This window comes from Neovison vison, chromosome 1 (assembly GCF_020171115.1).
Source record: "Neovison vison isolate M4711 chromosome 1, ASM_NN_V1, whole genome shotgun sequence".
Lineage (NCBI taxonomy): Eukaryota > Metazoa > Chordata > Mammalia > Carnivora > Mustelidae > Neogale > Neogale vison.
This window is the reverse complement of record NC_058091.1, coordinates 109,224,821-109,296,909: the sequence shown is the minus strand read 5'-3', so window position 1 is coordinate 109,296,909 and position 72,089 is coordinate 109,224,821. Positions and strand designations below refer to the sequence as shown.

Here is a 72,089-nt window from a genome sequence, read left to right as displayed (position 1 = left end):
AAAGGGTGTGTCACATAGAGAAATGCTTTGAAGATGTTAACAAATTAAAAAAAATTAAAAAAAATAGCTCAAATCTAAATTTAATCTGCTTAAATGTGTAAATGTCTAAACACTGGAATGATATAGGATATTTTATGAATTTTTATTTTCTTGTTTTCCCTAGACTTAACATTTTACACAATAAAATTATAGTAACTTTATGCAATTGAATAAAAGTATATATTAAAAGTTTAACTCAGAAAATATTTTTAATAAAAGAGTTAATTGATAAAGTCCTTTTCCAGGTCTGAGATGGTAGTGTAAAACTGATTTAGAAGACAATTTGACAGTTTTTTTTAAAAAGCCAAACCTATACTTACCGTACTAATTAGACTTCCCATTCCTAGAAATTTACCCGAGATAAATAAAATTATGTGTCTACACAAAAACTATACACAAATGTTCACAGAAATTTTATTTGTAATAATTAACTGAAATAGACTAAATTTAAATTAACAAGTAAATGCATGAACAGATTATTGTATTACCATAAATAAAATCTTACTCAACAATAAAAGAATGAATCATAACAAGAGTACTAAATCATTATAATTTGTGGAAGTTCTAGACAAAAAAGTTTTTTTTAATGTTTAATTCCATTTATATAAATGTCTAAAAAATGCAGGCCAACCTACAATAATAGAAAGCCAAAATCATTTGTTGCATAAAGACGGAATGAAAAAGCATGAGGGATTTTTTTGAGTGTGATAGAAATGTATTTTGACTGATATGTATACATGACTGTATACATATGTCAAAACTCATTTAGTTGTACCCTTGAAATATGTGCAGCCTTTTGTACACAAGGTGTTTTATAATAAAATTTCAAAAAATAGATTAATCTTATGGTGAAAACGATCTACTTTCTTGGACTTTCACTATGAAATTCTTGAACTGAAAGGAAACTTCAAGAGAAAACTATTGATCTTTGTGTTAACACATGAATCAAAAGAATACGGTGATAAGTATTTATGATCTAATGCACTTTTGTGTGTGTGTTAGGTATATATTCCCCCATTCATATGATGATGGTGGTTCTATTCCAAAAATATTTTTTCACTGTTAAGTGGGTTACACCTTACTGCCTTCATAGTAACTTGTTCTTTGGTGAGGAGAAAAGTATACTTTCTATTTAAAGTATAGTTGTCCAGCCTCCATCATCAATCCCATGGAAAAATTATTAAGATATGAGAGCTCTAGATATATATTTTTAAAAAATTTAATGATTTTAAAAATCTGATAAATCTGGATAAACAAAAGAGATGTTTGATACTTTATCAAAACATTATAAATTTTTATGAAAGTATTTGCCTAATGCATGCTATTCTAGTCTAATTCTTCATCTATGTGTGATTTTTCAATTAAATTTATTTTAACATTTTTCAATGCCACATGGTAGACAAAAAAAAAATAGAGTCTTTACTATAAAAGAACTTGGAGTGAATAGTTAAAATAAAAACTACAATATAATGAATATGTTAAAAAAACACATAATATTCATTTGTGAACTGCTTTGCAAGTCATATTTATTCATCTATTCATCAGATAGTACTCATGACTACTCTGTACTGAACGCTATGCAAAACAATAGGAAAAAAATGAAAAGGAAAGAGGCTTTGCATTTTTTGGTGACAAAATACTAATATAAAGTTAATCATTATAATAATAAATGTGAAAAAAAAACTACAGAGAAAATAATGATTAAAAATGCAGGGTTCTGGGGGCTAGGGGGTTGTGCTAAGAAAAATCTAAGCTTCTATATATACCCTAATATTTTGGGTAAGTTCTTCAACATGTAGAGCATCAGTTTCCTATCTTAAAATGTGACTAGTAATGCCTTCCTCACAGCTAAGGACTAATAAGAAAATATTTATTAGTCCTTACTCAGTCCTTTGCATATAGAAAAAGTATATTTATTTTTTATTTCTTATTGTCTTTAAGCTCTTGAAAAGGAAAAATGGTTTACTATTTTGTCCATAGTTCTTAGGACAGTGCCAACCCTATTGAATGTACTCAGTTATTACTACTAGCTTTTTTTAAATATTCTTTGGTTGAGGTATAATTTACATACAGTAATGTACACCAATATTAGCTACACAACTTTATTTTTTAAAATAAAAATTGATGTACTTGGAAGCACATGGGAAGCCCATTTGGTTAAGTGTCTGACCTTTGGTTTTGGCTCAGGTCATGCTCTCAGGATCCTGGGATCAAAACCCCAAATCCCCACTCAACACATTGTCCACTTGTCTTCTACCTCTGTTCCTCCCACTGCTCTTGCACTTCCTCTCACTCTCTCAAATAAATCATCTTTTAAAAAAGTGATATACATGGGGTGCTGTGTGGCTCAGTGGGTTAAGTCTCTGTTTTCAGCTCAGGTCATAGTCCCAGGGTCCTGCTCAGCAGGGAGCTGCTTCCTCCTCTCTGCCTGCCTCTCTGCCTGCTTGTGATCTCTCTCTGTCAAATAAATAAATACAATCTTTAAAAAAAATTATACACAAGTGTGGTGGTTGTAATTGACCTTAACTATGGAAAGATTTATCAGATGGGAAGATTATTATGTGTGAAAAGAAGTATATATAAGGAATAAATAGATGGAATGATAAAGAACTATGAACAATCTAGGTTGGCTGTTTGTAATTATATATTTAAAAAGGAACTTTGAATACTTAAATTGGAGTTTTATATCTAAGATCAGTGCAAAAATAGAATGTGGCACTTTTTCCAATTTGAGTAGAACTATGACTGAAGCTGTGCATTTGGGAATTTAAATTGAAGGTAATTTGTCATTGGGAATACAAAAGTTCAAAGGTTTTTGAAATATTCTGTCAGGGTGTTTTAAGTGTATAATCTAGGTAGTGATGATGAGAAGATAAATCAATGGGCAAGTGTGATAGTTTTTTTTTTATGGAAAAGTGCATAGTCCTTGGGGGAAAAATACAAGGGGAAGATGAGCAAGAAAATGTGGCAGACCATGACCATTAAGCATAAAATATTTAGAACTGTGTTTAAGTATTAACAGAGCATCAGTGATTAAGATTATTTTGAAGAAAATTATCATTTTGGTTGTCATTTATTTGAGAAATGACTTGCATTCAAGTGGAGTTTTCTAGAGAGAAATTGTAGTTATAGGATTGAGACCTGGTAAAGACTTGGAATATAAGATATTGGTCTGTGATCCATCCACATAAAAGTTTGTAAAAGCCACTGGAATAGACATTATCCTTGAGAGTAGAAAAAGAATAGGATACATCAAGAAGTAGAGTTTATTTAGAGAATGAGTGAAGAAATTAGGGAAGAGAGGGGCGCCTGGGTGGCTCAGTGGGTTAAGCCTCTGCCTTCGGCCCAGGTCATGATCTCAGAGTCCTGGGATGGAGCCCCGCATCAGGCTCCCTGCTGAGCAGGGAGCCTGCTTCCCCCTCTCTCTGCCTGCTGCTCTGCCTACTTGTGATCTCTTCCCCTCTGTCAAATAAATAAATAAAATCTTAAAAAAAAAAAAAAAGAAAGAAATTAGGGAAGAGAATATACAAAGAAAAGTAAGAGAAATATATGACAGATTACAAGGTCAAAGCCAGTAATCAAGGGACAAATATGTGAGAATTCCAAATAAACTAACCAATGTGAGTTACCTAATATTACCCTAACCTCAGTGAGCTCTCGGACTTCACAATGAGGCTTGAATGGAAGACTACCAGGAGGCAATCATGACCTCATTTTTTGTACAAACTCTTTAGCCAACACCCAAAGTGCCATCAAGCTATCAGGCAAAGAATTTCTTGAAGAAGAAAGCTGAAAAAATAATTTTGTCCCCACTTACTGCCACAACTAAGGACTCAAATTTTCTGAATCACCCAATGTAAAGTCTCAAATTTGGAGTTACTCAAGACTATGGTGATACAGAATAAAAATCAGTAGCTGCTGCAGCACAAGTAGAACCACTTGTTGCTGTGCTTGCTCAGGGAAAAGAAGATTAAACTGAAAGGAATATTGGTAGAAAAATCAAGGAATTCTACATTGGCCACTACCAGAGGAAAATGAGTCTTGTGTATACAAACACGTGTCTGTAGTCAAGAAAATTGACCTCAGCTTTTTTTCAGGAAATGAATTATTTTATCCCAGGACAATGGATTTGTGGTCTGTGTAAGTTTCTTACTCATGTACAAACCTTCATAAGAATCTTCTTCACGGAGAACATCAACAACTGAATAGTCTTTTAGATGCCCTGAGCTACAAGAATCTATACCTACCTATCACTTTTTTATTTTTTTTTTAGATTCCACATAGAAATGACACTGAAAAATTTGTCTTTATCTGGCTTATTTCATGTAACATAATCCCTCCAAGTTCATCCATGTTGTTTCAAATGACAAGATTTCCCTTCTTTTTAAAACTTATTAAGATAAAATATATTGTATCCATTCACTTAAATTGTTTTCATATCTTGGCTATTACAAACAATGCTGCAATAAACATGGGAGTACAGGTAACACTCCAAAATGGTGATTCCAGAAGTGGGATTGCTTGAGCATATTTTAATTTTTTTGAGAGACCGCCATACTTTTTCCCTAAAGGCTGTACCAATTTACATCCTTGCTAACAGTATAAAGAGTTCTCTCTTTTCCACATCCTTGCCAATATTTGTTTTCTCTTATCTTTTTGATAATAGACATTATAATAGATGTGAGGTAATATCTCATTGTGGTTTTGATTTGTATTTCCCTACAATTAAGTGATACTGAGTATCTTTGTGTATACCTTTTCATATGCATTTTTCATGTACCCGTTTCATATACTTGCTGGCCATTTATGTCTTGTTTTTAAAGATTTATTTATTTATTTGAGAGAGAGAGAGAGAGCATGATCAAGGGGAGGGGCAGAAGGAGAAAGAGAAGCTCCTCAATCAGACTCCACACTGAGCACAGAGCCCTTTGTGGGGCTCAATCCCAGGACTTGGAGATCATGACCTGAGCTGAAATCAAGAGTGTTGCTTAACCAACAGAGCAATGCAGGCACCTCTATGTCTTCTTTGGGAAAAAAAATATCTATTCAGGTTTTTTTGCTCTTTTTTAATAATATTATTTTTTATTATCAAGTTTTTAAATTCCATTATATATTTTTAATCTTAAAACTCTTTCCTAGAAGAAAATAGGGTAAAACTTGACATTGTTCGTGGAATTGATTTTTTTTTTTTTAACTTTACATCAAAGGCAAAGGAAACAAAGGAAGAATAAACACATGGGACTGTATCAAACTAAAAAGCTTCTAAATAGCAAAGGAAAAAAATCAACAAAGGAAAACTATGAATTGGAAGAAAAGACTTGCAAATCATATGTCCAATAATAATAAAATATAAAAGGAAGACTTATAGATAAAATTTTCTATCTTTCTTTTCCATTATAGGAGATGCCTGAAGAAGTGTTATGTTTCAGGTGTCTCCAAATCAAATCAATTTTTTTAAGGTCTGCTGGAGTTGGGGCATTATGAGAAAGTAGCTACCTAAAGTTTTTACTGACCCATAATGGCAAAACAAACAAGCAAAGACGCTTAATGACGGAAGATGCTGTTGACGTTTTCATTTTGTATAAGATCACTTCAAAATTATGTTAAAGATGTAAATATGTATTTAAAGAGATTGGAGAAGAATTTTTGATTCCCAAACTTTGTGTCTCAACAGTTAGCACAAAGGCATGTTTTGGGGTGTTGGGTGTTTTTCACCTGGTACTTATAAAAACAATTTAAATAGAAAAGTGAGTATTTCTCACTTTCATGTTTTTTGTGAGAATATTCTAGGCTCTGTCCACCTTTCTTAATTTATTTATCCTCAGTACATTTTCCTCATGTTGTAGTAAATCATAATTCACAGTGAATCTTAAATGAGCTTTAGTGGGCAGAGTTAAGTCCTACGTTAGTGATTAAGACCATTGAGAAGTTTATACCAATAGATATGAAAATAGCTGGAAGTCAATATTCTTTATGGAACCATTCTCTCTCTGAACTTGGGTCTCTATTTATGGGCAATTATTCATTCAAAGGAACAATGCCATAATGGAGTAGAGATGGTTTTTGAAGTGAGATGTCATTGAACTCTTTATCCCTAGAAGGTATACCAGTTCTTTCTGTAGAGCTCATCAACTCTTCTGTGGACATGGAAAAACTTTGCTGCCTAGTCAAAATCTTAATGACCCCTGACTCTTCTCATGCTCATTATAATGGTGTAGTTGGTTTCACCAGGGACATCATTATACTACTTCAGTAAAGGACACCTCCTGCCTTTTATCAAACTCTCCATTTTTAAAAAAATTTGATCCCACTTCCTTCCTGGTGTACTGACATCTCTTCAGAAATATTGTCAGCCAAAGCTATTTTTTTTAACCCACTATAAAGATTATCTAAACAGTTACATTATCCAAAACTGAAAATGTTCCCCATCATAGTTTTGACATAAGTGTTGTATTAATAAAAATAATCTTTAGGATTGAGATAAGCTTGGATATGTACACACACATTTGCACTGTAACTGTGGCATCTCAGAATGGAACAGAAGGCAAGATGAAGTATTTGCCAATCATTAGAGGAAGATGATCCTCAGTGATGGGTAAGTACACACACCATGTTTATCTCCAATGGTGTTGAACAGCTGGTATCCATGGATCTCTTATCGAAATAGATTTATTGGATCGAAACATTGTTACATATCCGCTGATTCAGATACTGAAGGCCAAAAGGTTAAAAACAACAACAATTTTATGCAACAAGAACACAAAATTTCCCAACCATTACACAGAATAATCTTATAATCTGCTTCTAGACTCTATGCCATTATTCTTCCCCAAGATCTTATGTCACTTTTTCCCCAAAGAAGAAACAAAACAAGTACACATTAAACTGATGATTTTTCCAAAGGTTTTAAATAGTTTGTATGTAATATATACTATAGTGAAAATTTAAAATTTTAAAGGCGGTATTAAATTTTAGTTGGATAATTTAACTGGTTAAGTGAGTATACCAAACTAAACTAAATAAAACAATAACTAAATAAATCTTCAAAAAATAAAAAAAAATTATGTAGAGACATCTAGTTGGCATTAATGATTTTTGGTCCATACCATACTGTAGATTTGATTCTAGAGAGAATCTGAAATGGTATAAATATTAGCTAATGAATGTAAACAGAAATAGTATGTGACACCTCATGATGAGAAGGTTAAACATTATATATACACATTTATATATATATATAGTTAGACATATATGATATATACATCATACCTTTCTTTCCTTGTTTAGTTATCCTGAAGAACATATGTTGAATAGAGTAGCATGATAAGCTGGAAAGGGTCTAGATCTCTGACTCACAGCTAGTGAGAAAGCTTCCCAGGAGAGCCACTCAATTAGCAATATCTATATTGGATTTTCCCATGAGTAATAAAGAAAGTTGTACTTAGCAATGAAGATTTTGAAATTGCCTTTAAGTATCAAGTGTTATAATTTTTATTAATGAAAGAAAGAGATAGAAGAATTGTAGAAAGAGATAACCAAAGAGAGATATTAGTTTCTAGGTATTATTCAAGAGGATTAGTGGGGAATGCTTCAAAAAATTTGAGGAAAATGAATGTAATTAAAACCCTATGAGCCTCAAAATTAAGAATTTATTGGAAACCCATGATAAATGGGGCAACATTTAAATTTTATAGTTTTTCTTTTTTCTTTTTAAGATTTTATTTATTTATTTGACAGAGAGAGAGAGATCACAAGTAAGCAGAGAGGCAGGCAGAGAGAGGAGGAAGCAGGCTCCCTGCGGAGCAGAGAGCCCGATGCGGGGCTCGATCCCAGGACCCTGGGATCATGACCTGAGCTGAAGGCAGAGGCTTTAACCCACTGAGCCATCCAGGCGCCCCTAAATTTGATAGTTTTTCAATGAGTGTGTGTGTATGTGTGCATGTGTGTGTGTGAGAGAGAAATTGAGAGGAAAAGAGAGGGAGAATAAGAAGAGAGAAAGGGAGAGAGGGAGAGAATTGATTCAGAATGAATGGATGCATGGTGAATAGGAGAATTTATAGGCACTTATGGAATATATAAGCCTTGAGAGAAACTTAGGTAGAAGATCCCAGAGAAATAGAGGGGTAGGGAAGAAAATTAATGAAGTCATAAAAAAGGAAGCTGACAGTAATGGAATTCAGAATAAAACTGGATAGTTAAGATATTAGAATTAAGGGTATGTCAATTTCTTTTTAATATTTTGGGGATGCTGTATTCCTTTGGGAAATTTATTTAAATTCAACTTCTCACTCTTAAATTAAGAATGAGAAGATTAAAAATCTGTGTTCTTATCTTCCTAATATTCTACAGCTTAAAAGTTGTGAAGCTTCTAAATACACACATATAATTATAACCAAAGAGTTGCATTTGCCATTATAAAACAGTTCTTGAAAACCTGTATTATTTTTTCTCACTATATTAAATAAGGTTCCACACATTATAATGTGCAAATCTCCAGTCAGAACATAAGTATTACCTCAGCTTCTGTCTTAGACTTTTGGAGTGATTACAGTTCAGCACCTTTTATGAGAGAAAGTAGAAAAACCAAGCTTAAGGTTTCATTCTGAAAATGCAAAAATATAGATCTTTATCTTCTAACATTTATTTCTATAGGAAGAAGAAAATATTATTACACTTCCTTGATGAAAATAGAAAGAATGGCACTAAAGGAGACCTATGATCAAATTATTGACACTATGACTTTCCCGATTGAGGAAGATTTAGATATGTATCATCATAATTCATACCAGAATTGTTGCAGTTTCTATCCTTGAGTCAGTGAAAATGTATTAATATGAGTAGAGATGCTTTCACTTCTAAGATATTGAATTCTTTCCCCTTTTTCAAACCATGTCTGCCATGAATTCCTTCAAGTTATAAACTTTCAATTCCAACAACTATGTTATTATTACCTTACCTTGGGTTCTTCAGAAGCAGGTCTTGGGACGAAGATTCTATTAAGAGTAGTTTATTTGGGGGCGCCTGGGTGGCTCAGTGGGTTAAGCCGCTGCTTTCGGCTCAGGTCATGATCTCAGGGTCCTGGGATCGAGTCCCGCATCGGGCTCTCTGCTCGGCAGGGAGCCTGCTTCCTCCTCTCTCTCTCTGCCTGCCTGCCTCTCTGCCTACTTGTGATCTCAAATAAATAAATAAAATCTTTAAAAAAAAAGAGTAGTTTATTTGGTAGGTAAAGGGTAAAACTACAGGGGTATAGGAAAATGAGACAAGGAAAGGAACTGATATAGATGCATTATCAAGTCAGTTACAATGATGGCTATTGAAAGTTAACATCACAGGAAAAATCTGCATGGAGTCAGACCATGGATGGGCAACTGGACAGAGATATTTAAACACCAACCCAAGCCCTATCAAGTATCACTTGAAGGTTGACCTTGAGCATTAAATATTCCCAACATTCTAATCTGCTGCACATGTGAGAAAATGGCTTCAGCAGCAGAGAAAGCCCTTAAAGAGGTAAGCAAACTGGTGAGTGAGACCAGTGTGTGCTGATTTCAAAACACCATGAGCACACGGCACACTGTAACAAATCCTTCCAAACCTATGATGTTTTTTGAAAAGCTACTTTCTTAATAGCAGAGTTTTAGGACAGACTGCCTTCAATTTCCTCCCAGATATTTTAGGAGATATTACAATGTGGTATGGAGGAAGTGGCCAGTATTTCTCAAGTTTGATGATTCTACAAATTTTCTACAAAGATAAGCCCACAGCTGTCACAGAAAAAGTGTAGAATTTGGATCATCCATCTTCTCAAGTGGTAGTCCAACAGGTAAAGCTGTTAATTCATGTAATATAACATCAAGTGCTTTATAACTATTTACTGAATAGATGGATGAGTTAATGATTTGGAAAATAATGGTAATTTCATCAGAGAAATGAAAATCAGAAAGATGTTGGAGGTCAAGTGGAGGGAGAATGATGTGTACCTTTATCAACTCCTTGACTTTGTGGTTTGATTCACTTATCTCTAAGAAAAGTTTCATAGAGGTCTAATTAGGTTTACACATTAAAATATTAATTATGTAGAATAGTACTGTGCTGCACAGTCATTTTATAACCATTTTTTCATCATAACAATAATTTTATTTCCAAACATAAAGAAAAATGGAATTTTGCCATCCAGATATTGAACCCAGATAACAAATATTACTTGTTTATAAGCATTTTAGTAGGAAAAAAATGCATTTATTTCTTAAATATGAGAAAAAAACATATTTAGGTACACAAAAGTCTAGTGTAAAAATGATAATTCTTGATTTCTCCATGATTCTGCAAAGATTTCAGTTGATATACCACATATGTACATCAATGATCCCAAGGCCTTTTCTCTTGGAACACTATTAACTGCTCCAACTGAGGCTGAGGAATCTGGCTTGCCTTTACTGCATGCTGTTCTGTCAGCATGTGCCAGAATCATTGCTGTTAGATTACTAGAAGTATTTTTACCATTTGGCTAAGCAGCTCAGCCACATTCGTTAGGAAGAGTACCAACAGGTGTTTTGCACGCTAAACTGTGCTTTTACTGCCATGTAGTAATTCAGGCTGTAGGGTACCACTGAGAAAGGTGGGAATGTAATCTATGCAGATGTTCTATATGGTTTCAGTGGTGAGGTTACAGGTGCTTCAAAATTAAGATATAGGTATCTCAGAAGAAGCCAAAAGACAATGAACTGCCTAGGAACTGGTATAAAATGGGTGCGTTCCTATGGGCTTATATAACATATGGAGAAATCAGAACATTGTAGAATCATTAACAGAATATTTAGACACCATCTTAATTAGACACTTCAATAAGTATGTATAAGTAAATAGGTAGGTGGAAGATTAAAATATCAAATTAGCAAACGTAGAAAGTTAAAATATTTTTTTAAACTAACCTATGGTCTTCCTTCCATGGGATATTTAGATAGTTGTTGGATTTGGCACAGTTAGAAAATTGAGAACTTTTCTGGTAATGACTTCAACAGGAGGAGTCCCTGAAACCTAGAAGTAATTCACACCATCTAAAATCTAGACATTAATGTTTTATCTGCAGTGACAGAGAAGATAGTTCACACACACACATACACAAACACACACACACACACACACACATATATATGTGTATATATATATATACTTCCATCTGTTTCCAAAATTTGTTAGGCAAGATTTCTCAATTAAATGCAAGTGTTTTCTCCATTGAATACATTTTCTATTTATTATTCAGCAATTATTGAATACCAACAATGTTCTAAGCTCTAGAAATAAAAGAAATATGCTATTCCTGTTCTTTTGAGGCTGTATCAGTAGATTAAGAGGAAAGAAAGCCATTACATTTTTAGTTTAATAAGTCTAGTTGTGACTAACATTCCAAACAACAGCATTGAGCACACAAGAAGCTTCAGCAGAGTCCCATTTTAATCTGTGAGTTTCTACAAGTCTTCCATAAAAATATGACATTTAAATCATCTGATAAGGATTGCTAGCTAGTGAGGTGAAGAGAAAGGGAATGGTTAGAAACTATTACATGTTGAATCCCTAAAAAGGGAAAATTGCTAGTTCATTCCAAGAACCTCCAAAGTCTAAAAGTGGTGAAAGATGCAGAAGAGTTAGGCATACAGCTTATAATGCAGCCCTATAAGTTGTATTAAGAAATTTGCACATTTTCCTAAGGATTATTTTTTAAAATCCACTGGATAATTTTGACCTATAACAATGATTCTTGATTGGGGGGACAATTTTGCCCCCAGGGGACATTTAGCAATGACTAGAGACATTTTACTCATCTTATAGGGGGAAGCAGACTACTGGCATCTGGTGGCTAATACACTGGATGTTGCTAAGCATCTTGTGATGACAGGACACAGCCCCCGCAAAAATTAATTACCTTGCCCGAAATGTTAATAGTGCCAAAGCTGAGAAACAATGACTTTCTAGAAAATTTCACAGTTGAATTTAAAATCACGATGATGGTTTGGAAGATGTTGAATTTAAGGGGAATAACAGAAGATGTGAGATGAACAGTTGGGAAGCTATTACAGTGATGTAAGCAAGAGGTCATTGTAGCTTGGGTTGAGTTTGTGAGACAATCGTGAAATTTAAATATATTAGAAAAAATAGAGTAGTTAACAGGTGAGACTAGACACTATTGCTGCTCATGCACTTTATCAGGGACTTTTTGGCTTACCTTTTTGATGGAAGACAGTAACTGGACCCATGGCTCTTCCAGGTCTTCCTTTAGCTTCTCCATTTATTGAGGCAAAGATAGTTTTAGCTCCATGATGATGGTTACCTTTTTTTTTTTTCTGGCTAGCCATTCTATCATTGAAGTTAGAGATATGCCAGTGATGAGAGAACAATGTGTGATCTAGTTTATTTTTGTGAACTCTAGCTCATTTTCACAAGTTCTAGTTCTGTGTTCTCTTCCTTACTGCATATCTTTCTGTTTTTTTATTTTATTTTGTTTCCTGATATCCTACCTTGTTGCCTGCATATCCAAAACCAGATGCAAGTTAATAGCTTTGTATAAACTATTTCCTCATATTGTGTAATGTCAAATTCCACAGTTTTTCTGTACTGCTCTTAGTAGCTACACATTTCTTTTTTTTTTTTTAAAAGATTTTATTTATTTGACAGAGAGAGAGAAATCACAAGTAGGCAGAGAGGGAGGCAGAGAGAGAGGGGAGGAAGCAGGATCCCTGTGGAGCAGAGAGCCCGATGCGGGGCTCGATCCCAGGACCTAAGATCATGACCTGAGCCAAAGGCAGAGGCTTTTACCCACTGAGCCACCCAGGCGCCCCAGTAGCTACACATTTCTAATCAAATCCTGGATGCTACAGTTGAGAGACTTCAACTCAAATTTCAAAAGCTTAGACAAAATTTGGAATTCAGAGCCAAAAAAGGAGTGAAGACCTGACTTGAAGTTAGAATACTAGAATGGTCAGCCATTGTAGTAGTGGTAGACTGGAAAGAGAGATGTTTTTACAGAGACTGAAGCAGAGTTTTGAATAAATCCATTTTGACTTGTATCAATGTGGTCTGCTCCTACCCTAGCTGGATTCTAGTAAGGAAAACATCTCTTCTCTTGGAAAAAAACAAAACAAAACAAAACAAAACAAAAACAATATCACACAGAATCTCAAATGATTTAAGAATTTTAAAACTTGTGTTTTAAAACTTTTTAAAAGTTTTTAAAAAGTTTTTAAAAATTTTAAAACTTTGTTCATAGCAACCTTTCTTGGCAGAACTTTCATTATGTTTAAATTTTATTTTTTTAAATTTTTCTTCAAAAATTTTTTCTTGTTCTTGAGTTCTCTTTTATGTGAAATGTAGGATGAACTTTCTGATGAACTGTTTTATTATGATTATTAATGAAGTTCCATTAAATTTACATAGATCAATGTATAGGTAATGAAATTTAAATTATGGTACTCCCAACTTCATAGGATTCTATCAGTCTATATACCTATATACTTGAATTTTTATTTATGTCTTTCAAAAGATATTTGTATTTTTACAACTGTATAGCACATGTTTTATGATATATATTACACATTTTAATAGAATATCTATAGTTATATAGATTTTGCCATTGTGAAGAGTATTTTATTATTTTATAGTTAATTACTTTTTTTAAAGATTTTATTTATTTATTTGACAGAGAGAGATAACAAGTAAGCAGAGAGGCAGGCAGAGAGAGAGGAGGAAGCAGGCTCCTTGTGGAGCAGAGAGCCCAATGTGGGGCTTGATCCCAAGACCCTGGGATCATAACCCGAGCTGAAGGCAGAGGGTTTAAACCACTGAGCCACCCAGGCACCCCAGCTAATTACCTTTTAGATTTTATAGTTTTTGAAATTTTTAAAAATATTCATTTATTTATTTTTTAAAAAGAGAGAGTGGAAGGAGTGACAGAGGGAGAGAATCCCCAAGCAGACCCCTTGCTGAGCATGGAGCCTAAGAAGAGACTCTCCCAATCCATGAGATCATGATTTGAGCAGAATCCAAGAGTTGGTTGCTTAATGGACTAAGCCACCCATGTGTCCCCTTTCTAGATTTTAGAATTGCTATTTTCTGAATCTGAGAGGAAAAATTGGCAGATTCTTGTTCCCAGCAGGGTGATAAATATGAAAATTATTTTAAGATGGTGGACAAAATATAGATCCCATCTTAAAGCCCAGGGCTATGTAGATTTCAACTCAAGCTGGATTCATATTTAAAAGAAAAAAAGTGACTCTCAAACATGGGAATGGGCACTTTTTTCCAGGGAGCTTCAGAATTATAGAGACAAAAAACACAAATAATCACAAATTTCATTTAGTGAAGTATAGTATCCAGAGGTGGGAAATAATATTTCAGTTTATTCTTCACTTTTTAGATTACATTATCTTAAAATAATTGCATCTGTGCATCATAACTTAAATGAATGTTAATTACAAGATTGCAGCAACAAACAAACAGAATTCTAGGAGACAAGAAACCATGACTTTTTTGCCTAATTAACAATATTGAAATTAGGCCAATTAATAACAATGACTTCTAGGTATAAAACAAGGAGTCGCACATCTCTCACTTCAAATCAAAAACTAGAAGTGATTAAGCTTAGTGGGAAGACATGTAGAAAGCTGAGAGAGGCCTAAAGCCAGGCCTCTTGCACCAATTAGCCAAATTGTGAATGCAAAGGAAAAGTTCTTGAAGAAATTTAAAAAGTGTTACTCCAATGAATACATTAATGATAAGAAAGCAAAATAACTTTTGCTCATAGGGAGAAAAAGTTTTAGTGATCTCGACAGAAGATCATTGCAGACACAATAGGCCCTTAAGCCAAAGCCAAATCCAGCAAGTTCTTAACTATCCTCAATTCTGTGAAGGCTGAGAGAGATACAGAAGCTGTGGAAGAAGAGTCTGTAGCTAGCAGAGGTTAGTTCACGAGATTTAAGGAAAGAAACCATGTTAATAACATCAAAGTGCAACGTGAAGCAGCAAATGGTAATGCTGTAACTGAAGCGAGTTATCTCAACTAGATAATAAGGACAGCTACAGTAGATTTTCAATGTATATGAAACAGTCTTATATTAGAAAAAGATGCCATCTAAGAACTTCAGAGCTGGGGATGAAAAGGCAATGCTTGGCTTCAAAGCTTCCGAGGACAGGCTCACACTTATGACGGGCTACTGTAGCTGGGGACTTGACATTGAAGTCAATGCTTATTTACAATTCTGAAATGGCTAGGGCCCTTAATTATTCTAAGTCAACTCAGCCCATGCTCTATAAATGGAACAAAAAGACTGGATGATCACTATCTGTTTACAACATGAATATTTACAGAAATATTTACTGTTTTAAGCCTGCTATTGAGACCTACTTGTTCAGGAAAAAAAGAACAGAAGATTCCTTTCAAAATATGATTGCTCATTGACACTGCACCTGGTCACCCAAGATCTCTAATGGAGCTGTGCAAGATTAATGTTCTTTTGATGCTTTCTAACACATCTATTCTGCAGCCCATGGATGAAGGGGGTAATTTTGATTTCAAGTGCTATTTTTGGAGAAAATTTTTTCATAAGGCTACAGTTGTCATAGTGAATCTTCTGATGCATCTGAGCAAAGTACATTGAAGACCTCTGGAAAGGATTCACCATTCTAGAACATTCATGATTATGAACACTGGGTGATGTATGGAATTGTTGAATCACTATATTTTACACCTGAAACTAATGTAACACTGTATGCTAACTGTACTGGAATGTAAAATAAAATAAAAATAATTTTAAAAAATAAGCATTCATGATTCATGGGAAGAACTTAAAATATCAACATTAGCACTGGGCCTTGGTGGCTCAGTCAGGTAAGCCTCTGCCTTTAGCTCAGGTCATGATGCTAGAGTCCTGTCATTGAGCCACAAGTCTGTCTCCCTGCTCATTGGGAAGTCTGCTTCCCCCTCTCTCTCTCCTGCCATTTTCCTCCACTCATGGCTTTCTTTTATTCTTGCTCTCTCTCTCAAATAAATAAATACATCTTTTTAAACAATCAATATTAAAAGAAGTTTGGAAGAAATTGATCCCAATTCCTATGGATGACTTCAATAGATTCAAGACTTCAGTGGAGGAAGTAAGTTCAGATGTGGTGGAAGTTGCAAGAGAACTAGAACTAGAAATGGTGCCTGAAGATGTGACCAGATTGCTGCAAACTCATGCTGCAAAATCTTGATTGGACGAGGAGCTGCTTCTTATGCATGAGAAAAGAATGTGGTTTCTTGAGATAGAATCTGTTCCTGGTGTAAATTCTGTGAAGATTGTTGAAATGACAACAAAGAATTTAGAATATTACATAAACTTAGTAAATAAAGCAGCGGCAGGGTTTTAGAAGGCTGACTCCAATTTTGAAAAGAATTCTACTGCGGGTAAAATGCTACCACATAGCATTGCATGTTACAGAGAAACTGTTCATGAAACAAGTCAATCAATGTGGCAAAGTTCATTGTTATCATATAAGAAATGGTATTAACCACCCCAGTCTTCAGTAACTACCACCCTGATCAGTCAGCAGTCATCAACACTGAGGCAAGACCCTTCACCTGCAAAAAAATTATGATTCCCTGAAGTTCAGATGATGGTTAGAATTTTTTAGCAAGAAAATATTTTTAAATTATATGTTAATTATTGTGTTTTTAGACAAAGTGCATAGTTATTAAACCATAATATAGTGTCGGGGCGCCTGGGTGGCTCAGTGGGTTAAAGCTTCTGCTTTTGGTTTGGGTCATGATTCCAGGGTCCTGAGATTGAGCCCCGCATTGGGCTCTCTGCTCAGTGGGGAGCCTGCTTCCTCCTCTCTCTCTGCCTGCCTCTTGGGATCTTTGTCTGTCAAATAAATAAATAAAATATTTAAAAGAAACTAAAATATAGTGTAAGCAAAGCTTTTATATGCACTGGGAAACTTAAAAAAATCATGTGACTGGCTTTATTTTGAAATTCACTTTATTGTAGGTGATCTGGAATTGAATCCACAATACCTCTGAGTTATGGTTGTATACCACTAAGCTGCCCAGTGAGATAAGAGAAAACCCTGGGCCTCCAATCTTTCATCCTCCATCAGAGAAGTCCCTGCACTTATTTACATTATAGTGACAGGGATCCAAAAAATAGAAAGGAATCACATTAAAGCTCTCAAGGCCTTGTTTTCAGGATTGGTGCACTGTTCCTTCTGTTTTCTATTGTTAAAAGCCCATCACAAGGCCTGTATATACTTATGAAGTTTAAGTAAGCTCCATCTTATCCTAAAAAGACATTTGCAAAGGGTCGTATACCAAAAAACATGAAGATTTGTGGTTATTTCCAACTGATCTACCAAAAAAAAAAAAAAAAAAAGTTGATAATGACCAAAAGTGTGGGTAAATTTAGCATACTGAATATAATATATATGTTGTCTCTGCTTTAAAGAAATTGGCTTTGCTATCTTATAATTCTGTGATTTATGCTGACTTCTTTTCTCACTGGCATGCTTACTTAACCTCTATGTCATAAAAATAATGGATTAGCTGAAATATGGCAATATTAATGTAGCTCTCTCCTTGGTTGAATTCAGTGCTTGAAAATAAATAGGTGAAGAACTGTGAGACCTCTTCATCTGAAAGCTTATATGAGAAGAAATTTAAATAAGTCAAAAATAAGTTACCTACATGGTTCTGTCTATAATGTAATAAGATTTGAAAGATTTTTTTTTATTCTTAAAAAACTTAAAAAAACCACACGATGACAATCATTTCTATCCTATTGCCATGCATTTACTAATACTGATGTAAGACAAGAGTAAATTTTTATTAACATGGAAAATATAGTAATGGAATCTCAGAGCCTAACCATTAAAATTGCTGAGTACAGACAATTCTGTTAAGGCATAGATTTGCTATGTATTTGTTGGTTATTTATCTTCTTCACTATGATATATGCTCCTACAATATATATTTGGAATAAATATGCCTGACTTTACACATTGCTGTCAACTTTCCCATGTTGCCAGGGAGTATAGAGCTAAGAATTATGCTCAATTGCAATAACTTTTTTTTTTAATCACATACTGTCTGATATGTTAAAATTTCTCAGTCTAAACACTTTTATTTCACTTGAGCTAACTTATTTTGTCTTCATTCTATCAAACCTATTTTTTGTTTTGTTTTGTTTTAGATTTAGCTTATTCCAATCAGATCTGGAGATAAGGGATAAACCAAACTGTCAAAAGAAAATAAGAACAAATTTATCTGTCACAGTTTCTATGTTCCCTTATTTGGAAATAATTGTTATAGAAACCTTGGCTAGAGCTAACAAAGCAAAAAATATATTTTCAATGAGAAACATTGCCAGATTTAGATGGTTAAAATGAATTGCCTTAGGGAAGGTCTTAACCCCAATTACTTCAATTATGTGTTTCATGGAAATCATTATACTCAATTAATATTTTTTGAATTTATTTTATATTCATAGCACTTTTATGAATGCTATAAAAACTCATAGACACATGAACTCAAAGCTTCTATCACTGAAACTTTGCTTTGAAATTTAACTATTCAGATTTCTGTACTGAATAGTCAGTATTTGACAGGTCCAAATTTTTAACCTGTAAATTTAGAAATTCTTTTAGATCTTTGTTTTTTGTATTACGATTTCAGGGTTACTAGGATCTATCTTTTATAAACTAATAATTGTTCATAAATGGATCCTACCCATTACCCCCCAGAATTCGTATGATCTTGCCTATATTCCAACTCCTCTTTTCATATTACTTCTGACTATGTCAACACCTATGCTAGCCTGTATAAATACCCCTCACAGTACATCTCAAACAGAAATCTGAAAGATTTGTTTTGGAAAGCAAATATTCTCAAAAACCAGTTTATAATATCACAAACAATTACATCTAGTGATTTATATGAAATCTTACTGAGTTTTGTAAGTAAAACATATTGTTTGAATTATTAGCTAAAGACTAGTGGTAAAACTGTAGGAAGCAAAAGTAGAGTTTATTTTCCTGGGAGGGAAGACTTCTATAATTTTACATAGGGAAAAAATGGAAAGTCAGGAATGTTAAATATCTATTCTAAATAAAAGGACTAGGAAGTGAAAGTCACCAATTGTGAACTCTAATCCTAAGACTATGTAAAATATTTCTCCTACATAATTCCAAGAGGGGTTACCAAGGAAGTATTGCCGCCCTGAAAGGCATTGATTTAAATTTATGAATTCACCTCCCTGATACATAATTTACTGATCTAAGAAGGAAAGTCAACTGTCATTGGGGACAATAGGAGTTGCTAGTTCACAGAATTCTTGTTTAATCTATCTAAATCTGTCAGAATCCTTGTGAGAATCAGCTAATAAGTGGTAGAGTTTTAATATCAAGTTGTTAAGGCTCCCAGCTGCCAGACTATATCTTTACTGTAATAAAAAAGTGAAATAGCTATATAGATTATTGGCATGGCTTCCTATCTTCTAGTTTTTGATTTTTCATTTGGAAAAATATTCATCATTAACTATAACTTTATTTTTTGTAGTTTACTATGAATTAATAATATTGATTTGATACAAATATAACTTTTTATTATATTCCAGTATACTCAGTATATCGAAGGTTTTTAATAAGTGCTGATTGTTCTTTAATCTTGAAATTTAAATTGAAGCCAAAATTACTTTGTGAATTGACGCAATATTCGTATCAACCCATATTTGCCTATTTATTTGCTGACATTAAAGATGTCAGATGCCAGATGTTAGAGATGTCAGATGGCAGAACTTTGCTGCATTACTATTTCTTTGTTACTAGAGTCTATCTTTTATAAACTAATGATTGTTCATAAATGGATCCTATCTACTTCCTGATATTGGAGATGATTAGAAAATCTGTTTCTTTGTATTTATTTATACTATCTATCTACCTACCTATCATCTGTCTATTTACCTCTCCATCTATCAAGAGACATCCTTGTGAGTAAAATATGTAATCACCAAAACACTATGCAACTATACATACTATGAGTTTTAGTTCAAAAATCAATAATAATCTGTGATATAAAATAATCCAAGATCCCTAGAATGCTGCTATAAGCAAGAGAGAATACCCAATGGAAAAAAGACAATCTTTTCAATTAATAGTGTTGGGAAGATTGTACAGCCACTTGCAGAAGAATGAAACTGGACTATTTCCTTATACCACACACAAAAATAGACTCAAAATGGATGAAAGACCTAAATGTGAGACAGGAATCCATCAAAATCCTAGAGAAGAAAACAGGCAGCAACCTCTGTGACCTCAGCCATAGCAACTTCTTGATAGACACAACTCCAAACTCAAGGGAAACATAAGCAAAAATGAACTATTGGGATTTCATGAAGATAAAAAGCTTTTGCACAGCAAAGGGAACAGTCGACAAAACCGAAAGACAACAGATGAATAGGAGAAGATGTTTGCAAATGTCTTATCAGATAAAGGGTTATTATCCAAAATCTATAAAGAACTTATTAAACTTAACACCTAAAGAACAAATAATCCAATCAAGAAGTGGGCAGAAGACAGAAACGGACATTTCTGCAAAGAAGACATTCAAATGGCCAACAGATGCATGAAAAAATGTTCAATATTACTAGGCATCAGGGAAATACAAATCAAAACTACAATGAGATACCACCTCACACAAGGCAGAATGGCTAGAATTAACCACTCACAAAACAACAGATGGTGAGGATGAGAAAAGGAAACCCTCTTATACTGTTGGTAGAAATGCAAGCTGGAGCAGCCACTCTGGAAAACAGTAGATTTCTCAGAAAGTGAGAATTTTCATAGGGGTGTCTGTGTGGCTCAGGTGTTAAGCGTCTGCCTTTGGCTCAGGTCATGATCCCAGGGTCCCCGGATCAAGCCCTGCATCAGGCTCCATGCTCAGCGGGGAGCCTGCTTCTTCCTCTCCCTCTTCCTGCTCCCTCTGCTTGCGTTCCCTCTCTCACTGTGTTTCTCTCTGTTAAATAAATAAATAAAATAAAATAAAATAAAAAAGGAAGGAAGAAAGTGGAAAATAGCGCTACTCTCACCCAGCAACTGCACTACTAGGTATTTACCTCAAAGATACAAATATAGTGATCTTAAGGGGCACCTGCACCCAAATGTTTATAGCAGCAATGTCCACAATAGTTAAAGTATGGAAAGAGCCCAGATGTCCGTCAACAGATGAATGGATAAAAAAGATGTGGTTCATATATACAAAGGACCAATGGACTACTACTCGGCCATCAGAAAGGATGGATACCGATACCCACATTTGCATCAAAATAGATGGAACTGGAGGGGATTATGCTTAGTGAAATAAGTTAATCAAAGAAAGACAATTCTTATGTGGAACATAAGGAATAGAACAGAGGACCCTAGTCCAAGGGAGGAAAAACAGAATTGGAAGAAATAAGAGAGGGAGATAAAACATGAGAGGCCCTGAACTCTGAGAATCAAACTGAGAGTTACAGAATGGAGGGGGATGGGCGATGGAGTAACTGGGTGATGGGTATTAAGGAGGGCATGTGTGGTGGTGAGCACCGGGTATTATATGCAACTAATGAACTGCTGAACACTACATCAAAAACTAACGATGTACTATATGCTGGTACTGAACATAATAAAAAAATAAAAAATAAATAAAAGAAAATCACTAAGTTAAGCCTGACTTTCAGTGAAGGGAAAATAAAAAACATCTTTGGAGAGAGGTGAATCAAACATCTTGTTTTCCATAAACAAGTGATTAGTGATGAATCACTAATTTTCACATTCTTCAGTGACTCTCATTTACATAAACTATCATTGGGATTCTATTGATGATTTTCTATGTCCTTGATTTTTTCCACATTATTTGGAATTTTTCTACAAGAGAGATTTCTTTATGTATGCATGTATATATGTATTTATTTACCAATTATGTAAAATCCATGGATTTACAAATTTTATTTTATTCTTTGGTTGATAATTTGATACTATTGATGTCTATTATGTTCCATCTTTGGCCACTGGGAATTCTTTCAGGTTGGCCTCTGTCCCTTTAAAATGCCTCCATCATTTTATTATATGAGCAGTTCCTTAATTTCTGTTACTAAAAGATGCTTCAGGTTTATTTTGAATTCTCTCTGCCGTGGTGTTAGAATCATACATTTCTCTAATGACTTTCAGTTCCTTACACTGGAAAATGGCATTGGAAACCAAGATCTGAGTGCTAGGTGTGGTCGTGTTACACAGGTGTCCCTATTCTACCAATCTCCGTAATCATTGATTATTTCTACTGTCAATTAAAATATGTGACTGAGCCCTTCTAGTAAAATTTCATTTCAATTATTGGCCTTCCAAATTTTAGAATTTCTATTTTTTTATTTAATTTTTATCTGTTTATTGAGATATTGGTGAGATAGAGGTGTCATACTTTATTTCTTTAAATATGGTTTCCCTTAACATATTTACAGAAGTTATTTTAAAATGTCTACTAAGTTCAACATCCTGGCCCACTCCAAGCCAGTTTCTAGTGAAGGCTTGTTTTTCCTTTATTTGGACTACAATTTCCTGTTTATTTACAAATCTCCAGTTTTTGTTTGTTTGTTTGTTTGTTTATACCTGGATGTTTTAGATATTTTGCTGTAACAATTCTGGAATCACATCCATCAAAGATTGTTGTGGCTGTTTTTGTTGTTGCAATTATTGCTGTTTATTTACTCCTCTAGAGTAGTGTTCTATAGCTCTTATTCCCAGTAAAGTGCAACCACTAATATCTCTGACGTTTTTGTTTGGTTGGTTTTATTGCTATCATTGTCTTTGTCCATTTGGGCGGGTATGACAGAATACCATAAACTGAGTGACTTACAAACAACAAATACTTACTTCTCATAGTTACGTAGGCTATGAGGTCCAAGATCAAGGTTCCTTCAGATCTGTGTCTGATGAGATACCACTTCCCTGTTCAAAAGCCAACATTTCCTGTCTCCTCACATGATAGGTGGCAAAGAGAACTCACTGGGGTCTCATTTACACAGCACTCATCCCCATCATGAGGGTTCCACCCTCATGACATAAACAACTCCCAAAGGCTCCACTTCCAAATGTATCACTTTGGGGATTTGGCTTCAACACATGAATTTTGAGGGACATAAACATTCAGTCTACATCAATCACATTTGTTTTTACTCCTAGGTCAACTTTGTGGTCAGCCTATGATTTCCTTAAATTCCTTGAGTCAGTAAGGTTTTGTTTGTTTGTTTGTTTTGTTTTGTTTTTTTGGGGTTTTTTGAGTCAGTAAGTCTTCTACCTTTAGAAGAGAATCTGTGTGCATGTGTGTATTAGGGTTACCTTCAATGTACAGGCAGTGTATAATTTTGACTTACGCTTCACTTCCTACTCATTCAATGCTTTGAGAACAGCCAGAGGTGTTGCAACCCTCTCCCGTCTTTCTTGAGCACATGTGCAGTTTTTTTTCAATTTTCCAACAAGAATATATCACAACTTTTTAAAATATCTCATATATCTCATGTTTCCTAGACTTTTTGTCCAAACTGTATTGTAGCCAAAGGCAGCTCCTATGCTAAACAGTTGAAGCCCTTTGTTTTCACTGACTGAGGATAAGGTTTCCCCTCTGAGGCTGAGCTCTGAGTCAGTCCAACAGCCACAACACACTGGGAATGAAGCTTTTCCTGGGAACTTTAGGTGAGGTCCTATAGGACAATACACTGGTGATGGGACTTCTAATGAGCGCAAACAGGTATGCCCTTTACGATGGCTAAAAATGAGGCTGTTAATTTTTGAGCCTGGGGTTTGGGACTAGTCCGAAATTAAAATTAACAAAACCCACACTTCTAATTGAACGTTAGTATTTATTATTGTATAAACACTTTTCTGTTTGTTTTCAACTTTTTGTGAATTTCTGGAGCTCAGCATTTGTGAAATATATCTTGATTAAGTACTGTGATTTCAGATAGAAATAATAGAGTTATTTCTTGTCAAAATCTTCATCATTTACTTTATTTTTGTCAAAATTGACAAAATAATTCTAGAATTTATTTCAAAGTACACCTGAATGCAATTTGATACATTTAGATAAGAAGTTACATATAATTTTTTATAACTATAACATTGTTTTAAATGATGTGAAAATTAAGGCTTTGTGATACTGGCCAAGATTTGTTTTCATGAATATTATCAACTTGATTGGAATCCATTTTCTTATTAAAATAATCAAACTAAATCACCCGTATTTCTAACAGATTTTTTCTATTTCTAATGTTTTATAAATAATTCCCGAGATAGAGTATATTCATTTGAATATTATTCATTCAGATGAATATATTTGAATTCATTATGCATCTTTTCTTGTATTTTATTATTTCTTAATCAAACCTTGATACAAAGGTATCTTTGACTTTATTATATTGTATAAACATGACATTTTGGAACTAAATCTCAAAACTTCTGCACTTATTACTTCCTTCAATGAATAAATATTGTCGTTATATTCCAAGTCATATACTGAATACTGGGGACAAAGATTGAGCAAGATGAGTAAGATCCCTACCCTCATGCAAGTTTCTTATCAGAAGGAAGGAACAAATTATATGAATTAATATTAAGAATGTAGCACAGGGACAATCAGAATTGCCAAAATTAACAGAAGGCTGAAAATACAATCTTGTTTGTTTTTAGGGTATAGACAATTTTTTAAAACACCACCACATTTTCATTCTATCCAACTAAGCAAAATGGGACTTAGTATATCATAAAAGGGAACACTGACCAGGGATAGAATTTGTTACTTTCAGTTCCCTAATCATTGGACACTTAAGGGTTTAACAATGGAATACTTGTTTAGAGAAAAGAGGAATAATTTTGATGAAAATCCAAATAGAGACTCTGCTGAGCACTCTAATGAAAATAAAGCAGTTTTATAAGCTTCCAGTCATGGACTGAGTAAGTCACAGAAATAAAAAACACGACATAAGGAATATAGTCAATGATATTATAATAGCAATGCATAGTGGACAGATGGTAACTATACTTGTGTGAGCATACCATAACATATAAACTTGTCAAATCCCTATGTTATACTCCTGAAACTAGTGTAACATTTGTGTCAACTTTACTTGTATCAAAAATTATTAATTAATTAATTAGTTAAGGAGCATTATAAATGACAATATGGACAAAGCTATTGTCTTGGAAAAAAACTGTAAATAACCTTACATTTTTCTGAAAAAGATGAACAGGATAGAAGTCACACACATAGTCCATATGGACTCTGGAGTTGATGGTTAGACTATCACAAGGTTAAGTAGTTAAAAATTATATACCCCCTTTTTTCATAAATGTAAAATAAATAGTTTCCAAAAATTTGGGTCTATCTTTGAACTTACATGACAAGACTTCAGTGAGAAAAAGTAAACATTCTTTTATTTGAATTATAACACACTGTGAGACTTCCAGGAAAAAAAATAAACAAGTATGGTATGCATATATATATGTAACACACATGCCTATATGTTTATCTTATTTGTATACCAATGCATATACATATGCTTTGGAACATATATAAAACAAAGGTAAATATACACACATTTTGTTTTGGGGTACTTCTTCCTGTTACCACCCTCCTGATAGTTTATTGAGAATATTATCATTGTTTGTTAAAAATATTATTGATTCTTTTAGGGGTTAGAAAGTGATGATTATTCGAATGATCTCTGCACCATGAAATATGAATTCTTCATTATATATATATATATATACACACACACACATATATATGTATATACATATACATATATATATAAACCTTTTAAAACTGTTGTTAGAACAAAATGGGAGTTGGAACTAAATCCATTTTGCAAAGTGATTATGTGCATGATCTGTTAAATAGATGGGTTTTTTTTTTTAAAGATTTTATTTATTTATTTGACAGAGAGAGAGAGATCACAAGTAGGCAGAGAGGCAGGCAGAGAGAGGGGGGGAAGCAGGCTCCCCACTGAACAGAGACACCGATGTGGGGCTCAATCCCAGGACCCTGAGATCGTGACCTGAGCTGAAGGCAGAGGCCTTAACCCACTGAGCCACCCAGGCTCCCCTGTTAAATAGAGGAGTTTTGATATGTGGAGAGAATACTCACATTTAATGTGTGAATACAGTGACTTGCCCTTCCTTTTTATTTATATCCCAAGATTCCAAGAGCACTTTCTTGCTCATCTACTATGTGTATTGGAATAGCTTAATATGTTGTTTGTTTGCTGTTTTTGTATGTGTGTTTTTTTAAGTAGTGAAATATTGGTTATTTTCTTACATGATATTAGGTTTGTTTTCTCAGACTATTTTGGGCGATAAAAACGCAGACAACATTTTTTTTTAAAAAATGGGTAAAATATTTATATATACTCAGAATGACAAAGTGAATGCATTAAAATCTATCTTGGTGGAATATTCAGTTTGTTATCCATTTTATATATCATGGCTGCTCTAGCATATTAGTTAACATCCATGATTCTGAAGCCAGACTGAATTAGACACTTGTTCGCTATCTAATACTCTCATTAGACATCTTTATGTCACAGCTTTGATAAAATTGGAGTAAAGAATTGCCTATCCCTTCAGCGGGGAGCCTGCTTCTCCTCTCCCTCTGTTCCTCCCCCTATTTGTGCTGGCTTTATCATTCTCTGTCCAGTAAATGAAGAAATTCTATGTAAGGTAGTTGATAACAATTAATTGAACATTTTCAGTGCCTAGCACGTGGTGAATACTCAATCCATGCTAGCTGATACTATTCTCAGGTAGCAAAAGGAAGAGAGGTTTTTTTTTGTTTTGTTTTGTTGTTTTTTTGTTTTTTTTCTCTTTTGGCTCCAACAACAACAAAAACATCTTTGAATTTAGGTTCTTATTTCACAGAAAGTTCCGAGGTGATATTTCTAATTTGGAAAGGAATACTTTTTAAAAATGTACTTTCCATGCACTGATAAATAAAGGGGTCAAAAGGAGACACAATTAATTATATTTCTAAATTGCTTTTCTGGATAAACTTCTGGCATGGTCCCAAATTCAGTGTCGTATTAAACTTCCTTTTTCTGTAATAAACATCCCCCATATCAAACTCACTGCTTCTAATGCAGCCTCCGTGTCTTCAGCACTCTCTAGCTTCAATCAAAGATGACTCAGGGGTGACACTTAGGGTTTGAAAGCTCTAGTTTTTCTTTACACATTTTTCTGCTAAAAGCAGTTCCTTCAGTCCCACCTGTTTCCTTATAAGCACAAGCCTTGGTGTTACCTTAACCCATAGTTAACATTCTGATTTAAACCTGACTTCCATTCCTTAGAATTTCCTGGAAAAATTGGATGTCTTGTATAAGACACACCATAGCATTCCCATCCCGATCTCCAAACCATATTCGTAAAAGTTTGGAAAAATGTAATAGTCTCATGCATTCATATTTACACAATTGGGGTATTTTTCATTGCAGCTAGATACGCTTTCACACCGTCAATATGAGACTGCAAACTTTATGCCTTTTTGTGTTGTTCATAGCATCCATGTTTCATAAGGTATCTTCACTTTAGAGCTACCTTGTCAGGTTTAGTAGAAAAATTTGCTGGTTAAATCAGTTACAATTTATTGTCACCAAAAACAAAACAAAACAAAACAAAACAAAAAAACCCAGAAAACATTATTATTTCAGAATAGTATATACATAGTGCTGCACATTTTTGAACAAGGTGACCTTTAAGATTTAAAAATTAGTCTCTTGTGTAACAAACACTTTTTTTTTTCTTACCAAAGAAACACATTTTCCCTGGTGCCTGGGTGGCTCAGTCAGTTGAGCATCTGCCTCAGGCTCAGGTTTTGGCCCAGGGGTCCTGGGATCACACCCTGCATGGAGATCCCTGCTCAGTGGGGAGCTGCCTCTCCTCTCCCCCTATTTGTGATGGCTTTTTCATTCTCTGTCAAGTAAATGAGTAAGTTCTTAAACACACACACACACACACACACACACACATTTTCTTTGAAATAAAACAGAACATAAAAAATATACTGCAGGTATAAAAAAATTAAAAATTCCCACTGTATGCATAGATTACTTAGCCATTTTTCTATGGTGAAGTGTTTAAATTTGCTTCCAATCTTAAACTATTATTATAAGTGATGCAATAATGCATATTCTCACTCATAGATTTTATATGTTACTTTTTATTCTGCATTAAAAATTTCCTGAAAGGGAGCCTTGGTGGTTCAGTTGGTTAAGCCTCTGCTTTTGGCTCAGGTCATGATCCTGGGATCCTAGGATTGAGCCCTGCATCGGGCTCCCTGCTCAGCAGAGAGCCTGCTTCTCCCTCTGCCTGCCACTCCCCCTGTTTGTACTCTCTGTCTCCGACAAGTAAATAAAATCTTTTTAAAAATTCCTAAAAGCAGACATTTTTGACATTTTGATTAAATGGTAACATTATAATTTTGAAATGAGATTTATTTATTTGGATCCCTGAACATAATAGTGAGAGCAGAATGTTTGGAAATTTTTGAAACATATAAATAAAAACTTGAATCACTTATAATCTGACCACTTAACATTTATTTAAATATTTTAATATATATGAGAATTGTTATGTGTGTACATATGTCTGTATTTCTGTGTGTGTGTGTGTGTATATATATACATATCTGTTTATATATACACACAGACATATATACACATGCAACAGTTCTTATGTATATATGTAGACAGAGATGCAAAGACACAGACACAGCATTTTCATATTACATATATATAGTGAATCCTTGTTGTCTGTGGTAGTATGTTCTATACAGTTGCCAAGAACATTGTATTAGCAAATGCTGAATGGTTGGTCTGAGACATAATTAGTTTCCTGTAAGCCTCTGGTCACAATATTTTCATTAGTTGATCAATGCATAAACTTGTTTTACCTGTGTTTCTGTTTAAAGACATTTTATTTAATATATATGGTTGATTCATGATCATTGAATTCATAGTCAACAGCCCTGTAACTCATGTCTGAGAGAAGCTTATCTAACACATGGATTTTCTCAGTAAAATACATTACAGCTTTCTCACATTTAGAAATAATGCACAACACCACAGCACTGCATTTGGGAGCCATTTTGAACAGCAAAATTACCAGCAAAAAGCAAAAAAATGTGGCGATAAATATACTGGGGGGAAAAAAGGATACATTTTACAGTGCAAGAGCTGAAACAAGCCAGAACATCACTTTGGTCAGCCTTACGTGGGAACTTGAGTAGCCGGCAACTCAAATTTTTCACTACTCAGCACATGTCTGAATAACCATGAAAGCATATGAGTATTGATTTTGGAGTTAAAAATAATTGTTTACAAGGAAGCAAACAGGAAATATGGAATCCATGAATAATTTGGATTTACCTGTAGATAGCTATAATGAGGGAGACAGAGAAAGAGAGAGAGAGAGGTGACTTTTTGTCTAAATGTGGCATCCCTACTGCATGATTGGAAAAAATATAACCTTACTTAAAGCAGAAAAAAAAAAAGTTTCGTTTTTCCTTCAGAGATTGAAGCTAAAATATATCCTGACTTTTATCATAAGATTGCCTTTCTGATTTCTTCAAACAGATGGATGTACCAAAGTTTTTTCTCTTCAATCCTGCTATTCCTGCATACATGCCATGCACTAGGAAGTTGGCTATATCCTGTCATGGGCTCTTGAGGTCAAATTGACTCACTCTTGTGGCAAAGCTCAGTAAAACTTTGCCTAGGTGTTTAGTCTTCATATTGGACCATAGGTCTAGCCAATTCCGACCCTTGCTCTGCATAACTTAAACAGCAGAAGCAGCACTTATGAAAACAAGATAACAAGCTCCATTTTGTGCTACAGTTTGATTAGGATTTAGTCATTAACTATGTATCAATTTGATCATTACTTCCAGAAAGTTAGCATGAGTGTGCATTTCTTCTAGCACTCTATGAGAATATATTTTTACCATTGCATTCTCACTGAAACTTCTATTTTTAATCTTATGATTTATCATAACACACTAAAATTCAGTTTCTTTCTAGTGAGGCTGAATTTAATTAATTATTAATTTTGTAATTTTTTTTTAAATTGTTATTTCTTGTTCCCCATTTTTCTATTGGGATATGTGATCTATTGAGAAATTTCCACTTACACATTGCTGATTGAGACCATTGAATTTGGTTTGCTTCTTTATGTCACAACCCTGGATTTTACCTCTTCTAAATACTTTAGGAGTTGAAAATAATCTTATCTATGAAATGAGTGATTAGCATGCACTTGATAGATATCATCATCTGTAAATAAGAAACACTTCTGAATATAATTTTATGTTTTCCCTCTCCTTACCTTTCCCCAATTCTCTTCCTCAAACAAGCTTTCAAATCAAACATTTGCTATAGTAACAAGCAGAACACGGTCTTGCATTTATATAAGGTATTAAAAAATTATGTGAAAATTAGGAAAAGTAAGGGAATCAAAGATTGATTTGTTTCTTCAACTGCTTTCACTATCTTTTGATTTTATGGTGACATTAGTCTTTGTTCTTAGGACAATTCCATCCAACTCCTTTCCTGCCACATTTCTGGAAAAAGTTTTACCATTTGAAGATTCATCTTCACTCAGTCTCTAAACCAATATTAAACTTACGTGGTTGTATATTTAAAACATCTCTCCAAAAACGAATTGCTTTTCAATGACTGAGTGCTTAGTGACCCATGACTTGCCATTTCCCCAGTAGGACTCCTCTTTTTCAGAAGTCCCTCCGTAACATCTCTTTCTATTTTCCCGTATAGGGTTCTACTGGTATTAAAGTTGATCACATTTGGTTGTCTATCCTTTGTCTAATCTATGAAAATCAACTTGAATCACAATTTTCAAAACCCTATGTTTTAATAACTCCATCCCAAACCGAGTTCTTTTTCATTAAAATTATTTCATGCATTTTCTTGGCTTAGTCATATAGATATTTTACTTTTTATTTTTTAAGGCTTCTTAAAAGATATTTATTTGTTTGTTTGTTTGTTTGTTTTTATTTGAGAAAGAGAGAAAGTATAAGCCAGGGGGAGGAAGTGGGACAAGCAGTCTGAGTACTGAGCATAAGCCCTACTTAGGACTTGACCTCAAGACCTGAGAACATGACCTAAGCCAAAATCGAGTTGGATGCTTAACTGACTTAACCACCTAAGGGCACCAATCATACAGGTATTTTAAACATTTAAATATTTATAAAATTAAACTATACAACTTATTATTTTATTTTATTAGTAAACAATGACCATATGTATTGTTATTTCATTTTCTACTAACTATTATTACTTTAGGAATAATGTTAATTAACATGTTATTATTATATGATTAAATATATTAAATAGGATTATAGATATAGGTGCCAAAATATCATTCTTGTTTACATTTATGCATATTTATGTAGAAAATCATTAGTAGACATTTCTCTGCATTATCTTTTCAAAAATGTTTTATAATGCTCCTCCACAAAAGACAGACTATTTCTCTCTGGAACAGATTTGCTTAACGTCCAGGAAAACAAGATATTTTTGCTCTATGGCAAATTGGTCATATTTGCTAGTAGCCCCATTTATAAGATCAAGGTTCCCTAACCTCAGGGTTCTTTTCCTACAGCACATAGTACTGAATATGTAGGTTGTCTGGCACTCACCACATAACACTAAATTTTGGGGTTCAAGGAACAAGTACAATAATGTTACTCTGGCTACCATTATCTGTTAGTAATAAACTATCCTTTAATTCTGACCTAACAGTCTCATATCTTCTTCGGGCTTTTTGTTGTACCTTCTTATTTCTCAAACCATTTATTTATACTACGGATGTAATACTTGTAACTTAGTAATATGCTTTCACATGTAGCTTTCTTTAATCTCCAGGTAGATGACAAACACTTTGAGGGCAGAGTCTAAATCACATGCATCCTATTTTTCTACCAGGATATCTAATTGAATCCAGTCCACACGGAAGATTAACATCTGATAAGATTACTCTTAATGCTCAGCATATTCTCAGACCTAGACATATTGAGCGAGTGAATAAATAATTTTGGACATACTAATTTTAAGATGCTTCAAAGATTAATTTTTGTAATTGTTTTCTGTTATATCCTTCCATAATTTTTGGGAAAAGTAGATATTTATTTCTACAAATGTACAAAGAATGTTACCTTAAATTAGGAAAACTTCCCCAAAATAATTGTTCTTGTGATACATACAGTATGAAAGATGTCCATAAATCTGGGCATCTTTCCAATAGTGCATGATTGACTTTCCCAAATGTGGTATCATAGAACAGTAGGTTAGTAATTATGAACACAAGAGCATTCTTGATAATTATAAATACCACCAGTAGTAATTACAACTAAGAAGCAATATTCCTGGAAACCTCACATATCTTTATCTAATTAGATTTATGCTTCCATTTACCTGTCTGAATTCTAGAGTTTTATTTAAGCTATTTTGGAAGTTTCTAGAATTCTGAAAAATAATTTTAAGCATAAAATAGATAGCTACTAATTGAAGTGTCATTGTGCCAAAAAATAAAATATAGGTACATTAGGGTAAAGAACATGGAATGGAAATACAGTTTAACCAATTGTTAAGCAGAAACATGTGAAATTAGTCTATCAAAATAAGTAGCTGAGTAAGATGAGGCACAGACCTTAATGATTTAAGACTTTACTTGTAGGTCAGTCTTCAAACTAAGTCGATGTTAAAATTAACCTTATGTTTCAGAGGACACATCAACTTGTTTTTATCCTTTTTAATTTTGAAATGATGGAAGCTACCAAAATCAGAATAGAGGTTATGTGTAGGTGAGTAAGTTGCATATCAAATAGCAATTTGATAGAAATTTCTCAATTTTTTTCAAAAATTAGAGAATAACAATTTAGATATTGAATTTAGCACCTTACACAGTGTAAAAAAAAAAACTAGTGTTAAAACTATAAACTAGCATTCTGTGATTCTAGAATATGCATCCTGTCATGGAATAAACTAATAGTATCTATAAATATTATGACAGAAATTTGATTTTTTATCTGTTTGATTCCATTTTTCATAATTTGTGTCATAGTAATACTTGAAAAGAAAATTAAGAGGTAATTTTTATCCATATAAGACTGAAATTGAGTTAATTGACATGGAATTGCTAGTTCTGAATAAATATCTGTAATTAGTTTTGGGGTTATTTATTGTGCAAATATGTGACACCATTTAACTTATAGTTCTTTTTTGTCATTACCAGACAATGAATGTTCCATAATATCATGTTTCTTATATAACAAAGAAATGTGCATCTTTAGAGAAAACAAATCACAATTAATTGTAAAATGTGCAACAGATGGTGGAACTTATAATCATTCTATCAGACTAATAGTATACTGTCTGCATTTTGGAATTTGTTTTTCCCAAAAGATGATGCTGGGTTGTAGCCATATTGACAGCTGGTACATTGCTAATGTAGTTAGTTTGATATACCTCATCTATTAAATCTTGTACATTTTCCAAAATAACAGATGACAAGTGCAATTGACCACCTGGGGAAAGGCAATTTCAATAGAAAGAGAAAATTGATCTTCTCTTTTAGTGATTGTAGAGTTGCTTACTGGTTTTCCTATTTTGGGTGACATTATTAACTACCAGCATATTATTTGCTTTCAAAAAGTACACATTTTTGAACACAGATCATGATTAAGAGTAATCTATAGATGGCTAACAGATGCTTTACCTATCACAATTCTTAAAAAATGTTAACATGTTTTGTGGAATATCAGTTCAAAGGAGCGTTTACAATATATGTTTTATAGATGCTACACTGAAATATCAATTAGATAATAAATTTCTTTAATATAAATGATAAAATACTCCTCACAGATAGTTGTATGGAATATAACCATTTTAAATTAATTATTGCTGAAAGTGAATATTTGTGCTGCAAGGAAACATAAAATGTCTTATGCTTTCAGACTGAATATAATTTGTTATGAAGTTTCTTTGGCTTCAGTAAGAATAGACTATAGATAATTAAGACAAAAAATGATGGATTTCAATGGCATGAAAAGTATATGCTGTTCAACTGTGATTTTAACTTGGTTGTATCACTGAGAATTGCATAGGTATGAAAATAGAACCCCCTTATGTGAGTACACAGCTATTCATAAGAATCTTATGTATTTGAGAATTGGTAAAAAGTAAAAACCTAGTATACTATTAGATAATAAACAGTTCTGTTTCTAACATGGTAATATTATTACTTCTCAAATTTTTCAAAATAGGTAAAATCCATTTTAATCTTAAGTTGCAAATCTTAACAATAAAGACATATTCAAACAACAGAAGACTTCAATCAATAATGCAATATTTTCATTCACATCAGATATATGCCCAAGCAAATTGAATTTAAAATATGTGAAATAAAAGATTTGGAGGGGGTAAAACTCTTTGTTTAATGGAACAATAACATTGTCATAGAAATATTTAAATATGAAACAAATATCATACATTTGGATTTAATACAACTGAACAAGAGCATTTAAGTTTTATGTTGGTTATCATTTATCAGAATTTTAATGCTTACATCATATGAAATATAAATGAAAATGGTAATAAAATCCTGTAAACCAACTGATGGATGTTGTAAGTCAATAAAACAATTTATTCATACAACACTATATTTCTCTGGGTTTTTTAATTAACTGAGTAGATGTAATCAAATGTGAATATAATTCTGGATATACTACACAATCTTCAAACACTTCAATTAAGCAATTTTTTCAATGTTTAAAATTGTATTTAAATATAATAGTTTATGATAGTGTTTACTTTATGATAGTATTTTAATTCTAATATCAATTTTAAGAACATGAATACCATTCAAGTTTAAGTGTGCAATTATTTTCTCATGTCTACAACAAAATTAATTTTAGCTAAAATGATATCTTATAATTAATGCATAATCCTCTTGTAAATTATAATATGTGTTTTGGTATATAGCTAAATTAATTTATATTAAGTATTAGTATAATTAAATTCAATAAATATCACATACAATATATAAGAACGTGTGAAATTAAAAATGGTAAAATTAAAATAACTGCAATATGTAAACAATGAGTAGTAAAATGATACATGAATGGGAAAAATACATGAAGCTAAATTTCAGAATAGTTGCAGTTATATAAACAAATTATCATGAAATTCCCCCAGAAACTTACTCTTCTCTACAGACCTCTATAGGAATGAGAAAGCAGGACTTTGAAATGAAATAATATCATTCCAAGTAGTGGGTAAGATTTCACTGTTATTAACAGAAGTCTTTTAATTTAGAGTTTAAAAATTTGCCATTTTAAGTCTACATAGACTGTACAGTTTTTCTGGCATGGAGGGGTAAGTCTACTAAAGCCTATATTCCTCACTAATTATAATTAAAAATGCTATGCAATAGGCATAATGTAACTATTGAACAATTCTGAAAATAAAACAGTTTAATAGTAGAAGAGAGTCAAAGTTTGGGGAAATGACCTACAAAGCATGTGTTCCCTATTTTCTCCTTCTTTTCTCTGGATAATTTGTCCTGAAGGTAGTACTAGTCTCAGAACTGTGGGAAGAAGCAGGTGACTGAAATGGACAGAAATCAATTTTTCTGGGGGCACTTGGATGGCTCAGTTGATTAATCATCTGCCTTCATCTCAGGTCATGATCTCAGGGTCTTGGGATTGAGCCCTGTGTCAGGTTCCCTGCTCAGAGGGGAGCCTACTTCTCCCTCTTCCTCTGGTGCACACCCTGCTTGGGCTCTCTCACACAATCTCTGTCAAATAAATAAATAAAGTCCTAAAATGAAAGAAAGAAAGAAAGAAAGAAAGAAAGAAAGAAAGAGAGAAAGAGAGAGAAAGAGAAAGGAAAGAAAAAAATCCATTTTTCTGGCCAGTGGAACCAGGAAGAAAGGCACCAAAAGACCAAGTTGGGATTGGGAGGGGGTTCAAATCACAGAGAGGAAATAAGCTGTGTAGGACCCAAAGCAGCTCAGCAAATATCAGTTTAAAGACACTTAATCCAATTACAAATGGACAAAGGACTTGACTACATATTTCTCCAAAGAGGACGTACAAGTGGCCAATAGCACATGAACAACGTCATGCGTTTCTAGGGAAATGCAAATAAAAATAACAGAGGTAAGATTTCAAACGTACCATGATGACTGACACCAAAAATATAGACAATAACAAGTTTTGACAAGGCTATGGATAAAGTGGAACCAACCGCATATTGCTGTTGGGAATACAAAATGATGCAACCTCTTTGGGAAACAATTTAGCAGTTTCTTAAAAAGTTAGACACGAAATCATCATATGATCTAGTAGTTCCCTTGCCAAGTATGTAACCAAGAAAATAGAAAGTATATGTTCACATAAAAATTTGTACATGAATGTTCACAGCAGAATTAAGCATACTAGCTGCAAAGTGGAAGCAACCCAGATATTCATCAACAGATGGATGGATAAACAAAATAGAATAACCATAAAATGGTATTTTTTTAGTTATAAAAAGGAATGGAATACTGATGCATGCTACAATATTGGTGATCTTGAAAATATTATGCTAGATAGATAAGGCAGGGACAGAATCTCATAGATTTTATGATCCCATTTATATGAAATATCCAAAATAAGCATATCCATAGAGACAGAAAGTAGATCAGATCTGGGGGAAAGGGCAATGGGAGTGACTGCTCTTATTATATATGTTGTTCCATTTTGGGGTGATGAAAATATTCTGGAATTAGAAAGTGGTGATGGTTGCCCAACTTTTTAAATAAACTAAAAAAAAATTGAAATGCACATCTTTTATAAAAATTTGTATATGAATTATTCCTCAGCAAAAATATAAGTGGTATAAACAATCAAAGATGAGCATTGGATTAAGTAAATCCAAACTATGAACACTGTACAAGAAACCTATATTAAAAACAAGGAATACTTAAGTTTAAAATAAAAATCGGAAAAAGCTAAACTATAAAAACAATAATTAAAATAAAACTAAAGTGGCCATGTTAATACCAGAGCAAGTGAACTTTAGGAAAATGATTTTAGCAATTAAGAGGAATATTACATAAAGATAAAATTAACTCATGAAAAACATTAAACATTAAAAAAACATTAAAATCTTAAATGCATATATATATATTATATACATATATAAAATAATGCTTACTATTAAGTCATCTTTATTTCTACTTTGATAGTGCTGGAAAGAATATAGACATTGGTGTTAGATTTTGTGTTTAGTCCTCTGGGAAATATCCCATTTATAGGCAGGAGGCATCATTGAAAATCCATGAGATAGGCATCAAGATACTGCCATGCCATATTCTGATGTTTATTCTTGCAACCCAAGCATAGAAAGAAGTAAATGGAAGCTATGCTCCAGTCTTCCTTTTGAATACCATGAACTAAAATATTTACTGACAATTCCCAAATAAAATCGACCATTAAATTATTCTATCAACCTTTTTTATATCTGGAAAAAATATGCAGGTATATTAAAAATACAGTAAAGAGAATCAAGACAAGTTGCTTTACTTGAGTCTTCAAAAACCAAAGGATTATGCCCTCCACCTGATGAAAGAAAGGGTTATAAAATCTCTACATGTCTGTATGACATCAGACTTTCTCCACACTCCACATCTATGAGTTTTTATCATTATATACCATTCATCCTTGTCAAATGTCAAAATTAGGTCCTGAAAAGAACCCAGTGTTTTTCACACTGAAGTGATGCTGGCTAAAGTAGACTTTGCTTTCAGGACACGTACAGAACACGGAGAACAGCAGAATACCTAAGCAGATGCTCTGCTCTGAGATGAAAAAAGGAGAGCCCAAGCAAGCAGGACAGAAGTATTCACAGAAAACAATGAAGCCCGTCATGCAGTGAATTCCAGTCCCAGACTGATATAAATCAGATGTGAAAGAAAGACAAACCCTGTGTATAGCCATTTGGAATATGGAGGAACATTAGATGCAAAGTTTTCAGACTACTAGACATATAGACTACAAATGGTAACGGACACTGGAGTCAACTACTACAGACACAGATGAAAAGATTGACCTTCCATACATGAAGTTCATTTGTCAGATGTGTGTGTGTGTGTGTGTGTGAAGCTGTGGTGTGTGCATGTGCACACACGGATGTGTGTGCTTTCTTTGACAGGTTTGGACATCAAGAGAGGTTAGTGGTAAAATGGAAAGTGATAATATTAGATGAAAAACTAGTTCAGAAGTTCCTGAATTGTGTTTACTTACACTAGTTGCGTATGATAAATACAGACACCATCACCAAGTCTTTGCACATAAAAGAGAATGCTAGAATGTAACATTATTATGGAGACAAATGACATGGGCTCATGTCTTCATTATTTGTTTCTTGTCATCTTATTAGGCACACCCTTGTAAATTGATTCTGAAAGTTTGATATAGATAATTTTCTCTGTAAATATGAAAATCTGCCTCTCCAAAATCATTCTAGACTTATAGTTTGAAATCATATTTGCTTTGAGTGTAACCTCTCCCAATATACTACCTGCACGATTTGGTAGCAGTTCTAAAAATGAGTCGATCTTAAGACTAAGGCATCACACTTAAATGTGGTTATTTAAATTAGTATTTGTTTGAAAGAACTATTAATTTTAACACTGCTCACCCAGCAAGATGTTAGTTTCAGTACAATCACTACCAACACTACCAACATCTGGCTGATCAGAAGACTAATTCTGGATGAAAGCTTGAGTTGTGTTACTCAGATCATTTTTCATGTGTCTTTGTGTTTTGAACCCTTTCTCTGCCCAGTTCTTCTTCTTTGTTACTGTCCCTTAGACATTTCAGCTGTTTTAAGGTTCTTTTTTAAATTATTAACATATAATGCATTATTTGCATCAGGGGTACAGGTCTGTGAAGCATCAGTCTTACAAAGTTCACAGCACTCACCATAGCACATACCCTCCCCAAAGTCCACGGCTCAGCCACCCTATCCTTCCCCTCTCACCCCCAGCAACCCTCAGTTGGTTTCCTGAGATTGAGCCTCATACGGTTTGTCTCCTTCCTGATCCCATCTTGTTTCTGTTTCAAGATTCTTCACTCTGCCTCCACGACTCAGCAGAATGAGTGCCACTGACCAAAATATCGGCATCAAGAAGCCAAATTGGTGTGGGGCTCATCTTGTGAGTTTCCCTTCCCCCAGAGGTAAAAGTCCTGCTTACTAGATAGTTCCTCATAGCCAGAGAGAGACACCCCTGGTCACTATTTTCCAAGGGAAAAAAGTTGCCTACTAGGTAATTCCCAAACACATCTCGGCCTAGAGTTCATTTGTATCCCACAGAAATCCTTGCCTGTTGGCTATGCAGCCTCTCCCTAGCAATTTTATGAGTCTCACAATAATGTAATTGCACTATTTTATATGATTTTTTTTTTTACTCCACTTACCACATTTTTCCCATTTTTCATTGCATTTTGTGCCTAATCTGTACTAAAAATTTCACTTACGTTATCATTTCTAACATTCGGGATTATGCTAGGAGTTAAAAAGTACTGTATTTTATTGATTCTGTCCATTGATTATAGACATTGATTATGTCCATTCTTCACATATTAACAACTGTGAAATCATGCATTAGCTCAAAAATCAGTTGCACTTTACTGTTACTATTGGCCAGGTGGTAGTCATGTCAAAGCTGTCATTGCCTGGCGAGTCAGAGCTTCGTCGTTACTCTAGATCAGAAGACCATAATTCCTCAGTACGTCAGTCTTTGAATCATTAAGGGATCATTTGAGTGAGAACTAAGAGTACTCATTATTATCTGAAAATCTGCTAATAGCTACTGGTTTTCAGAGACACCCAATATTCTGAGATGTAAATTATTTAGAGATGTCTGACTCAGAAAATTTAAAAAAATGATTGATAAACTTTACATAGTATATGTCATTTATATTTTCCTTTTTATATATGTACATGAGCATCTACAAATTTTTAAATCTGTTGCTAAATAAGACTAAACTAACTTCCTTTGAGAATGAAATATAGTGATAATATATTTTAATTCATTATTTTAGATCAGTGTTTTTCTGTTTGTTTGTTTGTTTGTTTGTTTTTTGGTACCAAAATTCTATTCAACTGTATTTTAAAAGAGTTTAAATGTACTATATCTGTATATTTATATATGAGGAAACATAGGATCAAAATGTGTTCTTATTTAGCATAGTTCTTCTTTTCAACCTCTGGTGATGGTGTTCTTAAGAAGTGAACTTCTACCAGGAAAAACCAGCAGACAAGAATAAAAAAAAAGCCTGTAAATATATTTGTAAACAGACACTAAATTCTTAAAAATTAAAGTTTGCTACAAAATATTTTCATAATAAAGTAAAAATCTGAGAAACTAAATATTTTGGAAGAAAACAATCAAATTAGAGCTACCATTTGTACCTATATGAAATTGAATATTAAATTTATTAATGTATATTAAAATTATTAATGTATAATTTTAAGTATTTACAACCTACTTCATTGTTACATATCAAATCTTTGCTTCCAAAAATACTATTTTTTTTCCTCTTTGTCATTTTTTGGCATCATTTTTTAAATAGAGTATATGAAATTTGTGTCCATGAATCTAAGGACTTCTTATTAAGAAATAAATTTTCTGAAATGAAATAAAACACTTGTGTACTTTCACCCTCAACCAACACACTTGGAGAATAATTGAATTATAGTTATATTATATCCAATGTACTAGTAGATAGAATACACCTAGTAGAAGCTACAGTAAAACCTGGCTTATGCCTTCAGGAAATCTTTTAGAGAAGTTATTCTCAAACAGATTCTCTCTTTTATCATACCTAAGCCAAGGAATGTTTCACTCCTCTTTTAAATTCTGTTTGCTTTTTTGTTTGTTTTGCCTTTTGGTGGTAGTTCACTTGTCACCTTTGGATTTCAGATAAGTATAAAATTATCCTTTTTACATCCTTTCCAAAGGTACTATATTTTTACGATCCTATTTATTTTTTTTACAAAAACATATTTTTTATTTTATTTATTTTTTTATAGATCTATGCAAGTGCAGAATCTTTCAGATATCTTATTCTCCTCCATATAAATGTTTTCCACAGTGCTTTCCAAGTATATTCCATTTTAAAAGTTGGCTATAGTCACCATCAGATATAATCATAGACCACAGTAGGCTTTTATGAAAAATAATTTCTTACATGGACATTCATCTGAAAGAAGACTCTCTCTGTACCATAGGAAATTTATTTCAAATTTCTTTTCTGTCTCCTTTTATCACATGTTTCTGGACTCTTGCATTTGGGGTAACTCTACTTACCAATTACTCTGGTAGAGTTTCAGTCTTCCAACTGTTTAATTATCACTTGCAATCAAACAAAAAATTATACATGGTTAATTCATAAAATAATATCCAATAATGGGATCTAACAAATGCATTTATATTTGCTTTGCAATGAGATTTTCTTTTTTATTTTGATTTTTCTGAATTTGGATGTTTAATTCTTTAAGACAAATGTAAAGCCCTGGCAAATAATTCAGACGGATTAAATTCTCCAACAGCTTCATTTTCTGCCTATATTATTTTTATTTAATTTAATCAGCAGTATGCTCATAATTCATGATAGCTGTCTATCCTCTTCACAAAAATCATTGTATAAAACAGTATTTTTATTACACAGCAGTTAGTTTTCACCATATCTTCATTTTAAAAATTATAAAAAATACATGTTTTGGTATTAAATACTTAATATGAATCTTGCTGACCTTGTATAAACCAAATTTTATCTATGCCAATAGAATTATATTCTAGCATATGTGATGATGAAGCTAATATAAACCAAAAAGTGAGGCTTAAATTAAACAAGTTAAAATGAATATATTAAAATGTAAGCCACTAGAGTTGACTAATGGTGTTTAAAATAAAAATTTGAACTATATGCCTCTTGGACATGATTTTCTATATTAGCATAGCTTTTTCTAAGTATTCCTCTTCCCCTCTTAAAAAATTATGCAGTCTTTTTAGGCACAGAATACATACATACAAGCTAGATTCAACCTATAGTTAGCCAGTCTAACATAAGATTTTGTTATTTGCAGCATTATAACATAGACTAGTAATTCTAATTACTTTGTTTTATTTTATTGTTGTGTTTTCTCACATAAGTCATTGTTTTATTCTCTATTGACAATTTAACAAAATTATTAGTCAAAAACTTATCATTTGAAAAATATGACGGAATATACCCTGGCAGAGAAAATATTGTATTGCTTCCCACAATATTACTTTATTTATTTTCTGTATTAATTCCTTTATTTTAAGTTTGTTTTCTTTTTAAGATTATTTATTTATTTATTTGACAGACAGAGATCACAAGTAGGCAGAGCAGCAGGCAGAGAGAAAGGAGGAAGCAGGCTCCCTGCTGAGCAGAGAGCCCTATGTGGGGCTCGATCCCAGGACCATGGGATCATGACCTGAGCTGAAGGCAGAGGCTTTAACCCACTGAGTCACCCAGACGCCCCCTTTTATTTTAAGTTTTGAATTCATTTTTCAGAGTAACTAAATATATGAATGTATTTCCAAACAGTACTGAAGCAGTTGTCAATAATATTTTGTGCCTGTTGCCAAATTAGAAAAACCACTAAAGTATACTTGTGCAAGCCAGAAAACTAATCATAAATGGAAAACTAAGCTCCACAGCTATTATCTGTCATTTAAAAATATTTTATTTAATACACTTTAAAGGTTTGAGTCAAACCATTTTTTATAAAAAATGATTGGAGACATTAATTATATTAATGATCTTAATGTGCATCTAGTAAGAGGACCACTTATCCTCTAAAGGACTAGAAATGCTGCACGCATTAGTGTATTAAAAAAAAGAATATATATATGTATATATATATTTCTCTTATTGGTTTTTATAGAAAGAATTATACCTTCCATTATTTACTGATCAGCAAACTGAGGAAATTTAAGTTTAATTGCTCTTCCTGGGATTGATATCAGACCCATTGGCATACGCTGTGTAGAATACTTTTAAGTTGCACACTTGTGTGATGACTCTTAGTGATACATCTTCTTAATTTTGCATATTATATATCTTCTTGTGAAAATTATTAAAAAGCATTTTTTAAAAAGTGGATTTTTCTAATGTAAAATTACAAAAATTATATTTCATGTTTCACAGAGTAATCTACGGGAAAGTTTTTTTTTTTAAGATTTTATTTATTTATTTGACAGACGGAGATCACAAGTAGGCAGAGAGACAGGTAGAGAGAGAGAGGGGGAAGCAGGCTCCCCACTGAGCAGAGAGCCTGATGCGGGGCTCGATTCCAGCACCCTGGGATCATGACCTGAGCTGAAGGCAGAGGCTTTAACCCACTGAGCCACCCAGATGCCCCTACAGGAAAGTTTTATTTATCTGATTTACTTTTCGCCCCACATAAGGTCAGGTGACAAAATACCTGTCCTGTGAATACCTAGTATTTCAGTCATGCATTTCATTTTGGTCAGACATGTTATTTATCTGGGCTACACATGATATAGCTAGAGACAGAGAGAGAAGTAGTGGTGGAGACAGAGATAATAGAGATAGGAATAGATAGAGATAGATCCTTGGTGTATGTACTTAAGATAACTTAATACAGTCTGTGTCTGAGTAGTTTAACATTCTGCATTTCATTTCTAAAAGAGTATATATTCAAAATTATTTTCCCTATTTGACTGGCCTCCCATTAGTCAATCTGTCTGCCTCAACAGTTCCCACTTTTAACAAGGAAATTCAGCCTTTCTATTTTTTTCACCTGAGTCATTGAAAGAAGATATGTCCCTATAAAACAAAACAAAACAAAACAAAACACACACACAAAAAAACCTCTTGTACAAGGTGTGGTTTATGATCATTTAGTATTGTTTAAAAGAAAAAACAAGCTGTCAAATTTATGAAATCAATAATAGATGACTTTGATAAGGATTTTTTGTAGCCTAGTGAAAGGTTTCAAACTCTTTTTAACTGAAATGTGAACTGAATTCACAATATTTTGACGTGTGTTATGAAATGGCTTTCAGGCTAACTTGAAAAATAACAACAGACTATTTCATTCATACCAACCCACTCTTAAGCTACAGAAAAACAAGTATTCGATATGCCAGACTTTTAAAAACAGAAATCATTTGAGGGTTGACGTTATCTGGATGGGAAAAAAAAAAAAAAGGTAAACATGACAGGAGTGACTCATTCTTGTTCCAAAGTAGGAGTCAAAGTAGGAGTCAAAGTAGGAGAGTCTCAAGATACGGCTGCTATTTCTGAGGAATGTACCTGGTAATCTACAGAGTTGATACTAATGAATCCACTTGATGTGTAACTTCCCTGTAGTGCTCGTTTTTTGATGCTAGATATGTTCTTAGAAAGAACAGTCGTGGAGATTTAGACTGGGTCTATGATTATCATCTAAGCAAACAATGCACTCACCTCTGTAGCGTCATTCCCTTAAGAGTCTTAATTATCTTTTAATTCCCTAAGAACATTTAATTGCCAGCCCCTAGGGATGAGAAGCTTTCGTGATCTTAACTTTCTCTTCTCCTCTAAGACTTTTACATCCAAATCTTTAAATAGAAGGTGATGTCGTGGTTTGGATCTTGGAACAGAAAGAGGGTATCTGTGAAAGTTTTAGAAAGCATAAAGAAAGTCTAAACTTCAGTTAATATTATTGTAATTACTTTAAATCACTTAGTTTTGATGAACATGTCATTGTTACATGTTAACAGAGTAGACTGTGTGAAAGATATTGAGAACTCCCCATAATATCTTTGCAACTTTTCTGTAAATCTAAAATTATTTCAAAATGAAAGATTTTTCTTTAGAAAGTGTTGAAGTTATTAACATTTCATTGGGCTTATTTAAAGCTAAGACTGAGGCACAGGAGCAGAGGTCAACATATTGGCTTGACTGCTTATTCTGAAAAAAAAATAAAAAAAAATAAAAATAAAAGGTAATAATCAACATATTTGGAGGTATGATAATGAGGATTAGTTTGTCTTTTTATTTTTTTAAATAATTAATTATGCTAACCTTGCATTTGCCTACGTGATTTTTCTTTTAAAACAACTTATTCTTTCATTTCTAAAATGATAGAGAACAACTTAAAAATGAAAAGCAATAAGCCCTTGTTTAACTATTACTCTTTGGTCTCTTCCAGAGACTACATCCTCAACTTTTTTTTAAATTTTATTTTACTTTCCTGGTGGTTACTTCTATGTTTCAGCAATATATATGGCCTTGATCTTTATGTAATTATTTAGATGCATAATTTTACTGAAATTAAAAATTATAACCAATCTTCTTCTTTCCCTTTTCTCATAAAATCATAAATGCCCTTTCATCCCTACTAAACACCTCTGTAACATGTCACTTTTCCAGAGAGTGTATCCTAGTCACCACTAAGTAACATTAGGTAGCCCTCCTATCAATACTTCTCCCACTTTTAATTTTTTCTTAGTCAACCAAAACTTTATTTTTACATTTTCCATGTTAATGTGTATATTTTCCTCTATAACCATGGTATACGTTCTATGTGTTCTATGTTTATCCTAAAATATAATATCCAATATTATTATGCTTTATAAATATTCAATAAGAGATCATGTACTATAATCTATTAATCTTTACAGAACTCTCAGCTAAATATAATATATATTATATTAATATAAATATAATATGCTATAACATATGACCCTGAAATACCTAGTGTGAAGTTCCATTGGATCTCTAATCCACATTATAAAATTTTCAGAGGACATCATGGTTTTTGTTATCTCTATTTTAGGACTTTGCTTTTCTCGTAATTTTTCTTTGCCTATTTACCCCTTGATTTTGTAATGTTTTTCTTTTTGTCTGTGTCTTCTTATTCAGTCATATCTTCTACTGTGTCTAAGAGTCTATTTATGTACTTTGGTCCCCTAAATTCTATTTTCCCAAATCACCTTTACTCATGAGTTCTATGTTCTTCAGCCAAACTGGAATTATTGTTCTCTGGACCTGCTGTACAGCTTAGGCCCAAAGACTTCCCTTCGCTAGTCTGACTCCATTTGTTTATTTTTTTAAAAAGAATTTTTTTTCTTTTTTTTTTTAAGAAAAGTGTGGAGTTTAGGGACACCTGGGTGGCTCAATTGGTTAGGCCACTGCCTTCAGATCAGGTCACGATCCCAGGTCCTCGGATCGAGTCCCACATTGGGCTCCTTGCTCAGCGGGTAGTCTGCTTCTCTCTCTGCCGCTGCCTGCCACTCTGCCTGTATTTGCTCTCTCTCTCTCTCTGACAAATAAATAAATAAATAAATAAAATATTAAAAAAGAAAAAAAGAAAAAGAAAAGTATGGAAGTTAATCTTTACTTACAGAACACTGCAATATGTGAGATTCCACATAGAAATAAGAAACCCACTGAGGGGAGAAGCTTCATACGGTAGGGACAGTTTGGAACGCTCAAGTATAGCTTCCTTGCAAAAAAGTGTTACAGTAACAAAACACATTTAAAAAGAGTTCTTAGTAGAGAAACAGTAAGAAAAACTTATACCAAACTTGGTATACAAACAAATTTATGCTTTGCTGTATAATCTAAAAGTTAAAGGTCCCAGAAGTGCCATCCTGAATTTGGGATGCATAGCCTTCAGAGGTAGTTTCTGGTACAATATTTTCATCTTCCTCTTCCTCAACAGAGATACTTCTCAATTAAGTTTAAGCTTAATGAAGCTTTGTACACAGACTCATTATCATGGCTTTGTAGAGCTTCAATTTTGTCTAGATCTCCACATTCTCCAATCATACTAAGTTTCTCAATTTTACCTAGTTTCTCAGCAGCCTGAAAGATGTTTGAAGTGGCATCCAGAATAACTGGAATACTTTTGGTATCTTTTGCAGTTGAGAGGTTCATCAGTGGTTCTATTATGCCACAATGAATGCGGTATACAATCTGTTCATCTGTCCAACCACTTGTATAACAGCCCACAGCCCAGACAGCTTCATTTTGGGTCTTAACGTCTGCCTTAGAGAGAACATCAGTGAGGAATGGGACTAAGCCATGATTCACAACTTGCTGTATCTGGTCCTGATGACCAGCTGTGATATTTGACATTGTCCATGTAGCTTCCTTTTGAATATTAGTTTTGGGGTTCGTTAGCAGGCTGGGAAAGACAGCAAGTGCATCTGTTACATCCTGAGTCTGTTTATCTCTCCCTGTGACAATATTTCCTATGACTCCTAGCATAGGAGTCCCAGTGGACAATTTAGTAGTTCCTAGAAGCTTCACAAGTTGAGCACACTCCTGTTTTCACAACCATTTCAATCCATTCTTTTGGACCAACAATAAGGTAGGAAATGGCCCAGTAAGTCCCTGCTAATATACTTCTGGATCATCATGATGCAGGAGATGAACTAAAGTAGGAAGAATCTGCTCGACCTCATCTAAAAGATTCTTCTTGAGACAAAGTTTTCAAGATGTTCAATAAGGTTATGTAGTAACCACACACCAAAGATGACCTATCAGGAACTTCAAGGAGAACCAACAGAGTCAATTTATGAAACTTGATAATCAAGTCTCAGAAAACCCAACTATCACCTGCAGTGTTTCTTAGAGCTCATACAGCTTGTTCACTGGTGTGGGCATGGGGAGATGCCGACAGAAAAATGAACGCTGGGATAAAATTTTCATCTACCACAACCGTGGTCTGTTCTGATGTCCCAGAAGCAATGTTAGAGAGGGTCCAGGCAGATTCAAACTGAATGGGATTACAATCAGCTCTGCTCAAGAAGGACACAAATTTTGGACTCAAACCAATCCAATTATGTTGTCTGTGGGGGACTGTTTTTCCCTAGAAAGCAGTTTCCTAGCAGCTTGAGCAGCCTGGAGCTGGCTTTCCAAATTGTTGTTATTTATACCTTTGACAAAGTCATCAACAGATCAATTCAGTGCCCTGGTTGCTTTGGTTTCTTGAAGTGGACAAGTAGTGTCATCAGGAAATTAGCTTACATTTCTCCTTTTCAACATCTGGTCATCTTTCTTAGCTTTCCTTAGGTCCACATTAACTTCTATTCAGTGCCGTCTTATTTTTGTACTGTATTTCTTCTTGTTCTTAAATCTGTTAAGGTGTGCAGTTGGTGAATTAGCATTCTTGTTGGTGGACATGGTTAGGAGACAAAGGGAGAGAGCTGCACACTGGCTCAGGCTTCCACAGGAGACCATTTGGGGCATGGCAGGCTACAGGTCAGCTGCCTTCAAACATCCACCATGGTTCAGCCCAAAGATGGTGTGCTGACTCCATTTGTTTAAATTAAATTTTAATTTTTAATTAAAATTATTTTTTAATAATTAAAAAGAAATGATGGAGTGCCTGGGTGGCTTAATGGGTTAAGCATATGCCTTTAGCTCAGGTCATGATCTCGGGGTCTTGGGATCAAGCCCCTGTGCTGGGCTCCCTGCTCCGCAGGGAATCTGCTTCTCCCTCTCTCTCTGCCTCTCCCTCCCCTGCCTTTCCCAAGTAAATAAGTAAAATCTTTTAAAAATGCTATTATTTCCCGTTATCTGAATCTTTTGTGTAGCAACCAGTTCCTGCTTTATGTCTGCAAAATCTTTCCAAATATATTAGAAGACATTTACTAGTCTTTTTTAATGTTATCTTCAATTATCTGTATTAGCTCACTGTCTCGGATCAGATCCCTGGTTTCCATGTATTTGGCCTCTTTTAATGTTTCCCATGTTTTTCTTAACACACTGGTAATATGTATTTATTGTTCATATTTGCAATGCAGAGACTCCATGGGAGGAATATGTGTATTGAAAGAATGTCAATTGGCCAGCTACACTTTGAGGTGTATTGCACATTATTATGCATATTATGGTAGAATTGTACGTTATTCCTGGCTATCCCTAAAAGCCATATCATCTGTATTAGCTGTAATTATTCTCACAAAGCCTTTGTTCCATTTCTCAAGAGAGTATTCTATCAGTTTTATGTCTCTAAATAACAACTTGTTAGCAACTCAATGTGAAAATGTGGAAGAGGCTTTAAGAGAGAGAAAAAGGATTCTCTTTTTTAAATGCAGAATTTCAAATGGTCTTAGACAAAAGCTGGATGCCATGTTTGGGCCCCTGAGACTGAACACCTCTCTCAATATGGTCCTGCTGAACAGCTCAGTTCCCTCTACACTTCAAGAGCCTAGGAAAACTACATCTTATTTTTCATAAATTAACATTTGTTTATATTCTTAGCATGTTCTAGAAATACATTGAAATATCCCCATATCATCTTCCTCATTGTGCTTTCACACATTCTTTAATTTTTTTTAAATATTTTATTTATTTATTTGACAGACAGAGATCACAAGTAAGTGGAGAGGCAGGCAGAGAGAGAGGAAGCAGGCTCCCTGCTGAGCGGAAAGTCCCATGTGGGGCTGGATTCCAGGACCCTGAGATCATATCCTGAGCCAAAGGCAGAGGTTTAACCCACTGAGCCACCCAGGTGCCCCCATTCTTTAATTTTTTACAATTGTGTTAATGTGGTCTCAAAGTAGAGGAGGTAGGAAGTTTAATATGACTTTTCATTTTGGATTTTCAAAGGAGGAAATATATCTGGCAGAAAAGTTGACATTACACATTTATGAAGACTGCTTTTGTTTATTCATATGAATAACTTAACTATATAATCAAAAACATAACTTTTTAAAAGAGCTGTTCGAAATATTTGCTTTTATGTTATGGGTTTGATTTCAATATTGTATTTGTCAGTTTTACTTTAAAATATATCTTGATTAGTCTTCAATCCCTTCAAAAATAGAAAGATTTTAAAATTACTGATTTTCATCTTAAAATATCCCTCTGTGACATTTCATTCCACAGTATATAAATTAGAGTAGCCATAAACTCTGCTTTTGAATCATTGTGTTGCTAAGATGATCTATCCTTGAAGGTTACTTGTGATGCAACTAGTTATATCTTTGTACCTTTGGAAATAAAACAGAGTTTGTTTGTCTTCTAATTAATGGGATCCAGAAAACTTAACATTTAAAGCATTTTCTTAAATATAATTCCATTTGGATTCGAAAAATGTAATTTTGCTATCTAATAATGTAATTGTTATATTAATAACAATATTTACAGATAGCAAAAATTACAAATAAATACTTTATGTTCTTGCTAATAAACCTAGTAAATTATGAAAAAAAATTATTTTCTCAACTTTATTTCCTTTCGTCAAACATTTCCAAAATACACACTTGCTTTTAAGTGTTCTGTGGTTCAGTGTATCTTCAACAATGACATTTCACAAGCATGGAGGAATCATTGTTATCAAGAATCAGGTCTTAATTCAATGTCAATAAAGGTATCAATATACTGTTTAGATGTTAATCTTATGTATGCATTTTGAATCTGTTTAACTCTCTATTTAGTCCAGAAATGGAAACTAGTAATTACTTCCAAATAGGGCATTTTTCTCTTCTCTTTTTGCAATACCTTTTTTCTGTGAAGAACATTTTGGGCAAACTTTGAACTAATATCTATTCATGTTTCATCATTCCCCCATAATATGCTGACCTAAGATTTTTAGTGTTAACGTCAAAGAGATTTATTTGTATGCACATCTTTTCTTTCCTGCGATTTATGAGGATGGCCTAAATTAAACTGACCTTTGAATCACAGTTTTTAAAGCTCTAAGTTAGGTAAATAATATATACCTCATTTTTTTTTTTAGGAATGAAATGACCCAAGTTTGAACACAGTATACACAGAATCAATTTTAGTTGCTTCTCTTACCCATCAATGTTTTTTGTCTTTTTCTTTTTTAATGTGTTGTTATATCTCTCCATCTCAGTTCTGCCAGTTTTAAAACAAGAAAAACAAAAAACAAACAAACAAACAAAATTAGAATCACAGCTAAATCGAACCGGGTTCAGATTCCAGTACCATTTATTCACACTGGGAGGGATTGCAACATAGGCATGTAGCCTCTTTGATGTTTAAATTCCTCACAAATGTTACCTTTTTTTAATACTACACCCCCAAATAGTTGTGATAATTAAATATAAAAAACTTTAATGATAAAGCATTAAAAATATGTACCTCCATGGTGAACAATTTTAGGTACATCCATACTAAGCTCCACATGAAAATAATTTTTTCTCTTAACTAGAATAAATATTAAATATTATATACATTAGAAATGTTCACATTTCAGGGCACCTGGATGACTTGGTTGGTTGTGCCCAGCTCCTGATTTCAGTTCAGGTCAGTATCTCATAAGTCATGAGATGGAGCCCCCCCCAACCCCCTAACCCCCAACAAGCTTTGAACTCAGTGGAGAATCTGCTTGAAGATTCTCTCCCTCTGCTCCTCATCCCACTTGCTTTCTCATTCTCTGTGTCTCTCCTTCTCTAAAATAAATATCTTAAAAAAAAAAAAGAAAAAAAGAAAAGAAAAATGTTCACATTTCCTTTTCCCTTAGTGGATTAAAAGTATAAGATATTATTGTATACATTAGAAATTTCCACATTATAAGAAAGAAAAACATTCAAAAATACTTTAACAGTTCTTTATAATCAAATTGAAATTACATCGTACTTTCTCACTCTCTTTGGTTCATAGAATGCTTTTCCCTTGTGGCCAGTTCCTTTTTGATCTATTTTATGTAGTCATGAAAAAAGATATGGATAGTCTGATCTAAAATATTTTATGCCATAAATAAATTGTTTCATTATATCTTAAGCAACTTCTATGTTCTATACTTGTTCTGGATAAGGTTCTAAAAACTTTTCTAGACATATGTATATGAAGATGATAAAAACAGACATGACACCTATTTTTAAAGATTCTTCACTTTACCTAGAAACAGATTATATATATATATATATATATATATTTTTTTTTTTTTTTTTTTTTAACAGATTTTGTGGCAGTGGCATTGGAATCAGAAGCAAACTTCAGATAATATTCAGGGACAATGAGAAACACAGACCTGGCACCCATGAACCCCTGTTGAGTTCACTGCCTTTCTTACCATCTTTGAGAGTTGTAGTTAAGTTCCTCTCAGTTCTGAGCTCCATTTGTATTGAGCCCCCAGTCTAATTGGGTTTTGAGTCAGTTCCCCATTTGTTTGGAATCACTAGTTCCATAGTGGGAAATGCTGATAATTTGGATCGGAGTTCTCCATTTATGTGGAAATTTTGGTCATTGGTTCCAAACACAGACTTCATGTTGCAACCTGCTGGCTGCAGGTCCACATTTGTTTGGAATCCTTCCCCAGACTCCATGTTAGAAACTACTGATGGCAGCTGCAGTACACCATTTATTTGAAATCAGATTGCAGTACCCATTTGTTAAATTTGGTCTTTCGATCCATTCCCCTGTCCCAGGTTCTGTAGTGGGAATTATTGGATGTGTACACAGGAGCTTCTCTTGGCTAGTGGCTAGAATGCAGTAATATCACTTGGTTACTGCTAAGACATTAAGAAGCACATGTTTGTTATTCTTGTTTTGTGTAGATAAAGGCTAGCTAAAAGAAATGGGATCTTTAATTCCAAAGAATTAAGCATATCATCTTCTGACATACCTGTTTAGGAACTATAGTCCTGGTAGCTGTTGATACCTTAAAAAATGACAAAATCCTGGGCGCCTGGGTGGCTCAGTGGTTAAGCTGCTGCCTTCGGCTCAGGTCATGATCTCAGGGTCCTGGGATCGAGGCCCACATCGGGCTCTCTGCTCAGCAGGGAGCCTGCTTCCTCCTCTCTCTCTGCCTGCCTCTCTGTCTGCTTGTGATCTCGCTCTGTCAAATAAATAAATAAAATCTTTAAAAAAAAATGACAAAATCCTACTAAAAACAACCTAGAATTGCAATGGCCATTATGGGGCATGTTCCAGTTAGACAATGCCATTCATTTAAGAAGCATACTTGAAAACAAGTGTCCCCAAATTAAATAAACAGAATAAGACAACTATTTTAACTTATATGCCAAAACTTCCAAAAGACTTCAAGACTCCAAGATAGCCTTATTGAAAGACAAGTTTAAAAGTAAAGACATAGGAGATAACTAAAACAAAAGACTATATAACTGATGTGATTCCTACTGCTCCCCTTTTCTTTAGCGAGTACTAATGTTTTACTAATTCTCTGTTTGAAATGCCTTTCTACTCTGAAGAGTTTAAGTTACTATACTAAAATTGGAACGATACAGAGAAGATTAGCATGGCCCCTGCGCAAGGATGACACGCAAATTCGTGAAGCGTTCCATATTTAAAAAAAAAAAATATTTAAAAATAAAACTACCCAAGGTTGCAGACAAAACTCCTGATGTATATTTCACCCTTTGATCAAAGACTGAACTCAGAGTCAGAGTTCAAGAATTTCCTAATCCTAGGGAGGATCCCCAAAAGTTTGGCTTTTTTTTTTTTTTGAAGTTTTTAGAATAATTATTGGGGTCTATGACCCTGGCTGTCAGATTTGTATCAGTAGTGCACATATTGGTAGGACCTAGTGAAGCTCAAAAATAGATACAAGAAGCCAAAATGGCAAAATCTTTTTTTTTTTTAAATTTTGTTTATTTATTTGACAGAGATCACAAGTAGGCAGAGGCAGGCAGAGAGAGAGGGGAAGAAGCAGGCTCCCTGCTAAGCAGAGAGCCTGATGTGGGGCTCGATCCCAAGACCCTGGGATCCTGACCTGAGCTGAAGGCAGAGGCTTTAACCCATTGAGTCACCCAGGTGACCCCAAATGGCAAAATCTTGAGGATGATATTTGAGATCCTTGATCCTCAGTGTGCTCCCCTTACAGATCAGAAAGAGCTTAAGAAATAACTACTGAACTTTTACAGTCTATTCTTAGGGTTTTTTCTGCTCTTACTGAGTCATTGGTTTATTATACAAACATGCAAACAAAAGAAAAAGGAATCTGTAGAATACTTTAAAGCCCATTTGGAAGTCCTCTTCTGATGGTATTCCAGGTTCCATACAATAAATAAGGTCACCAAACTTGCTGTAGCTATTCTTTTTGTAAATGTATTATAACCTGAGATTAATGGATTAATAAAAAGGCAGAAAATAGGATGAGAAGCCAACCCTCTGACTGAATTCATGGTCATAGCTGGGCACTTTGAAATAACCTGGAGCAAGACTTCAAAAAAAAAAAAAAATCTGCTATGCTATTAGCCTTGCAGTCACAGCAACATGAAGGCTAGAGTCCTCCAATAATACCTGGGCCTTTTACACTGTGCCTTCTTAGAGTACTATCATGAAAGCATTGGCCCAAAAGTCAACATCTCACTTGTAATCAACAGGGACAAGAAAGATTGTCTTCAAAGGTCCTATGCAAATTCGTCAACTTGATTGCTCCCATCTCTACCCTCAAGGTAGCCGCTCCATATAGGGACCTCCCAGAGTTGATGACTCCAAGGGCCTCCAGTAAACTACCAATGATTTCCTTAAACACTCAAGAGGAAATTAAACTTGAAATTAATGGGAAACCTTGCCATGTATAGTTGATACTAGAGCTATGCTTTCTATTTAACCTGTTTTCTCAGAGGAAAACAAATCTCTTGAAGGGCGGGGGGCGGAAAAAGAAAGAAAAAAAAGTATTCCATGTTGGCAGTATCCAGTAAAGCTCAGACAGAATTTCTGTCTCAACCTGTACAAATGACTCTGGGACCTTTTATTAAAAAAAAAAAAAAAAAAAAACATTCCCTTTTGCTATGAGATACAGCCCCTTTCAATCTATTCGGTAGAGATATCCTTTCTAAAGTTAAAGGACATTTTGCTACCAATAGAGACCTCACCTTAGAATTTCCTGACCAACCAACCAACCTGGTCTTTTAATGCTCTTTACATTCTGCTTTTGAATGAAGAAGAAAAAGAATTCCAACAAAAGTCCCTAATTTAATCAATGTACCTGAAAATCTGCAGGCTGCCTCTAATACTGACATTGGAAGAATGAAAAGTACAGAGCCTATAAAGATTCAATAGATGTGACTAAAGCTTCTCCTAAATTGCCTGAATATCCACTAAAGCCTGAGACCATACAAAGCTTCACTCCCATAGTAGAAGACTTAATCACTCAGGGGCTAATCGGTCCCTGCACCAGCCCCTGAAATACACTGATTTTGCCAATCCAAAAACCTAATGGGAGGGGCTGGCAATTTGTTCAGGGCTTGAGAGTCATTAACAAGATACTTATTTCCCATTTCTTAGTTGTTCCAAACCTGAAGACCCTTTTGTTGCAAGTTTCACCAGACTGAAATGGTTCACTATTATAGACCTCTTCTCAGCTTTTGTTAGCAACCCCCATAGACTCTAACACCCAGGATCTATTTGCTTTTATTTGGAACAATCAACAATTACCCGGACTGTTATGCCTCGAGGATTCACCGAGGGCTCTTCTTATTTCTCCCAAGTACTTCACGGAGATTTATGCACCCTTTAGCTTCCTGAGAAATCAAACCTTTCACAATATGTAAATAACCTCTTGCTATGCTCAGTTACTAAAGAGGCATCCACAAAAGATTCCTCTTGATTGCTACAACAGTTAGCTGAAAAGTAACATATGGTCCCTAAAAAAAAGGAAAAATTATAATTATCTTTAGGCACTGTTCATTACCTAGGTTATAATCTAAGTATGAAGGAGTCCTGCTTTCTCCAAAAAAAGATTCAGCTAATCCCAGAAATTTCCTAGGCCTTCAACTAAGTGACAACTTTGTGGATTTCTGGGTATTGTAGACTCAATTTTCTCCACTGACTTCCCCACTCCATGAACCAAAGTTTTGGTCACTTGGGAAGGTAAACACTGGCGAGCCGCCTTTTTTTTTTTTTTTTTTTTTTTTAACAAACAAACAAACAAACAAACAAAACAAGCACTGCAGAAACTACCTGCTCTAGGGCTACACAACACCTCAAAACTTTTCACAAACTTATGTTTGTGCATGAAAGAGATAACCTAGCCCTCGGAATGCTCACACAAGAACGTGGTAATAAACATAGACCTGTTTCCTATTAAAGAGTAGAACTTGATTCAGTTGCTTGTACCTAAACCACTTGTCTTAAGGCTATAGCTGCAGTTACAAAATTAGTAGAAATCTCAGCAGATTTAACCCTGGCAAATGGTGCTTATTTACAAATTCTGTACAAAGTCTTCCTAACTCTGAGCTGACTCAGCATTTCTCCTCATGCAGACTAACTTCCCTTGAGATCCTTCTGCTTTTGTCAACTACTCTACATCTTAAACCTTGCCGTATTCTTAATCCTGCTACGCTGCTGCTTCTGCCAGATAAGGGCTGAGCTCCATTGGCTGCATCCCTTTTGCTAACCCATTTTCTGACAAGGTGTCCTGATTGACGAGACACTCTTTTAACTAACCCTGATTTAATCTTGTTTGTTGATGAGTCATACTGTCAAAATAATAAAGTGAGTTTCCAATCTAGTTATGCGATTACTACCCAATATGAGCTACTTGCAAGGGGAAACCTCCCACAAATAGAATTCCAGGCCCTTACCTGAGTCAGTTATCAGAAGGATAAACTGTTAACATTGACATTGTCATCCAGTATGTCTTTCGGGTCATCCATGTTTTGGGGATGCTGTTCACACAAATGATTTTTCTTACATGCTCTGGAGCCCCAGTCGAAAATGGACAACAAGCACACCTTCTTGTTATGCTCAAATTGCTGCGATCAAAATTGAAGCTCACACTCAAAGGATTAAATCTGAGTATCATGGGAATGCCAGGTGTACGGAATCCATCTGTTTTGGCAAAAATTAATTGCTACACTTTTGCCATGTTGATGTCCTTGTGACATGGCAACAATGTGCTCCATCCAATTAAATGATCAAAAATTATATAAGCAGCTGGACTATGGAAACCCAAGATAGCTGCTTGGTTCTTCCCAAATCCCTGTTAACCCCCTTTTTCTTGTTTTTGTTTTGTTATTATTGTTGTAGTTTTGTTTTGGTGTTTCTTTACCCACCATCATGCATTTAAGATGAATCAAATTTTGAATAGACATGGGTAAGGAGACTTCTATAAAATTGCAAAAACAGTCTACCACCCATGTCTAACCTGTTGGGTCCATAATCCTAGAAAACTACTTTTTGCCCCCAAACACTTCAGACATCCTTGTTGTGGACCACTTGACCACCAGCAGCTGGACTTCATTCAACTACTACTTGGTATCGGTTATCAATATGCACTTGTTATTGTAGAAGTGTATTTCGGGTAGATCAAAGCCTTCCCCTTCCACAGAGCTGATGGCACCACAGTGGCAAAGAAACTATTAGAAAACACGTTTCCCACTTGGGATATCCCTTCCACAATCTCCAGTAATTGAGACACACACTTTATGGGACAAATTACATAAGCCGTAATGAAAATCTTGCAGACTTCTTGGAATTATCACTGTCCTTCTCACCCTCAATCATCAGACAAGGCTGAAAGAATTAATGAGATCCTCAAACTAAAAATCTCAACTTGCAGAAACTACTTGACTCCCTTGGCCTAAGGTATTCTCTATAGTTTTACTGACTGTTCATAATTCCTCATTGGGAAACATAAACCACTCTAATGAAATAGTCTCGAGTAGACCAATGTCTATTGGTATACCAATTTCTGGTGACTTCTGTTGTTTCATTTTTTTTTTTTTTAAGATTTTATTTATTTGTTTGTCAGAGAGAAAGAGAGAGAGAGAGAGAGAGCACAGGCAGACAGAATGGCAGGCAGAGGCAGAGGGAGAAGCAGGCTCCCTGCCAAGCAAGGAGCCCGATGTGGGACTCGATCCCAGGACGCTGGGATCATGACCTGAGCCGAAGGCAGCCGTTTAACCAACTGAGCCACCCAGGCGTCCCTTAAATCTTTAATGACTTATGCGGCAGCCTGTCATCATGACATTCATGACAGGTTAAAGAAGACTTCCTGAATTGCAGTTGAAAGGATCCTGTTGGCCTAACCCTGGAGCTTATGACTGAGTATTCTGGAAATTTATCAGAGGAAAATAGCCCTGGAACTCTATTAGAAGGGAACTTACCAAGTGCTCCTGACCACTGAAACTCCTGAAAAACAAGAAGGTATTGAGCCTTGGGGTACGCATCTCATAGCTAAAGAAGATTCCACTTGATAACTATTACTGAAGATGCTGGAGACCTTTGAATCAAATGGACAAGGAAGGGAAGTAGCTGACATGGAAGTAGACTGCTTTCACACGAGATGCCAGATCAAGACTCTACACATTCATAGGGCATGAAAACTTGTTTGTTTGTTTTTTTTCCTTTCTTTCCTTTAGTCCAGTATTAGTCTAGAAAAATAACACATCCACCTAAATCTCCCACGCCACTGTTAAGGAGGGTAAAATTTCAGACTGCTGGATTTGTCACCAAGGTATCTAATCTATCCATAATGCTAAAGACCCTCAGGTCCTTCTTGGGACCAATTTCTCTTCTAAATCCAATGTCACCACAAACTATGGTCAACCCTCCTTGGCAGTCTCTTCCCATGGCTATTTTGTGCAACCAGAACATTTAGTGTCTTGTTCTTCCCTTCTCCAGTGATAACCATACTTACTCAGATATCTACATAAATTTTAGTATTTTTGCACCCCCTCATTACCATGAATATCTAGATTAGCATTTTCCCGCCTCACTAAGTAACTCACCAGCAGTAACCTTATTTGCAAAGTATTTAGAACAAGTCTTTAGTTCAGATTAGGATATTTTCTTCCCATGTATGCTGAAAAATTGCTTGGCCCTAGCTTGAATGGATAAACACAGAAATACCTGCAAATCAACACATTAATAGTACCTTCTTAATGGGAATTGTTTGTAACCCAACAGAGTTTGTCTGTGGTGGTGTTCATCATCCACCCTGGACCTGTGAAAGCCCAGATAGCTGGCACATTGCCAGGCAATGCCTCTTAAGTTACTTAACAATGCACCTAACTTGCCACAAATTAACTAAGATGCCTCATTGTTCAAATCCATTGGATTTATCCAATTAGGAAGGATCTACTAGAAAACATTCATGACTCAGGATTCACTTCTTTTGGCGAGGTCAGACCTTCCAGATTAGAAGTAAATATAAGTGAGAATATGATCAGAAACCTCTCCATAACTCTAGAAGCTTTGCAGAATCCATTGCTAAGGCAGTAGCTCATCCACCCCCCACACCAAAAAAATAAAATAAAATAAAATAAAATTCCTGAGATGCTCTGGCCAGGGTTGTCCTTAATAACAGGATCACTCTTGATTATCTTTTAGCTGAGCAAGGAGATGTCTGTTCTGTGGTTGACATCACCTGTTGTATCTGGATTAACACTTCTGGGAAGTTGAAACTCCATTACACGTGGTCACTGAGCAAACCACTTGGCTTTAAAAGGTGATTTCTTCAGTGTGGTCTTTTTTTGACTTACTTGATTTTACGTGGTTTGGGTCTTGGGGACCATGGCCTCAAAGCGCACTCCAAATGTTGATAAACCCTGATTACTATAATCATAATAATCTTCCTGGTGTCTTTTATTTTCTCAAAAGCTTTCAATGTACATTTGCAGCCACTAACCATGAAGCAAATGATCTCCCTAGGCCTAGAATGTCAGAAAAGATGTGAAGAGAATAATAGATTTTTTTTTAAAAGATTTTATTTATTTATTTGACAGAGAGAAATCACAAGTAGACGGAGAGGTAGGCAGAGAGAGAGAGAGGGAAGCAGGCTCCCTGCCGAGCAGACAGCCCGATGCGGAACTCGATCCCAGGACCCCGAGATCATGACCTGAGCCGAAGGCAGCGGCTTAACCCACTGAGCCACCCAGGCGCCCAAGAGAATAATAGATTTAAATGTGATTAATCTGGAACTGTGACCTGTCAATGCCACAGGGGTTAAGCAAAAACATCATGACCTATGGATACCACAAAAGGAAATAACAAAAGCTGCCAGTGACAGCTGAGAGTGGCAATGATGCCTTCAAGTTTGTTCACACCTCCACGTCAAGCTAAGGGTCTGAATGAAGATGGGAACTTACGAAAAAGAAAACCATAGCCACAAAAGAGTCACTTGTGCTAGGCCCACTGTCACCAAACCAGGGCTTAATATCTAATCTAATTGCAGTTGCAGCTTTCCTCAGGAATGTAATGTTAGACAGTCAGTCTAGAATATCCTAGTCAGCACCAGTGAGATAGCTAATAACTTTTGTCTCTCAAAAGGAGCAGATCTTGCCTGACATAATACTGTTTTTTGTTGGTTTGTTTTTGGTTTGTTTATTGTTTTTTGGGTTTTTTTTTTTTTTTTTTTTTTTTGGTATTGTTTTGTTTGGTTTTTGGTTTTGGGGTTTTGGTTTGGTTGTTTATGACTTCCTTGCCCTCTGTTTAAAAACATTTCCCTTTCTGTATGTGTCTCTTTGGGGTTCCTTTCTACTCATTTGATGGGATGCTGCCCACTTATGAATCGTTCATTGAAATCAATCAGACCTTTAAAATTTACTCTGTTGAACTATTGTTATTTAATGCTACAATGAAGAGGTAATTAGTACCACTATATTTGAACAACATGCCAGATGCTATTGTAGGGATGGGAAAGTTTTCCTTTCTTCCCTGTAGGTTCTTTGCTGGTTCAGTAATTAAGTTGACATAAAACAGATTAACAGGAGAAAACAAACAGAAGTTTAATAATATGTATACCTTGTTTATACATGGGAAAGACCCAGGAAAACTGAGTAACTCCCCAAAATGGCCCAGGCCACAACCTTAAACACACTTTCAAACCTTTAGTGGTTTGTCACCGACTGAAAGACAAGGCCAAGCTATGTGGCCACACACTGGAGACTGTTAACTTCAGTTAACATGCTATTAAACTTGTTTGTCTTTCTCCTGTTAATCTGGTATTATTGTTATTATTTTATTAATATATAATATTGATATTATATTGAGACCCATATCTCAGCCAAGAACCTAGAAGAGTAAAGGGAAATTATTTTTCCTTCCCTATATAGGTAAAATCAAAGCAAGATGAATAAAATAAACTTCAAAGTTTATATGTAACTGCGCATTTCACATTTATTCTACTTATATACTAGGGAATTCTTACCAGCAGCTATTTATGCTAAAATAACTAATACTAATCTATTGTAAATAAAAATTAAATCATTGAAAACATTTTATTGTGTACAGTATGAACACATCTCTAGATCCTTAAATTAATAGTTTTACATTTTATTTTTTTAATTTACTCTTTTATTCATCTTAAAGTGTATGATTCAGTGGTATTAAGTACATTCACAACGCTATGTAACCATCATACTATCAATTTCCTAAATTTTTTAATCTTCTGAATTAGTTTTACATTTTAAATAGAGATCTTAAAACCTTCCAATTCTTCACAGTTCCTTTAAGTAATTATTTGTATTCTGTACCCTACTAAATGTCAGTACTTTCTGATAATTTCTTTACTTTGTAATTATTTTTTCAATTGAAATATAGGTAAATCCACAAAAAATATATACAGGTTTATAAATGTTTATGAAGTAAATGCAACTGGGGTCCCCGGAATGGCTCAGCAGTTAAGCATCTGCTTTCAGCTCAATTTATGATCTGGGTGTCCTGGGATTGAGCCCTGTGTGAGCCCTCCCTTGCTTAGTGGGGAGTCTGCTTCTCCTTCTCTTTCTGCTCCTCCCCCTGCTCCTGCTGTCTCTCCCTCTCACTCTCTCTCTCAAATAAATAAATAAAATATTAAAAAAAGAAAAACGTAAATGCTTCTATATAGCCACTACAAATACCAGGTAATAAAACATTATCAGCAGTTAGGAAGATGCCCTCACCTTTTCTCCATTTCCAGACACCTTTCTACCTCCCACCAGAATATAGAAGAGAAGTTATGGAAAGCTTTGGGGAAAGCATCCAAGCAAGGAGAAAACAACCACCATGAGGTGGAGCAATAATGAAAGATCTCTCCATCTAAATTAAAAGTTTATTTTGAGAAATAATAATAGCAGAGTGAATCAAAAAAGATCAGATTTAGATAACTCAGAAATTCATGCAGATGTGTTCTTTATGCAATTGAATTCATTTTGTGATCTTTCAAGTACTCACATCCTTAAAAAGTTATTTTGTTCTTTAATCTTATTGAATCGTATTATAATTGCAAAACACTTTTAAGTCGCTTTTCTTAAATATAAAACATTCTACCATGTATCAAGGGTAGGAGTAACCTATGTACAAGAAAGAAATATAAGAGACAGTGAGACTCAAAATACAGTCTTTTCTAAATTACTAGACAAGGGTTAATTTTAAAATTCATTGTGTATCATTGTAGTAAAAGATGGGGAAAACTTAATTTAATACAGATAGTCAGCAATAGACTCCTCGTGTAGTTCAGGCAGCAGAAGCCTGAAGTTGTTCTTCAGGCTTTTGTTGTTGTCGTTATTGTTGTTTGTTTGTGGGTTTAGATTTTTATTTTTTGTTTATTATTATTTTTTTTCAGTAGATTGTGAAATTGCAAAGCAAAGCTGTGGAAGAAATAGGGGATATGAATGAATGGGGTCCTGCAAAGTGAAGTAGCCTCTTCTGGTATATAAGCATTTATCCAGAGAGTATAGGTGTCATGGGCTATAAAGGAATAGTATGCACTAAAAAGAAGGGAGCTAAAATGCTGTATTGTGGAGTGAGTCACTTTAATACATACCTTGCCTCCTCGATACTAAATTCTATAGCTTGATGTGGATAAAATATTTTTGTGATTTTGTGCCTAAGCTTACTGAAGAACTGATAAACTCATCGTCCTCGAAAAAAATGGCGTATCTTGACAACCATTCAAGTTCTTTTATTTCTCTATTGTATCTGGGTATATATTTTTAAAATGATCATGATCCTATAATAAAGCTATTAAATTGAAGACTAGAGAGATAACTCAGATAGATATTCCTACTAAATTGAAATTCTAAAATGTCAGTTAACCAAGCAAATCAAAACAAACAAACAGAACCCAAAACCTGCCTTCTCTTCCCACTACTTCCCTACCTCCACCCACCTTCTCCCCCTTTGAATGTCTGCTTCCTTTCTACTTGGCACAGAAGCAGAAGTAAGCAAGGTACCACATTATTATTAGTTTGTTTTAAGTAACTTTGTAATTTTCATCAAAATCTTTTGAACTCATTTTTTTTTTTTCCCAGAGTTGTGAGTTTTCATTGTTTTAATGTCAGGTACAAAACAGCGACAAAACAAAATTCTTCCTTCCAGAGAAAATTTAAAAAATAAAATATATGGAAACATTTAAATTCTGTGCTTTCTCATTGAAATATGGATAGGTGTGGGGTGTCTGGGGGCTCCGTCATTTGAGTGTCCAACTCTTGGCCAGGATCTGGTCATGATCTCGTGCTTCTCTCAGCATGAAGTCTGATTAGGGTTTCTCTCTCCCTCTGCCCCTTCTCCGCTCTCCCCCACCATCATCCCCCACCCTGTGCCAATGCTTTCTCTCTCAAATAAATATATATTTTTTTAATTTAAAAAAAATGTGTGGATAGGTGTTCTCAAAATTAAACTATATTTTAGCATGGTCAATCTTTGATTTAAGAAACCTGCCTCCTTTTAATAAATGTATGTTTTACTAATGCTAAATGTTATACAAAGAATTTGAAAGGGATTTGTCAGAACATGGTAAAGCAGTAATCTGCAGAGTAACTATAGTATGGGAGAGGAACCACACGCCACTCCTGCATCCTCGGTAAGTCTCTGTTCAATGTTTCGTTATTTGGGGAATGCAGATAAATATACATAAAACTTTGAAGACTTCCTAATTGTATATGTGTGTGTGTGTGTGTGTGTATTTTTAATGGAAACACTTACTCCAAAGTGGAAACAAATATTCCATTTCAACCATTAGTTACTTTCTGCTCCTAGTGTCATTTAAACTAAAACTTGTCAAAGAAGCTTCCCTGTTTTTTTATATTCATCAAACTTTTTTCAATATAATTCACACCTTAATTTCATGCATACCTAGGTCCAGTCCTCTATTTGTTTTGCTCTAACTGTTTGCTGTAACTCTTATCGCATCCAATTTCACTTATAGAAATGTCATATTTGGTTTCTTTCCTATATTTTCATTATCCAATTTCTTCTTTCAATAATCCATTTCTATAGAATTTCACAAGAGTTAGCACTAGGCAACATGGAAGCTATGCAATTATATGCCTTGCTGTCTGCGCACAAACTGACTAACAGAAGCACGGTGATCATTCTCCAGAAGAATTTGGAAGAAGTGACATGATTAGTTACTGATACTGGTAGTGATATAGATTAATGATCCAGTAGCAAAGTTCCTGTTTTATGCAATTATTTACAGTTAAGATGCCAAGATAAAAGAAATCTAAGCTGTGCTGTTGGAGGGCTGGCCTTATTTAAATAAATTGTGATGATTAAAATTCATACACACCAGGGTCATGCAAAGTGATGAATACTGTATGTAAAATATTATGATTCATCTCTATGAGTTTTATAACTATAAAACACACAAAAAATCAAATATTATAGAATAGTTCATTACATTTTATTACAGAGGTATACACAGTGTACTGTTGGCATCCAAAAGAGAAATGGGTCACCAGAAATGTCAAAGAAGGTTTGTTCAATGATAAAGACTGTGATGTTTCCCAAGAGCTTAAAAAAAGAGTCACAACAGGATCAAATATTTATGCATCCAACTTTTAACATTCCTTGGAGTGATGGCACAGTATTTTTTGTGTGTTTTTAAACATAGCATAAACATAAAAAGTGCAAATAATAAGATAAAAAAGAAACATATATATAAACATATCTGAGAGATGCCAAGAGAGAGGAGAAAAAAAAAAAAAAAAGAGAGTAGCCAGGATTTGAGGGAAAAGAAAAACACTGAAGGGAGAGCCGCTTTCTCCAGTGCTCTCTGAGATACAAACTTTGAGGCTGTAAGATTAGTTAAAAGTGGTGACAAGTAGTTATAGCTCAAAAATGAGATTTCCTCAGTTTCATGTAGTTAGGAGAGAATAATTGTATTCAGTGACAAGTTTCAGAATGTCTGGTATAGATACCAGTTAGAACCCTGGAAGAGGTATGTTCTCAATGTTCTAAGAGTAATTAAATAAATGAGCCAACACACATGTTTGTAACCTAACTTTAAACAGCTCATTTCAAAAACAGATTTAAGTTATCAGCTCATGCTCTAACTGGAAATCATATTGAAAAATTAAATCTACTTTGGGAGAAGATAATACTAACCACAGCCTGGAATATTGTAACAATATTGTAAAGCTTTATTCACAATATACTGTATAAAAATCAAATTGCATGTTGGGGGACAATAATGAATGACTAAAAAACAAGAGAAATAGTATGACTAGTTGAGCATAGGAATTCAAACACTGACTTAAAATGAATGTGACTATGAAGTACAAAAATACAACTATAATTTATAGATGATTTTATTAAAGAACTATGATTTTTTGATTAATCCAATGGACTTCCATTTTTAGTTTTGGGATATAGAGAGCTGTGTAAAGTGTCACTTCCACTGATAAAACAAGAAAAAAAAAATAGAGATACTGCAAAATGTCTTTTTTTTGAACCCATCAAAAAATTGAGGTCTCACAGAAAATATTCAAACCAAAATGTAGAAAGTAACAAATATCTTCAGAAAGTAATGGGGACTGAGTATATGTTTACTTGTACAGTTCCAGAATGGAACTGGAAGGGTTTATGCTAAGTGAAATAAGTCAAGCAGAGAAAGACAGTTATCACATGGTTTCAGTCATATGTGGAACATAAGGAATAGCATGGAGGACCACAGAGAAAGGGATGGAAAACTGAATGGGAAGAATCAGAAAGGGAGATAAACCATGAGAGACTCTAGAATCCAGACAGCAAACTGAAGGTTGCAGAAGGGAGGGGAATTGGGAGATGGGATAACCAGGTGATGGGCATTAAGGAGGGCATGTGCTGTAATGACCACTGGGTGTTATACAAATCTAATGAATCATTGAACACCATATCAAAAACTAATGATGTACTATATGCTGGCTAACTGAACATAGTAAAAAAAAAAAAAAAAAGAATAAGACTCAAAAGTGACCAAAAAATTGGAATAATCAAGGAAAGAACTTAAAATAATTATGATAATTATGTTAAAGGTTACCGCGGAAAATGTTAACAGTATGAAAGTTCAGATGGTACTTTCACCAGAGAGATAGAAACTATAAGAATCAAATGTAAATGCTAAAAATAAAACAGTAATAGAACTGAAAAAAAATGTTTTTATGGAGTCATTCTCAGATTATATAAAGCCAAGGAAATAATCAGTGAACATGAAAATAGATTGTTAGAAAGTACCCAAATTGATGTGAAGAGACAAGAATAAAGTTGAATAGGTAACATACAGTAATTGTTGACCAATTTCAAACCATGACAGTACAAGTTAATTGGAATCTCAGAAAAACAGGAAGAATAAATAAAGAACAATACATATTTGAAGAAATGACAGTTGACAATTAATCCAAACTAATGTTGGGCAGAATACCACAGATAAGAGAATCATAAAAGACACCAAGCAATACTGAAACCTAAAACAAACAAACAAGATAAGAAAACCATAAACATTGATATACATCATATTCTAACTACAATAAATGAAAAACAGAAAATCTTGAAGGTAGCCAAAAGAAACATTACGCATAACCAAGAGGAACAAAGAATTAGAGTAGACGTCCCATCTGAAAACATGCATGTGAGAAGACAATGTAGTACTGTCTTTAAAAGCATTGAAAAATATGCCGAAACAGAATTCTATATCCTGTGAAAATATCTTTTAAATGTGTAGGAAAAGTAAAGATTTTTCTTGGGTAATTAAAAAGCCTGGGAAATTCATTCTCAGCTTATGTACACTACAGAGAAAGCTGAAAGAAATTTTTGGTTGGCAGTTTTGTATTAGTCATAATCTTGGATGTTTGAAGGAAAAATGAGTGACAACTAGAAAAATGAAGGTAAAATGCAGTTATTTTCCTATTTTGAATGCTGCAAAATATCTGTAACCATACAAATCAATGATTATAATCATGCATATGTTTATAAGCATATGCTAAAGTCAAGTGTTACAATAATGGTCAAGGTATGGGAGAGAGAAATTGAGAATATGCTATAATGAAAGCTTTACACTGTGCCTATGGCAGTGTGATATTATCTGAACTTGTTCCTTCATTCCTAGAACAAAATTTTAATTCATGTAAATGTGAACTTGTAAAGATAGAAAATGTAATGGTGAAAAAGAAATGTATATATTTGGTTTCCCTACACAATCTGTTTTCTTACATTTAATGAAAATTCAGTTATTCCCAAACTATGTTACAATTATAAATTATTTACCATTGCATTTATAATCTGCCTTCTATAACTATGCAATATTTAGGAAGCAAATGTTCCCCAAGAAAAAATATTATAAGTAAAGGACATGCCAACTTCAAAATTTAGCCATTGCAATGTGGTAAGAAATTAAATTTTATGAAGAAATAAATTCAGTGATGCTAGCTTGTTTTTGTTTTGTTTTGTTTTAATTTTGTTCATCACATAAATAGGAGGTAACACAAATTGGAATGGATTTTGTCTACATGGTGAAACAAAAGGCATTTATTATTTGCATGTGCCTCTTTTGAAATTTGCCTTCTGATGCATTCACACATCCTTGTAATGGGCTTTTCCCCCTATGATCTTCTCTTAAAACACTTAATTTTGAATGGTCGTGAAGTAAGTAAGGTATATGTATCTGTGCATTTGTGAATCCAGTGATGTAGTCAAATGTATCTCCTTATAAGGAATATAATCCTGAAAGGAAAAAAAAAAAAAAAAAGAGGGAGAGATAAGAGGCATATATTGACTATATTTCTTACAATTGTTTTTAGTCTTTATTAGCTCACATTCTATAACTTTCTGTTGATTTTTATTGACCATTTTTCCCGATATTCCTAATAGTAAATATCATCCATTCTGAATAGGGTTAAAATGTTAATATTACTGATGTATAATTTACATATAATTTCAATAGCAAATTTACTTCATTACAATACAATGGATTTGTCTTAAGATCACTGTTTCAATTATTCTATTACCAGTATTATATTTTTCATAGTTATTCTTAGCAACTGAAATATATTTAGTGTGCATTCACAGAAAATGCTTCAAACTGCAGTATTGTTAGGTTACCGACTTGGAGAATTAATTGAAAAGTCAAAATCAATAATTTATTTATTTTTTTAAAGATTTACTTATTTATTTATTTGACATGTTGTGGGAGGGGGAAGCAGATGAGAAGGCTAGAAGGAGAATGAGATGAGTAGATTCCCCTTTGAGCCAAGACCTGACTCCAGGCTAGATCGCAGGACCCCGAGATCATGACCTGAGAGGAAATCAAGAGTCAATAGCTTAATCGACTGAGCTTCATAGGTGCCCCCAAATCAATAATTTAAAAGTATGTGAATTTATACACATAATAGCAGTTATGCATTGTATTTTATAAGTTACCAATGACACAACTCAATTTGGATAAATTTTAAAATGTGCTTTATTATTTGAAGACTCTCATCAATTTTTCATAATTTTTTAAAATTTAGAATGAAGTTTAAGTATAAATTTATTGAAGACATTATTTTCAGCAGAAGCTGGTGATTTAATTATTTTCCAACATTCAATTTTCTTTTTTACTTTTATTTTATGGTAGTCTTTAAATAGACACATGTAGAATTTTTGAAATCAAAGCTATTTTTTTCAACTTTTGTAGAATCTCCAAACTAATACCATACTGTATTGATGATTAGAGCTTTGTAATAGAGCTTGAAGTCCAGAATTGTGATACCACCAGCTTTGGTTTTTTTTTTTTCAACATTCTTCTGGCTATTCAGGGGAACATACACAAAAACAGATATATAGACCAATGGAAGAGACTAGAGAACCCAGATGGACCCTCAACTCTATGGTCAACTAAACTTCAACAAAGCAGGAAAGAATTTCTAGTGGAAGAAAGATAGTCTCTTCAACAAATGGTGTTGGGAAAATTGGGCAGCCACATGCAGAAGAATGACACTGGACCATTTCCTTACTCCATGCACAAAAATAGACTCAACATGGATCAAAGACCTAAATGTGAGACAGGAATCCATCAAAATCCTTGAGGAGAACACAGGCAGCAACCTCTGTGACTTCTTTCACAGCTATTTCTTCCCAGACACATTGCCAAAGGCAAGGGAAGCAAGGGCAAAAATGAACTATCAGGACTTCATCAAGATAAAAATTTTTGCAAAGTAAAGGGAACAGTCAACCAAACCAAAAGACAATGAAAAGAATGGGAGAAGGTATTTGCAAATGACATATCAGATAAAGGGCTAGTATCCAAAATCTATAGAGAATTTATCAAACTCAACACCCAAAGAACAAATAATCCAATCAAGAAATGGACAGAGGACAGTAACAGACATTTCTGCAAAGAAGACATCCAGATGGCCAACAGACACATGAAAAAGTGCTCCACATCACTCAGCATCAGGGAAATACAAATAATAACCACAATGAGATACAACCTCACACCATTTAGAATGGCTAAAATTAGGTAGTCAGGAAATGACAGATGTTGGTGAGGACATGGAGAAAGGGAAAACATCTTACACTCTTGGTGGGAATGCAAGCTGGAACAGCCACTCTGGAAAACAGTATGGAGGTTTCTCAGAAAATGGAAAAAGTAGAGCTATTCTCACCCAGCAATTGCACTACTAGGTATTTACCTCAAAGATATAAAGTGATCCAAAGGGGCAACTGTACCTCAATGTTTATAGCAGCAATGTCCACAATAAACTATCCAGATGGCCATCTGGGTAAAGATGTGTATGCAGCCATCAAAAATGAAATCTTGCCATTTGCAATAATGTGGATGGAACTAGAGGGTATTATGCTAAGTGAGATAAGTGGATCAGAGAAAGACAATTATCATATGATCTCACTTATATGTGGAATTTGAGAAAGAAGGCAGGGAATCATAAGGGAAAAGAGGAAAAAATGAAGATGAAACCAGAAAGTGAGACCAACCATAAGAGACTCTTAATCTCGGGAAACAAGCTGAGGGTTGCTGGAATGAAGGGGGGTGGGAAAGATGGGATGGCTTGGTGATGGACTTTGGAGAAAGTGTGTGTTGTGGTGAATACTCTGTATTGTGTAAGACTGATGAATTACAGACTTGTACCACTGAAACAAATAATACATTATATGTTAATTTTAAAAATCTGGGGAAAAAAATAGTGTATATAAGGGCGCCTGGGTGGCTCAGTATGTTAAACACCTGCTTTTGGCTCAGGTCATGAGCCTAGGGTACTGGGATTGGGTCCCATGCCAGGTTCCTTGCTCAGTGGGAAGTCTGTTTTTCCCTCTCCCTCTGTCTCTCTCCTTGGCTTGGGCTATCTCTTTAAAAAAGAAAAAAAAAAATAGGGACACCTGGATGGCTCAGTCATTGGGCATCTGCCTTCTGCTTGGGTCATGATCTCAGGGTCCTGGCACTGAGCCCCACGTTGGCTTCTCTGCTTGGTGAGAAGCCTGCTTCTCCCTCTCTTACTCCCCCTGTTTGTGTTCCCTCTCTCACTTTGTCTCTCTCTGTCGAATAAATAAATAAAATCTTAAAAAAAAAAAAGAAGGAAACCTCAAGTAGAAAAAAAAATTGTGTAAGTGTTCATATAACAGCCATATCTAGCAACAGTGATTAAAAGTTAAATTATATTATCTAGAAATTAACATTGAAGAAAGGTTAAACTCCTTTTTGCTAAGATCTCTGTGATACCATTTATTTGATAAACAGAGATTTTCAAAATATAGTTCCAGTTTTTTCTGCAGATAAGGAATGTAATTTGGATACAATTTGTTGTTTAGAAATTAACTTCGAAAGATGACTATGATGGGCACCTTATTTGGAAGTAAAATGTTCAAGAGAACAATCAATACAAACTAAACTAAAAATTCTGCTTGTAAAAGAAGTTTTGTATAATATAAATTTCAGATGACTTACTAACAGAAAATATACATACAGAAAATATCCAGACCCATCACTGACCCCTATTTAAATTATCATAATTTGGACTCTTGAATTACTTATGGTACTACTGTTTAATTAACACCTTCTCAAATAACAAATGTGTTGGTATGTGAATATGGTACTTCTATCAGCCTCAGTCTTTTCTTTTTTCAAGAATTTAGTTATTTATTTGAGAGAGAGAGTGTATGTGCTTATTGAGAGCACAAGCAGGGGGAATGGCAGTGAGAAAGGAAGACGCAGGCTGCCTTCTTAGTAGAAGCCCAACTCGGGTCTCAATCCCAGGACTCTGGGATCATGACCTGAGCTGGAGACAGACACTTAACCCACTAAGTCACCAAGGTGCCCCTCAGCCTCAGTCTTAATAAACATTTTTATCTGCCAATTCCTAGAGCTTAGCAGATATGCATCATTCTAATTGTCAGGGTCCTTTACTTCATTATGTTGATTTAAACTATGGGTGATGATAAGTACAATTTAAGTAATATAATATACTTTTCTAAAATCAAAAAATAAATATTTAACTGAACTATTCATTTAAAACCTAACAGATATGCTTATGTTAAATGTCTAGTTCTAAAGATAAATATTAGTGTAGAATTATATACATTCTACACTACAGAATTATATACAATGATACATTGTGAAAAGCAGAGAGAAAGCTTATTAGTTTATTTGGAGATGTTCGGATTTGTTTTCTCTGTTTACAACAACAAAGCAGAAGACTTAAGTCATATCTACTTCCAGGGCTTGTTTCTTTAGGGAACAATGGAAATTGTACATGCTATCTAGGCATACTCAGAAGTAGCAAAGCATCTA

At 34.2% G+C, this 72,089-nt stretch overlaps 1 non-coding gene and 1 pseudogene across 1 annotated transcript; one reads left to right on the top strand and one right to left on the bottom strand.

Moving 5' to 3' along the window:
* Nucleotides 1–46,803: 46,803 nt before the first annotated feature.
* LOC122899762 lies at nucleotides 46,804–48,370 on the bottom strand (annotated as a pseudogene).
* A 4,992-nt stretch (nucleotides 48,371–53,362) lies between these two features.
* On the top strand, nucleotides 53,363–53,472 carry LOC122897603. The gene has a single exon (XR_006382566.1). It is a non-coding gene; the product is annotated as a U6 spliceosomal RNA (small nuclear RNA).
* Nucleotides 53,473–72,089: the final 18,617 nt, after the last annotated feature.